This window comes from Rattus norvegicus, chromosome 15 (genome assembly GCF_036323735.1).
Source record: "Rattus norvegicus strain BN/NHsdMcwi chromosome 15, GRCr8, whole genome shotgun sequence".
In the NCBI taxonomy this organism is placed as follows: Eukaryota; Metazoa; Chordata; class Mammalia; order Rodentia; family Muridae; genus Rattus; species Rattus norvegicus.
Genome location: NC_086033.1, coordinates 68,856,089 through 68,928,177, shown reverse-complemented (window position 1 = coordinate 68,928,177; position 72,089 = coordinate 68,856,089).

The window sequence follows — 72,089 nt, the reverse complement described above, 5'->3', positions numbered from 1 at the left end:
CAGCGCTTACATTTTGAGAGGAAGATACTTTAAAAGATACATTCTGCTCCTAGATTAATAATTACCTTCTTTTTTAATCTAAGTCAGATGTGATCTGAGCCATCAAGTCGTCTCTCATCTGCAGAGTATCTCCTGTTCCTTACATGAAGGGACATGCATGAGTCTCAACAGAAATGCTCTCCAAGAGACAGGGAGAGGCCCTGGAGTCTAAAGTCACCTCTTTGGGTACTAAATACGCTGCTGAGACCTGGTCCTCAATTTGCCCCTCCGAGCCCCACTCTTAATAGTCAAGTCCCGTCTGAAAAGGCCTCCACCGGGGTTGGGGATTTAGCTCAGTGGTAGAGCGCTTGCCTAGGAAGCGCAAGGCCCTGGGTTTGGTCCCCAGCTCCGGAAAAAAAAAGAACCAAAAAAAAAAAAAAAAAAAAAAGAAAAGGCCTCCACCACCAAAGGCAAAGGGTGACCAGGCAGAGGGCCGAAGCTTGTGCACAGCTCCATGGCATTTTGAAATTTATATCCATTACTCCAATGTTTCTGATTCTTACCTGTATATAGATGTAGGTATGCATTTGTGTGTATATTTATACATACATATATACATATATGTATTGTGTATACATGTACACATATGCTCATGTACCTATATACAATTACATATATAATCTATTTTTATACCTGCAGGTTCCTTCTCAGTGAGTTTATCCATCTTCAGGTCAAAACTATTTTAAAACAAGGTGGTAAGGGACATTTTATTGGGTAAAGTATTTGCTATGAAAGCGTGGCTGTGTGGATCTGATCCTCAGCATCCCTGGAGAAATCGCCAGCAAATCTGCCATCCCAGAGCTCAGAGCAGGCAAGAGTATGTCTATCTCTGGGGTTTGTGGTTAGTCAGTTTAAATGAATTGCCTAGCTTCAGGTTCAATGAAAGACTCTGCCTCAAAAAATAAGGTGCAGAGTGAGGAAGATAGCTAATGTCAGTGTTTGACTTACACACACACACACAGACACACACACACACACATCACATACACACACAACATATACACCACACACCACACAACAAACCACACACACCACACACACCACATACCACACACACACCTTCCCACCCATCCCCACACAATACACACACACATAAACACATACACACACATCACATATACACACAACATACACACCACACACACACACACTACACACACACACCCTCCCACTCATCCCCACACACCACACACACACATACACACCACACATAAACACATACACACACATCACATATACACACAACATACACACCACACACACACCACACATACACATCATGCATACACATCATACACACCACACACACACACACATACACACACACCACACACACCACACACCACACCACACACACACCCTCCCACCCATCCCCACACACACCACACACACACACCACACCACACACATACCCCACACACATCATACATAATACACAGACCACCCATACACACATACACACACACCACACACACCACACATATACACCACACACATCCCACACACATACAACACACACCACACACACATACCACACATACACATACATACTACATACCACACACCATACCCTCCACACCCCCCACACCCCCCCACACCACACAAATATATAAAATAAAATTTATTTTACAAATAATTTAAGATAAAATTATATATTGAAATTATACATATTATAAAATAAAATAAAATGTAATTTCAAAACCTTTCAGAATAAGACAATGTACCAAATATGTACAAATTTATTGCTTGTCATTCCCCCAAACAATTAGGGCGTTACAGTTATTTGTAGAACATTTATATTGTTTCGTCATCATAAGTCAACTGGAGATCATTTAAATTTGAAAGTGTACATCAGGATGTGTTTAAGTCATTTTAAGACTTCGCTCTCTCTAAGGGACAGGAGCCCCGTGGCTTTCTCTATCCACAAGTTCTTTAATGCGTTTAGTCCTCCCTCCAACTTTCCTGATTTCATTACTTTCTTTTAAGTTTGGAAAATGTGCTCTAATCTTTCAATGGTTACCATAGCAATCTTGATAGGATTTAAAAGTCTAAGGTTCTTCTTCTAAATAGCGTTCTGAATAAACCCTCGAAAAGCAATTAGACCCTCCAAACTTACACATAAACTGCAAGATATTATTGCTTAAATATTATAACTCCTTATATTAGATTTTATCATTATTTTTCCACACATTTCCTCAAATCTCTCTCACATTTACAAATATTTTTATTATTTTCTTTTTTACCTTAAACCTTTTTAGAATCAATTTTCATCTACTGTCAGGATTTTCCTTAGTAGTTATAAGAAGTAGACTTTTTAAACTTTTTTTGTCTGCTTGAGATATTTTTGCTCATTTCATTCTCCCTATTGAAGATTCTCTTCAGCACAATGTTCTTATAATTCCTGAAGCTACGTTATTGTTGAGATGCCACTTGTCAATCTAAAATCTATTCTTTAAAGGTAATCTTTTTAACTCTGGCTGCTTTTAAATTTATTGATCTTTGAAGTTCTGCAATTTCACTGTGACATATTTCAGTATGACTGTTTTTATTTATTCCGCTTTAAGATCGACTATTTTGAATAGCGAGATTTGGTATGTCTCCATATTTCTTCTCGAATATGGCTTTCCGATCATATACCCATGCTGACCACCTAGCACATGTGTTTAAGATTTTGTCTGTGTTCTGTGTTTCTTAACTCCTTTTAAATTTTCTGTTTGACACTCTATATAGTCCTCTGGATAATTTCTTCCAATCTATCTTCCAGGATACTAATTTCTTTCCAGCTGTGTCTAATCTTCCATTTAACCCACCCACTGAGTCTTTTATATTAATTATTTTAGGGTTAATTTATAGAACTCTATTGTTTGCTCTCCAAATCTGCTTAGTTGGTCTCTTGTTCCCTTCTTGTATTTCTAAGCTTTTCTTGGAGTTATTTACACATATTAAATGTTATTTTATATTGTGTGCTTGATAGTTCTGGATCTTACGTTTTGGCCAGCTTCTGTCTGCAGGCTCTGGGCTTTATTTCCTTTCTCTCCACAGTAAACTCCTTTGCCTTGGAACACTATTGTTGAGAATTCTTTAGGCTGAACTTAATTTGCATGTCCTTAGCAAAGAGCCCCACTGCTGCAGCCAGTTGCCTGCAGCCCCAACTTACTTGAGGTTTCTTGGACTAACTGCCCTAAGACAGTAGGAATTCTGGTGGCTGAGACCCCATGAGGGCTGCAGATCCTCAGGGGAGGTGTTTCCCATTCCACTTAGCACCAAAGCTAGCGCAGGTAACATTCCTTGCTCTCCTTTCTCTCCCCAGTATTTCACATTAACCCTCCCAATGAAGGGCAGACGCTTGCTTTACCCTGCCTCTTTATACTAGGTTTTGTTAACTTGGTGTAAGCTAGAGTCATCCAATCAGAGGGACCTCGAGGTTCCTGCTTGAGTTTCGGCCCTGACTTCTCTCAGCAATGGAGACTGAACTACCAGCTGTAAGGTGAACCTAAGTTGTTTATGGTCATGGTGTTTTATCACAGCAATAAAAACCCTAACTAGGACCTCCTTTCTCCCTGCACTGCTGCCCCAAAGAGTTCTCTGTTGACACAGCCAGAGACACCCCAGGATGACCAGACAAAAGTGGCTTCTCTCCCTCATCGCATGCAGACCTGATTTCATTTTTGACCTCTGTACATTTCTTAACTGGGGATGACCTTTAAGTCCAGTATTTAAAGACCTTTAGAATATTTTTTTGTCTAGAACTTTTAGTCAGTTTTCGCAAGATATTCTTTAAGCCATGGATTTGCCATCCTATGAGTAACTGGTTCTGTCAGTATCTTCCATATACAGATCATATATCTGTTTTTAAGCATGATTTTTTATTTCAGGTAAGAAAAATTAATTCTACATTATACATCATTTATTACTCTTTTACATTTAGAACTAACTGCATGCTTGCTCCAATGTTGTGCAATTATTAAAGATGCATTTTTGAACTTTTAATGCTTAGCCTCTTGCCATCATCAACTCTCACTCTGCATGCAATCTGTGCCCAATTAATGGAGTTATGCAGCCTCTGTATTACTCTTTAAAGATGGCCAGCTAGTGATCCAGCATTTACTAAGTAGTCATTTATTCTCTAATGATTAGCAATATTACTATTTCATATCACCACGTGGATCTCTAGGCTCTCTGTCTTCTGGTATCACTTGTTCTATCAGGTTTCAGGTACCAAAGATTATTACTATTTTTAATGTCAGCTCAATTCAAGTCTCTGCCACGGGCTTTGCCTTCAATTTTCTTTATCAAGAGTTTTCTGACCACCTTCTTGGATGTTCTTCTCTGAGACCAAGAATGATTCTACCAAGTTTCCTGATAAGTTTCCTAAAGTGTAGGCTTTGATAGATGTATTTCTTTCTATACTCACCTTTATGGTAATATATGACTGTTATTCTCATTGAGCAGCGTGTGAGGGAGGAAGGTGATATCCTTTATGCATTTGACACCGATGAGAGATTAGCAAAGGGGTCTATTTCAGGGACGTAGTCAGTTAAAAGGAACGAGTGAGGATGGGAGAAACATGCAGAGATAAACATTAGGAAGCCACTAACACTATTGAGCCACATAAGACAAAGATATTGGAGTCCCCTTGGAGCCATCTGGCTAGAACTTCTGATGAAAATGGTCCAGTGGTCAGATCCAGCCACTTCCCTCACACCCCTCCTTCTGAATGTTTGTCATTTATCACCTGGAGAAAGCTAATGAATCCAAAGAAGAGAAGCATTAGGTGAAGACTACTATGGCATACAGCCTTCTGCAGGAAAGACAAGGCCAGCATACAGATCTGGGGTGCAAATGGTGTGCTCATGCTAGATTTATGGCTTGATCACTTTTCGTGTGTACAAGACTGAAGTTATCGTTGCTACTTGCAACTTGAAATTTATGCACAGGGAAACCCTACCCCAAGCTGTTTGAAAGAAACAATAGACTTATTATCCTGAAGAGAGAGGACTTGGTGAAACTCAGATGCATGTCACCTGTGTGGGTAAGCTGCTTTTGCCTTCAGATATGATATGTTCTAGGCCGCAAACTTTCCTTGTCAGATTGTAAAGTTGAAATTTTTCTGGTGACAGAGAACGGCAGCAGGCAAATTGCCTGTCTCTTCCACAGACACAGAGCCTTAACATCCCATCCATTACAGGATGATCTCATTAGCTTCAGCTTTGAAATACAATTTTCTACTCCCTGATTGTAAAGTCCCCAAAGATGCCAGTGAAGTTTTCATTTCTCCTCCAAAGGAATGCAAAAAATGCTAAATCTTTCCACAAAGAGATTCCACAGAAAATAATAAACAGTAGTTTAAATTCAAGAGCACCTGGAAGAAATACAGAAAATCAGCAAGTGAGAACAAATTGGGTCTCTTCCAGGAACAGTAGTTTGGGATCATCGCTCTCTTTGGCTAAGTCCTCTGCTGGCTGAACCAGGGGTATCTGTGGTCAAGACTGATGGCTTTGACTCAAGGCAGGAAATAGAAAACCTGATGAACTCAACCATATTCTGCTGGCTAACCCTCTTTGTAGATCTTCCTGAGGACCAAGGAGAACTCAAAACTTTTAAGAGCATCCATTTCACATTTTTTTCTGTTACCCTTTGTTTTTGTTTTTGTTTTTCTGATATAGAGACTGAACTAAGGACCATGCATGCTATAGAAGCCCTCTATCACTGAGGAATCTCTCTAGCCCTGTGACCCACTTCCTGGAATGCAAGAGTCCCATGTAGAAGATGACAAACAATTGGGAGGCTTTGACTGAACGACGGACCAGAGTTAGTGAACCATACGCCCTAGTTCTTTTCCTGCCATATGCCAAGAGGGTACTGTTAACCATGACCATTGTGACCAATGGAATAAAGACCTTCCATCCTGATAATGTGTTTTGGCATTAGGACATTTAAGCAAACACAAGAAATGCCGCTGCACTGGTCTGGCTGCTCTGATTAAATCACCCATCAGTGGAGTCTCAGGGAGAGTCTCTAGCAAATGAACAGATTATTGAATTCTTCGAGGTCATTTGAAGCACATGAGGCTGCCTAGGAGAAGCAAGCAAACAAAACAATGTTTTCTGTGTCATGTTCTCATTGGGGTTTAGGATCTTGAAGAAAAGGGACTACAGCTGACCCTAGGACCATGCTCAGTTACTAATTTTATTGCATGATATATATATATGTATATATATATGTGTGTGTATGTGTGTGTATATGTATATGTATATATAACAATGTTTGAATATATTATGATCTTTATAGTTTCAAATGAAAAGATCATTGCTTTGTTTGCTCTCTAGAGATGGATTTGCTTGGGAGTGTTTTTTTAGAACTGCCCCCGTTGGTCTCCTGTGCTTTTCGGCTGTCTAGATATCACTTAACTCCCTTCCCCCAGCTTGACTCTGTTTCTATAAGAAAGCCATCTTTTAGATTGCCCTGGGGTACCACATCTTCCCTCCCTCCACTCACATACCCACACCCTGCATCTATATCCACTCTCTCCGTGCAGCCCAGATTTTCTCTCATCATCTCTTGCTTAGGTTGCAGGAGATGCTCTGTGCCTCCCCTGCCTCTTCATTTAGTTCGTCAGAGGCTCCTTCCAGATTTAGCACACTAAAGCCTCCACTTTCACCGATACTTTCTTTGCCCTAATGCTTGCCTGCCTGTGTAGTAAATCATTGTCTTACCTGCTCAGGAATGAGGGTGCTCCACTGACTTCTAGAGCTTCTAATGTTCCTGACGAGGGGTCAGCAAACTACAACCCATCGCAGCACATGTTCCCGTAGATAAGATCTCACTGGCACTCACTGATGTGCACTTATTTACATATTATCTGGGGTTTATGCAGTACACCTGTTGAGTCCAGTAATTGTGACATGTTTTAGTGGACTGGGGTATCTACAAACCAGCCAGTTACAGAGAAAGTTTGCCAACACCTTCCCTAGACATGTTACTCATATCAAAACCAAACTGTATTCATTGGTTTCCATAGCTTGACATTTGAACATTCGTCACTCCTCTGGAACGTATTTGCCTATCTCATGATAAACATTTCCTCAAAATTCTCCTCAGTCACAACCTTCCTCAGGAAAGCGTCTATCCATTTGCTCATTCAATCCCCACAGAATCGTTTGCCCTCTAAGTATCTCTGTTATACATACATATATTTTTCACGCACTGTGAAGTATTCTGTGGATGTTGAGGAAAACGATGGCTCTAGTGAAGGTTACAATCCAAGAGCAAAGGTACACATCAAAAAATAATCAGACATGTGCCTTTATGGTTGTAAATTGAAATAAGAGATGTGAAGCAAATGTCTAAGTGCTTGTGACAGTAATTTAAATGGCAGACTCAAGAGAGCCCTGGAGACTATGGTGGAAACAAAGAGTCAAATGTTGGGATGGGAATATCCCAGGCTGCAAGATTGTTATAGGAAGGACTTGAAGCAGAATTCAGGTTGGTCTCGGGAACTTAACATGTGACTCATGTGACTGGTATCTGCTTAGGACCAAGTTAGGAGGGGACCTAAAGACATACCAGGAATGTGGGGGGGGGAGCTACCATAATACAGCTCTGACTCTGAAAGAACATGTTCAAACTCACATTCAATTTAGGCAATGTATGATTGGCAGAAATACAGAGTATATCCTCTCTTATCTAACTCATGTGTGTTTTGTTAATCCTTTGTCGATTACTTTGTAGTAGACTTGATCATCTACTTCATATTATGGCTCTTTTTCAGAACACTGACCATCATTAGTGTCTTTTTCTCCTGTCACATCTGTCCGCTCACCCTACCCAGAATCCTCTGTACCACTTCCTTCTGTACCCTGCATAAGGTAAGCATGGATTAGAGTGACGTGAAGTCTCTCTGAGAGTTAACATTTTCAGCTCAGATCTATTCCTTAGTCATATTGAGAGAGCACTCACTTTCACCTCCACAGGTAGAAGTAGGACCCAGGAGGGAAAGTCTGCCTTTGCCTTCTTCCTTGTTTGAGATAGAGATCCTTAGTAGGTCTCATGTAATAGCAGGCATTGTGAAACTAGAGTTTAGCAAAATGAACTGACTTGTTTTTCAATGGAAAAAAGCTACCAGTCATTACATAGTTGAGCTGTGAACACAAGCTATTTTTCAGGGATGCTTGTGAAGATGATGTCATGGGTTGAATCAGGAAAAGATAGGCCTGTCATCTAGAACCAGAAACGTGTGGATGTGCTCTTCATTAGAAACCTCTTTGCAGATATAATTAAGTATCTCAAGATAAGATTAGCCTGGATGGCATTCTCTCCATCCAGGGACAAGACAGACTATTACTGATAAAGCAAAAGGTAAAACACAGAAAATATCCTATTCTTAAAGGAACAATGAGAGTCTTGCCTTCTTGGTTTTGCATTATTTTCTATGGGATCTGCAGATGGATGATCCCTGGTCTGGCATGTCAAGCAAGTAGTCTGTCACTGAACTGTAGCCCCAAGTCCCCTTGATCTACCCTACAGTTCTGTGGTGTGAAAGGTCTGTTTCACCCCATGGTTCCTAGGGCAGTGCTTTGTTTTAGAAACTTTTCTTTAAGATTAGCTTCTTTGTAGTCAGCTGATGACATCATATACACAGAATAGCCAACAATGGAACAGTTCCAACCCATCAATGACACAACTGAAAACAAGGGAAAAACAATAATAATAAAAAAATTGTCTGCCTAAATAAGTCTTTGGAGTATGTGCACAGTGTACATGGTTTGAATGGAGCTCATGCCTATGTGCATGTATGCATGTCTATTTGTGTGTGTATGTGTGCATGCCTGTGTGTGTGTGTGTGTGTGTGTGTGTGTGCAGGCATGCATCTGCCACAGCCCACACGCGGAAGTCAGAGGATACTCTTGTGTATCTGTCCTTACTTTGTACTTTGTTTGAAAACGTGTTTTTTATTTTCAGTTGAATAAACCAGACTAGCTTGTTCTGGGGTTTTTCAGACTCTTCGTTTCTAACTCTCACACCAAAATAGGAATGTTGATTTTACAGAGTTTCATGTGAGCTATGGGATCCACACTCAGGCTTTCAAGCCCGTGTGGCTGGCAAGTTATTTGCCCTTTGAGCTGTTTCCCCAGTCATTTGTTTTAAATAAAGAGTCCTAGAAAGAACTAAAAGCAAAGCCTTTAGTCCTTTTCCTGAGGCTTGACAATAGGCAAGAAATCTTAAAGTACGTGTATGATTATCATATAGGATGTAAGCACCACAGTGATAAGGCAACAAGCAATAGTGGTCAACACTGAAAGAATCATTTCTGATCAACAGAATTGGTATGGTCCAAAACAAGCTAGCTCACCTACCTCAGAGTATTGTAGGGGACATAGTGTGGTGGCTAACAGGTTTGAATCCCAAGCACTGAACTGAATCCTGGCCATGCCAAGTTTATGATTGTGTGACCTTGAGAAAATGACCTTTCCTTGTGTGTACAAAAGGGCTAGATGATTTCCTGGATAAAATCATGAAAAGAGCATGGATGTTAGACTCATGTTTGCAGGCGCTCTATGTGCAAGTGATGCCACTTCTGATCTTGCTCAGTGCTCAAGTCTGTGTGTTCTGTGTCACTCAGAAACACAAAACCTATCAACATGCAGGGACCATTTGGTCCTCCTACTTCTCCTTGACATATGGGGTGCTAAATACTATATATAGTTCTGAAGAGTTTTCATGAAGATGCTAAGGCTGGTGCATACCTTACTAGTTAAAACATATATATGAAAAGGGTAAGATCTTCGTAGAAATGTTCCAGAAAGGTCTTCCTCAGTGCCCAGAAAAGGAACATCTGGAAGAACTGGCTGGGTATTTCCTGGTCCAAGAGCAAAGGTGTGGTTGTTAGCAGGCAGGCTCCAGTGGGCAGCTTCCAATTTACTGGGTTGCAGACCTACTGTAGTTCTCCTAGCTGTTTCATGGCTTTCCCAGAACAACCACATGTCCCCTCACTTCACAAAATGTCTCATCTCAGAGCCCAGCACATCAGCACTCCTCCCCAGCCCACGAACTGCTCATAAGTATTTTAAGCACATGTAGTGGAATTAACAGAAAATCTATTTATAGTACTTTTTCTTCTTGAGGAACTTGAAGATCAAATTTGAGAGATGCTGAAGTCCTCCTGGAGCTATTTCGGTCACTGCAGAAAGGTAGATTAGAGAGACGACTGCTGTCGGATGAGTGTTGGGAATGGTCTCCAGGGTGAGATCTCAGAGCATCAGCCCAAGCTGTGCTTGCAGCCCACTGGCAGGCCATGGCAAATGGCTGACGCTAGCTGGGCCTCAGTTTTCCCATATGCAAAGTGGAGATAAAAATACACCTCCCCACCAGGGATGTTCCGAGGATTAACGAAACAATATCAGAAAAGCACTTTGTGGTGTTATATATCCCAAAAGGTATTACCATTAGAAAATGCACAATATAAGACTCTATTTTTCACTTTGTGACTTTGATGGCATGAACAAACTTCACCCTCCAGCTTTTTAATATGATTATAAGCCCTTTACAAGAATGTGGCTTTCACTTTGCACAGCGGGATACATAATATTTCTTATAAATTTAATTTAGAAAACGGCAGGAAAATAATGTTAAGGATTTGCCTTAAACCCACTAAAGCAAGGCAATTCCATTAATACTGCCACTCCATCTTTAACTCGACGCATTGTGCCTTACGATGACAGTCTCCTAGATCCCTGCTATTCTTCGGAACAATAAAGGTAAACTTGAGGTACAGAACACACTTTGTCTGTGCCTCACCCCCACCCCCACTTTTTCTAAACCTGCCTAGTCAGATCCTTAACAACACCCTTAGTGGTTATTTCTTTTGAAGCACTAGTTGGAAAAGTACTCTGGTAAGTTCCTTCTTAACTTCCCATCATGGCTGCTCTCAGCTATTAGTCCCACCATTGACTGACTTACAACTTTTGACTGCCTGTGGTCAAGGCATCCTGGAGCAAACTCTGCATGCCAGGGGGAAAATGGAGCTGCGAAAGCTTTTAGGTTTGGTGTGATTTGAAAAAGCTCTTCTCCTTGAGGGTTTTAAAATTAGCTCACGGTCTTGGACAAATTCTCCTGTGCGAAGCATTTCTTCTCAATCCCTTCTATGGAAATTTCATAAGTGCTGCAACAAGTTGTCATAAACCTTGGAGCATAGAACAATGCAAATGCTTTAGGTTCTATGGGTTAAAAGCCCAACACGGTTCTTCCCAGACTGAAATCAAGGTATTTACGGAGCTACATTCCTTCTTTACGCTTTAGGGGAGACTCTGTCTCCTTATCTTTGCCAGCTCTTAGAGGAGGCCCACGTTCCTTCAGTGTTAGCCCTTTCCTGCTTCTTCACAGCCTCAGAGAGTGATTTACTGCCTCCTATATCACCCTTTGACTTCCTCCATTGCTTCCTTCTTTTACTTCCAAATATGTTAATTGTCGAAAAGAAAAGGACAAGAATAGAGATAGCTCTCCATGGATAACAGAACTTGTTGCTCTTGCAGAGGATCTGGGTTTGGGCCCCAGAGCACACAAAATAAAATAGCTCGTGCCTCTCTGTCACTCTACCTCCAGGGAATCAGATACCCAGGGAATCAGATACCCTCCTCTGCCCTCCACAAGCACTGCACGGATGTGGTACACAACCATGCATGCAGTCAAATATACATGTACTTAAAATTAAATAAATCTAAACAATGTTTAAACAAAGAGGACATGGAGGTGGGAAGGCATGTGTTGGGCCTATCTGGAGAAAGTGGGAAGGAGTTGGGAGTAGATATGTGTTTAGGTAAATATTATTTGAGGGTTTCTAACCCACTTTAGTTCCTAAGTAAAAGACGCAAGCTTTTATATTTATTATAAGCCTTGAAAGCACTAGAGCTGAGCAGATATCAACCCTATATATTATTTTGCTTTACTTTCAACAACCCCAAGACATCACTTGCCATGTTCCACCTGGGCCTCTCCTACTCCTTCTGGGTGGCCCTTGTGGCTATGCGTTCATGATCCACTACCCCACGGCATCTTTTGTCTTCCTCTCTTCCCTCTCACATAACCCTAAGCCTGGGAACTGAAGCCCTGCCTACCTCTATTCTGCCCAACTATAGTCTGTAGGCATCTTTATGAACCAAATTAGACCTTGGGGCCCAGAATTTAGCATTACAATATGTAGCAACAGACCAAACCTCAACAGATATAGTCAAGATACATTATACAAACACGTGAAATTCTCAAAGAGTAAAGGAAAAATATTCCTTAAAAAAAAATCTTAGTACTTACATCTGGCCCTCCTAGATAGTCCGGAATCATCCCGAATATCTCAAGGTGGGCTGATTAGTTGGCGTCATTCCAACTGCAAGCTTAATTTTCCTTTAACATCTAACAACCCATATCCATGGGTCCAGAGGATTACAACTTGGACATCTGTATAGAACAGGGACATTGTTCTACTTGCCACCAGACCCAAGGATCCTGAGCAAGTATCGTAGGTCCATAAGCCACAGGAATGGTGATATGGGATGCTGTTACTTGAGCCAGAAGCTATACTAGAAAACGACTTTCCTTGCTCTATGGCTATGCCCTCTTCCTTATCAGATCCCATGCTCCTCATGTCCTTTTCTTCTCTTGGGGGAGAATCTTCCCACACCCAGATCGATCCATTATTGCTGTCAACTGGATAAATCTGGATAAATGATAAATTAGCCCAGTGCCTTGGACAATCTGCCTCTGGCAGGAGATTCTCCCATCCGAAGGGATCTAGATCTAGATAAAACTTGAATACTTACAGTGGAAGTTGAGTATCACTCTATAACTCTTCCTGAATTCTGTTTCTGTGTGCCTCTGTACAGCTGAGTGTGGCCAAAGTCACACTATAATGTAACGAATAAGTATAATTGGCAACTTATGAATTGATAGACCCCTCTAAGGTAAGTAAAGCACCCTTCTGGGTGTCTGTGAAGGTTTTTCCAGAGAGGGTGTTATGACAGTAGCAGAGGGGGAAAGACCCATCCAAGATATGGGTCGCACCATGCCTCAGGTTGGAGGCCCAGGTAGAATAAAAATAGAAAAGGGTGTCTGTCCTGCAGATGACATTCCATCTATCCTTAGCAGCCTATAGTGACTCCTAACACCTGACAAAAGAACAGACTGCAGCCTTTTCAACCTTCACGCATGGAATCACAACAAAAATTCTCAGGGAACGTCCATGTCTTCAGCTTCAGACAGAGCTTCTTGGACTCTTGCACTGTGTTCAGCTCCTGTGTTCTTTGCCTCTTCCGCATGTAGGAAGCCATTGTTGGACTATCCAGTCAATTGATTTTATCTATTTATAATTATTGGCTAAGTTCTTCTAGAGAATGCTGCCTAATACAGGCCGTGACTAATACTTGCCTTCGTTATAACACACCTATGTAGCAGGTAGGAACCGTTGCAAACCCTTTGCATACTGTGTGTAGGACACATAATCTAATCATTGTGAATCAGCCCAGGTTAATTGACTCCATGGTTACCTGTTCTCTTACTTGGGGATATTTGGAGGTACCAAATAACCTCAAATATCTTGGAACTCAGGATTCTTTCTGTCCCTTCACTCTATCTTTGTATATAAGAGCATTGCCTCCTTGTTAGAGGCGATTGGTTAATTACTTATCCTATTAAAGCCTTTATTCTTAGAAAGAAAGAAGCTTCCAGCAGCATCGGAAATGACTAGGGGTGAGTCCCGACACTCTGGCACTGACAAGAAGACACCTGTGGTCCTCTGAGGTCCTCACATCATTCCACAGGGCAGCTGTCTATGTTCAGGCATGGCTCCCCTCAGATCGAAACAAATGAAGCCAAAAGCCTTCCCACTGTGAAATTCTACAGTATTCAAGGAGGGCAGTGTGGGAGATTGACTGGCAACCAAAGATTAATTGGGTCTGTGTGGATAAGTGCTCGATGAGACAAGGTCAGCCTTTGCTCTGTGTCAGCTTGAAAGAGGATGTTGGGAGTGGAGTCAGGAGGCTGTGAAGGGCAGCCTCAGGGTCAGAATGACAGCAGCTCAGGGAAGGCTCTGGGCTGTGAAGTAAAACAACCACCAGTGGAAATGACCTGAGGCTCTGATGATATGCCACAGTGACGAGCGTGCTCTTCAACTGACATTCAAATGACTGAAATATCCCCCCACCCCGATGGCCTGAGCCACACTGAGGGAGAACTCAGATCACCAACCAAGGGTTTAACGTTTACTAAACATAGTGTTAAAAGGTGTCTCAGTCCCCAAGGTTTGAAGCCTTTGTGATAATGTCACAAGGAGGCACAGTTAATAGAATGCATGGGTGGCCCCCTTGGAAAATGTACACTTCTAAATGAGTCTATTAAATTGCTAAAAATGTTGTCTCTAGCAGATACAGCCTTTTCTCTTAAAGATAGACTCAAAGAGAAACACAGCAAATATATAAGTGTGGGGTCTTCTGCTCGATTTGGGGCTGGGATCTATAATCAGCTTTGCTACTTCTCATTGTATCTGGATGTCTGATAGAAAGAAAACTTGGTGAGTGAGGTAAGGTAAAAAGAAAAGTAAGAAAACTTTAAGTATTGGAAGAATTACCATGCCAAAGGGCAATTGTGTTAGGTTTAAAGCTTGTGATTATACAGGACCTAGCTAGGAAGTGCTAGGGTTAACAGACTAAACCTCCCATCTACAACATTCACCCTTGATAGGGGTTCCTTGCTATAGGCCTTGGTTCATGGCCTGGACAACCTCATGCTCATCCTCAATGTTTTGTTCTACTTGGGGATGAGTAACTTTAACTTACTGACTCAAGCTAACCAGTACTACAAAGGCTAATGCAAACACAGTGCTAGTTTTTGTTTGTTTGTTTGTTTTGTTTTTTCAGTAGCCAGAAGCTCATGAATCACGTATCTGGGAAGTCGAGTTAATAATCAGAGGCCCTCTCTGAATAGCCCAAACACTCTTTTTTTTTCATTTTATTTTTTTTTATTAACTTGAGTATTTCTTATATACATTTCGAGTGTTATTCCCTTTCCCGGTATCCGGGCAAACATCCCCCTCCCCCCTCCCCTTCCTTATGGGTGTTCCCCTCCCAACCCTCCCCCCATTGCCGCCCTCCCCCCACCAGTCTAGTTCACTGGGGGTTCAGTCTTAGCAGGACCCAGGGCTTCCCCTTCCCTGGTGCTCTTACTAGGATATTCATTGCTACCTATGAGGTCAGAGTCCAGGGTCAGTCCATGTATAGTCTTTAGGTAGTGGCTTAGTCCCTGGAAGCTCTGGTTGCTTGGCATTGTTGTACAAAAGGGGTCTCGAGCCCCTTCAAGCTCTTCCAGTTCTTTCTCTGATTCCTTCAATAGGGGACCTATTCTCAGTTCAGTGGTTTGCTGCTGGCATTCGCCTCTGTATTTGCTGTATTCTGGCTGTGTCTCTCAGGAGAGATCTACATCCGGCTCCTGTCGGTCTGCACTTCTTTGCTTCATCCATCTTGTCTAATTGGGTGGCTGTATATGTATGGGCCACATGTGGGGCAGGCTCTGAATGGGTGTTCCTTCTGTGTCTGTTTTAATCTTTGCCTCTCTATTCCCTGCCAAGGGTATTCTTGTTCCCCTTTTAAAGAAGGAGTGAAGCATTCACATTTTGATCATCCGTCTTGAGTTTCATTTGTTCTAGGCATCTAGTAGCCCAAACACTCTTGAGCAGCAAAGATAACACTAGCAGCATCGCCCTGCCTAACTGGAGAGTAGGGAACAATCGTAACCAAATAAGCCTAGCAACCACCACATGCCAAGGAAACAGAATAGAAAGGAGAGCACGGAAACAAACCCAAATGTTTATAGCAAACTAATCTTTACCACAGACGATTTTAGTTTTTAGGTTTTGTTTTGTTGTTGTTATTGCTGATGCTGCTGCTGTTACAAAATAACCGACACAAGCTAATTAAGGAATGAGGGGTTTATTTTGTCTCACAGTTTGCAGGCCCAGTTCATCAGGACAGAGAAGGCACAGGAGTAGGAACATGAGGCAGCTGGTCACCATCCTCAGCAAGGAATCTGAGATTGGTCAATGCTGATGTTCAGCTTTCTGCTTTTCTTCATTATAGGAAGGCAACAAGATGCAGGATGGTTCTTCCTACTTCAATTCCCAATCTAGAAATTTCCTACAAATAGACATGCCCAAAGGTGTATCTTCTAGATAATTCTAAATTCTGACAATCCGTATGAACCAGGCACCAAAACTATACACTGAATGAAGTAGACTGCCTTTCACAAATGGTGCTGGGAAAACTGGATGTTGATATGAAGAACAATTACACTGGACCTATATCTCTCACAATTTGTAGAAATCAATCTGAATAGATTGATCAAAGACTTAGATGTTCTCCAACCATAAAAGCAACCTGAAGAAATCATAGGGAAAGTATTTTAGGTGTTGATCCTAGGGAAGATTCTTTTGTATAGGAACCCAAAAGCACAACTGAAAATGGGATGACATTTAAGCAGGAAACTTCTCTTCAGTCAAGGAAACAATCAGCAGAGGAAAAAGGCAACCCGAAGAATGGAAAAACATATTTGCAAACTTTTCTTCTGAAAAAGGTTAAGGTTGCATTATTATTATTCAGAATGCATGCACTATTCAGAATGCATAATCAACTCAAACAACTCAACAGCAAAATTAATCCAAATAATCCACACTCAAAATGATCAAAGAGCTGGGCTTGGTGGTACACATCTGTCATCCTAGCAATCAGAAGGCACAAGTAAAGTTGCCCCAAGTACAAGGCCAGCCTGGACTTCATAGTTAGTTCCAGGCAAGGCAAGGATGCATAACAAAATAAACATGGAGAGATGAGCAAATGGTCTACAATGAGCAGATGGCACACAAATGGCCGACAAGTATATAAAAATGCTAAATGTCACAAATCTCCAGGGAAATGCAAATAAAACCAACAATGGTATCAGATCATCCCAATTTGAATGATTTCTTTCCCCCTTAAGACAAAACACAAATGTCCATGAGGATACACTGTAGATAGCAATGTAAATTGGTGCCACCATCAGAGAAAACAGTATAACAGGTTCCTCAAAAAACTTGAAATAGAGCTATATGATGCAGAAATTTCATAATGGATATATATATATATATATATATATATATATATATATATATGAAAGGAAATCAGTCTGTTGAAGAGATATACAAAGTCCAATGTTCACTACAGAACTATTTACAATAGCCAAGATATGGAGTCAACTTAGATACCCACTGATAAATGAATAACATAAATGTGGTGTATACCCAGAAAGGAATATTAATCAACTATTAGAAGGAGTGGGATTCTGTCATTTATAGCAACACAGTAAAGTGAAATGTCAGAGAAGATAAATGCTGCCTGTGCTCAGTCCTATGAAGAAGATAAAGGAAAAGATTTGGTTGAAGTGGGGGACAGAACAGCAGTTGTTGAATGCTGTGAAGACATTCAACATGTGGTGGATGGGGACACAGTTGTGTGTATTGGAGTTAAGTAAGAAGTAAATTCCTTGGTTGGAGAGAAGGCTCAGCAAAAGAGGAACTGAGTTTGACTCCCAGGACCCATTTCAAGTACCTCACAACTGCCTGTAATTCCAGCCTTAGGGGATTTGATATCATCTTCTGGCCTCTGTGGGCATTATACTCCTGGGTACAGATTTACTCACCCTCCATCTCCCACATATATGTAAAGTTAAAAATAAAAATAAATAACCCCATTGCCCTTCCAGTCTGTACCTCCACCTGTGCTGCCCCCTGTAACCCTCCTTCTGACCTCACATCCTGCCTGTCTTCCAGGAGGTCTGGCTTAAAAACCCTTCTCCTGATCTCACATCCTGCCTGTCTCCCAGGAGGTCTGGCTTAACAAGAGACACAGGTGAGGTATTGGCCTAATACCCATGCCAGCTAGGAACCCTACAGAGCCCAGCAGATGTGGGATCTATGTCAATCTGCAGGAACTCCATTTTACTTCTGTTTTGCACCTCCACCTATACTCATGGCAAATTGTACCTGCTCCCTGCCCCCACAGCCTGCTTGTCTCCCAGAGCATCTGCCATAACTAGGGACACAGGAGGACTGCTCTAACCAGGGTCAGAGACTGCTCTAGCCAGAGACAGCATTGCTTGCCTCCCGGGAAGCCTGCTATAAACCAGGCCACACAGCTCTACCTGCCTTTAAGTAGGCATGCTCCAATCCAAGATACTCAGTCCAGTTAGCAGCAGAGATAACCAGATGGTGAGAGGCAAGCACAATAACATAAGCAACAGAAAGAAACAAATGTAATTGGACACTATCAAAACCCAGTACTCCCACCACAGCAAGCCCTGGATACCCTAACACACTTAAAGAGCAAAAGAGTCTGACCTAAAATGCCATCACATGAAAATCATAGAGTCCTTTAAAGAGGATATAAATATCTCCCTTAAAAAGATACAGAAAAACATAGGCAAATAGGCAGAAGCCCTTAAAGAGGGAAAAAAAGACCCAAAACCCAAAACCAACCAACCAACCAAACAAACAAAAAACACCTTAAAGAAATAAAGGGTAATACAATCAGATAGGTGAAGGAATTGAACAAAATGGTCCATGGCCTAAAAATTGAAATAGAAACTATAAAGAAATCACAAACGGAGGCAAATCTGGAGATGGAAAAACTAGGAAAGCGAACAGGGAACTATAGATACAAGCATCACAACAAAATACAAGAGATGAAAAAGAGAAACTAAAGTGTAGAAGATACCATAGAAGTTATTGATACACCAGTTAAAGAAAGTACAAAGTGTAAAAAGTTCCTAACCCAAAACATCCAGGAAATTTGGGACACAATGAAAAGACCAAACCTAAGAATAATATGAATAGAAAAAGGTAAATATTCCCACTTAGAAGGGCCAGTAAACACCCTCAACAAAATCACAGAAGAAAACTTTTCTAACCTAAAGAAAGAGATGGACATAAACATTCAAGAAACCTACAAAACACCAAATAGTTTGGACCAGAAAAGAAAATCCTCCTACCATTGAAAGGTAGAAGTTTTAAGGTTGCCCCCCTAGACAAAAGTTTAGAGCAGAAGAAAGAAACTGGTCGGGCCCCCGGAACTGCAATTACACCAGCCAGTTTGGCAACTCTCTCCCAGGAACTAACTGACCATAAAGTTAGATTAAAATCTTAAAGAATCTTGAGAAACAGGAAGCTTCTCCCAGGAACTGGCAGACCATAAAGTTAAACAATCTTGAGAAACAGGGAGTTTCTCCTTATAATTTTTCACCGGTATTCTCGATATTTTCTGATGACGCCATCCCTACCCCCTTAGGTGGTGGTTTTTGTGGTTTCTTCCTTTAAATACCTCTTCTCCCAGCTACTCATGGTCGAACTCCTCTGCCCCTGTGTGGGATACAAGTCTCAACCCCAATGCACTGGTTCCTATCAATAAACCTTGTGTAAATTACAGCAAGGACAGTCTTATGTGAGTTCTTGGGGGGGGGGTCGCATCATCCTGAGACTTGAGTGAGGGTCTCCCCACTCTGGGGGTCTTTCACCATATGATATCAAAACATTAAATGTAAGAACAAAGAAAGTGTATTCAATGCTGTAAGGGGGAAAGGTCAAGTAACATATCAAGGCAGACCTATCAGAATTATACCTGATTTCTCGACAGAGGCTCTGAAAGTCACATGAACTTGGACAGATGTCATGCAGACACTATGAGACCACAGATGCCAGCCCAGACTACCACATCCAGCAAAACTCTCAATCACTATAGATAGAGAAACTGAGATGTTCTATGACAAACCCAAATTTAAATACTATATTTCCACTAATCCAGCCCTACAGAAAACACTAGAAGAAAACTCCAACACAATGAGGGTAACTATACCCAAGAAAAAACAAGAAATTGATCATCTCACAACAAACCCAAAAGAAGAGAATCAATCACACATAATGCCACCTCTAACAACAAAATAACAGGAACTAACAATTATTGGCTATTAATATCTGTCAACATCAATGGGCTCAATTGCCCAATAAAAAGACACAGATTAACAGACTGGATGAATAAACAGGATCCATTATTCTGCTACATACAAGAAACACACCTTAGCAACAAAGACGGATACTACCTCAGAGAAAAGAGTTGGCAAATGGTCCAAGAAACAAGCTGGAGATGACATTCTAACACCAATAAAATAGAATGTCAACCAAATATAATCAAAAGAGACACTTTATACTCATTAAAGGAAAAATCCACCAAGATGAAGTCTCAAATCTGAAAATCTATAACCCACCCATATTCATAAAAGAAATTTTACTAAAGCTCAAATTGCTCATTGAATCTCACATAATAATATGGGAAAAACTTCAACACCCTACTCTCATCAATGGACAGGTCATTGAAATGGAAACTAAACAGAGACACAGTGAAACTAACAGAAGTTATAAACCAAGGGTATTTAACAGATAACTACAGAACATTTCATCTCAAAACAAAAGAATATACTTTCTGGGCACTGTATGGAACCTTCTCCAAAATTGACCATATGATTGGATACAAAGCAAGATTTATCAGATAAAAGAAGATTGAAATAATTCCTTGCATTCTATCAGATTGCCACAGACTAAGGCTGGACTTAAATAACAAAACCATCATAAATCCCTCATACTCATGAAAACTGAACAACTCTCTACTCAATAATAACTTTGTCAGGGAAGAAATAAAGAAATTAAAGACTTTCTAGAATTCAATGAAAATGAAAATTCAGCACACCCATACTTATGGAACATAATGAAAGCAGTGTTAAGAGGAAAATTCACAGCATTAAATGGCCTCATAAAGAAATTGGAGAGTTCCTATACTAACAACTTAACAGTATGCCTGGAAGCTTTGGAATAAAAAGAAGCAAACACAGCCAAGAGGAGTAGATGGCAAAAAAATAGTTGAACTCAAGGCTAAAATCAACCAATTAGAAACAAAGGGAACAATATAAAAATCAACAAAACTGAGAGCTGGTTCTTTGAGAAGATCAACAAGATAAATAAATCTTAGCCAAACTAACTAAAAGGTATAGAGACAGTATCCAAATTAACAAAATGAGAAATGAAAAGGGAGACATAGCAACAGAAACTGAGGAAATTAGAAAAAAAAACCACGTCGGATCTGACTACAAAAGCCTATACTTAACAAAACTGGAAAATCTAGATGAAATTGATGATTTTCTAGACAGATACCTTGTACCAAAGTTAAATCAAGATCAGATAAACTATCTAACTCATCCCATAAACCCTAAGGAAATGGAAGCAGTCATTTAAAACCTCCTACCCAGCAGCTCTCTGCTCCCAGACCCGGTGAGAGAGAGACCCAACCGCCTGGTCAGGTGGGCACTCCTGAGGCTGCAGAGCTGAAGAGACCACCAACACTGCTCACCCCTGCCCACATCCCTGGCCCAAGAGGAAACTATATAAGGCCTCTGGGCTCCCGTGGGGGAGGGCCCAGGAGCGGCAGGACCCCTGCCGGAGACACCGCCGGACCCTGAAGGAAACAGACCGGATAAACAGTTCTCTGCACCCAAATCCCGTGGGAGGGAGAGCTAAACCTTCAGAGAGGCAGACAGGCCTGGGAAACCAGAAGAGACTGCTCCCTGCACACACATCTCGGACGCCAGAGGAAAAAGCCAAAGACCATCTGGAACCCTGGTGCACTGAAGCTCCCGGAAGGGGCGGCACAGGTCTTCCTGGTTGCTGCCGCTGCAGAGAGCCCCTGGACAGCACCCCACGAGCAAACCTGAGCCTCGGGACCACAGGTAAGACCAAATTTTCTGCTGCAAGAAAGCTGCCTGGTGAACTCAAGACACAGGCCCACAGGAACAGCTGAAGACCTGTAGAGAGGAAAAACTACACGCCCGAAAGCAGAACACACTGTCCCCATAACTGACTGAAAGAGAGGAAAACAGGTCTACAGCACTCCTGACACACAGGCTTATAGGACAGTCTAGCCACTGTCAGAAATAGCAGAACAAAGTAACACTAGAGATAATCTGATGGCGAGAGGCAAGCGCAGGAACCCAAGCAACAGAAACCAAGACTACATGCCATCATCGGAGCCCAATTCTCCCACCAAAACAAACATGGAATATCCAAACACACCAGAAAAGCAAGATCTAGTTTCAAAATCATATTTGATCATGATGCTGGAGGACTTCAAGAAAGACCTGAACACACTTAGGGAAGCACAGGAAAACATTAATAAACAAGTAAAAGCCTACAGAGAGGAATCGCAAAAATCCCTGAAAGAATTCCAGGAAAACACAATCAAACAGTTGAAGGAATTAAAAATGGAAATAGAAGCAATCAAGAAAGAACACATGGAAACAACCCTGGATATAGAAAAACAAAAGAAGAGACAAGGAGCTGTAGATACAAGCTTCACCAACAGAATACAAGAGATGGAAGAGAGAATCTCAGGAGCAGAAGATTCCATAGAAATCATTGACTCAACTGTCAAAGATAATGTAAAGCGGAAAAAGCTACTGGTCCAAAACATACAGGAAATCCAGGACTCAATGAGAAGATCAAACCTAAGGATAATAGGTATAGAAGAGAGTGAAGACTCCCAGCTCAAAGGACCAGTAAATATCTTCAACAAAATCATAGAAGAAAACTTCCCTAACCTAAAAAAAGAGATACCCATAGACATACAGGAAGCCTACAGAACTCCAAATAGATTGGACCAGAAAAGAAACACCTCCCGTCACATAATTGTCAAAACACCAAACGCACAAAATAAAGAAAGAATATTAAAAGCAGTAAGGGAAAAAGGTCAAGTAACATATAAAGGGAGACCTATCAGAATCACACCAGACTTCTCGCCAGAAACTATGAAGGCCAGAAGATCCTGGACTGATGTTATACAGACCCTAAGAGAACACAAATGCCAGCCCAGATTACTGTATCCAGCAAAACTCTCAATTAACATTGATGGAGAAACCAAGATATTCCATGACAAAACCAAATTTACACAATATCTTTCTACAAATCCAGCACTACAAAGGATAATAAATGGTAAAGCCCAACATAAGGAGGCAAGCTATACCCTAGAAGAAGCAAGAAACTAATCGTCTTGGCAACAAAACAAAGAGAATGAAAGCACACAAACATAACCTCACATCAAATATGAATATAACGGGAAGCAATAATCACTATTCCTTAATATCTCTCAATATCAATGGCCTCAACTCCCCAATAAAAAGACATAGATTAACAAACTGGATACGCAACGAGGACCCTGCATTCTGCTGCCTACAGGAAACACACCTCAGAGACAAAGACAGACACTACCTCAGAGTGAAAGGCTGGAAAACAACTTTCCAAGCAAATGGTCAGAAGAAGCAAGCTGGAGTAGCCATTCTAATATCAAATAAAATCAATTTCCAACTAAAAGTCATCAAAAAAGATAAGGAAGGACACTTCATATTCATCAAAGGAAAAATCAACCAAGATGAACTCTCAATCCTAAATATCTATGCCCCAAATACAGGGCACCTACATATGTAAAAGAAACCTTACTAAAGCTCAAAACACACATTGCACCTCACACAATAATAGTGGGAGATTTCAACACCCCACTCTCATCAATGGACAGATCATGGAAACAGAAATTAAACAGTGATGTAGACAGACTAAGAGAAGTCATGAGCCAAATGGACTTAACGGATATTTATAGAACATTCTATCCTAAAGCAAAAGGATATACCTTCTTCTCAGCTCCTCATGGTACTTTCTCCAAAATTGACCATATAATTGGTCAAAAAACGGGCCTCAACAGGTACAGAAAGATAGAAATAATCCCATGCGTGCTATCGGACCACCACGGCCTAAAACTGGTCTTCAATAACAATAAGGGAAGAATGCCCACATATACGTGGAAATTGAACAATGCTCTACTCAATGATAACCTGGTCAAGGAAGAAATAAAGAAAGAAATTAAAAACTTTTTAGAATTTAATGAAAATGAAGATACAACATACTCAAACTTATGGGACACAATGAAAGCTGTGCTAAGAGGAAAACTCATAGCGCTGAGTGCCTGCAGAAAGAAACAGGAAAGAGCATATGTCAGCAGCTTGACAGCACACCTAAAAGCTCTAGAACAAAAAGAAGCAAATACACCCAGGAGGAGTAGAAGGCAGGAAATAATCAAACTCAGAGCTGAAATCAACCAAGTAGAAACAAAAAGGACCATAGAAAGAATCAACAGAACCAAAAGTTGGTTCTTTGAGAAAATCAACAAGATAGATAAACCCTTAGCCAGACTAACGAGAGGACACAGAGAGTGTGTCCAAATTAACAAAATCAGAAATGAAAAGGGAGACATAACTACAGATTCGGAGGAAATTCAAAAAATCATCAGATCTTACTATAAAAACCTATATTCAACAAAATTTGAAAATCTTCAGGAAATGGACAATTTCCTAGACAGATACCAGGTATCGAAGTTAAATCAGGAACAGATAAACCAGTTAAACAACCCCATAACTCCTAAGGAAATAGAAGCAGTCATTAAAGGTCTCCCAACCAAAAAGAGCCCAGGTCCAGACGGGTTTAGTGCAGAATTCTATCAAACCTTCATAGAAGACCTCATACCAATATTATCCAAACTATTCCACAAAATTGAAACAGATGGAGCCCTACCGAATTCCTTCTATGAAGCCACAATTACTCTTATACCTAAACCACACAAAGACACAACAAAGAAAGAGAACTTCAGACCAATTTCCCTTATGAATATCGACGCAAAAATACTCAATAAAATTCTGGCAAACCGAATTCAAGAGCACATCAAAACAATCATCCACCATGATCAAGTAGGCTTCATCCCAGGCATGCAGGGATGGTTTAATATATGGAAAACCATCAACGTGATCCATTATATAAACAAACTGAAAGAACAGAACCACATGATCATTTCATTAGATGCTGAGAAAGCATTTGACAAAATTCAACACCCCTTCATGATAAAAGTCCTGGAAAGAATAGGAATTCAAGGCCCATACCTAAACATAGTAAAAGCCATATACAGCAAACCAGTTGCTAACATTAAACTAAATGGAGAGAAACTTGAAGCAATCCCACTAAAATCAGGGACTAGACAAGGCTGCCCACTCTCTCCCTACTTATTCAATATAGTTCTTGAAGTTCTAGCCAGAGCAATCAGACAACAAAAGGAGATCAAAGGGATACAGATCGGAAAAGAAGAGGTCAAAATATCACTATTTGCAGATGACATGATAGTATATTTAAGTGATCCCAAAAGTTCCACCAGAGAACTACTAAAGCTGATAAACAACTTCAGCAAAGTGGCTGGGTATAAAATTAACTCAAAGAAATCAGTTGCCTTCCTCTATACAAAAGAGAAACAAGCCGAGAAAGAAATTAGGGAAACGACACCCTTCATAATAGACCCAAATAATATAAAGTACCTCGGTGTGACTTTAACCAAGCAAGTAAAAGATCTGTACAATAAGAACTTCAAGACACTGAGGAAAGAAATTGAAGAAGACCTCAGAAGATGGAAAGATCTCCCATGCTCATGGATTGGCAGGATTAATATGGTAAAAATGGCCATTTTACCAAAAGCAATCTACAGATTCAATGCAATCCCCATCAAAATACCAATCCAATTCTTCAAAGAGTTAGACAGAACAATTAGCAAATTCATCTGGAATAACAAAAAACCCAGGATAGCTAAAGCTATCCTCAACAATAAAAGGACTTCAGGGGGAATCACTATCCCTGAACTCAAGCAGTATTACAGAGCAATAGTGATAAAAACTGCATGGTATTGGTACAGAGACAGACAGATAGACCAATGGAATAGAATTGAAGACCCAGAAATGAACCCACACACCTATGGTCACTTGATTTTTGACAAAGGAGCCAAAACCATCCAATGGAAAAAAGATAGTATTTTCAGCAAATGGTGCTGGTTCAACTGGAGGGCAACATGTAGAAGAATGCAGATCGATCCATCCTTATCACCCTGTACAAAGCTTAAGTCCAAGTGGATCAAGGACCTCCACATCAAACCAGACACACTCAAACTAATAGAAGAAAAACTAGGGAAGCATCTGGAACACATGGGCACTGGAAAAAATTTCCTGAACAAAACACCAATGGCTTATGCTCTAAGATCAAGAATCGACAAATGGGATCTCATAAAACTGCAAAGCTTCTGTAAGGCAAAGGACACTGTGGTTAGGACAAAACGGCAACCAACAGATTGGGAAAAGATCTTTACCAATCCTACAACAGATAGAGGCCTTATATCCAAAATATACAAAGAACTCAAGAAGTTAGACCGCAGGGAAACAAATAACCCTATTAAAAAATGGGGTTCAGAGCTAAACAAAGAATTCACAGCTGAGGAATGCCGAATGGCTGAGAAACACCTAAAGAAATGTTCAACATCTTTAGTCATAAGGGAAATGCAAATCAAAACAACCCTGAGATTTCACCTCACACCAGTGCGATTGGCTAAGATCAAAAACTCAGGTGACAGCAGATGCTGGCGAGGATGTGGAGAAAGAGGAACACTCCTCCATTGTTGGTGGGATTGCAGACTGGTAAAACCATTCTGGAAATCAGTCTGGAGGTTCCTCAGAAAATTGGACATTGAACTGCCTGAGGATCCAGCTATACCTCTCTTGGGCATGTACCCAAAAGATGCCTCAACATATAAAAGAGACACGTGCTCCACTATGTTCATCGCAGCCTTATTTATAATAGCCAGAAAATGGAAAGAACCCAGATGCCCTTCAACAGAGGAATGGATACAGAAAATGTGGTACATCTACACAATGGAATATTACTCAGCTATCAAAAACAACGAGTTTATGAAATTCGTAGGCAAATGGTTGGAACTGGAAAATATCATCCTGAGTGAGCTAACCCAATCACAGAAAGACATACATGGTATGCACTCATTGATAAGTGGCTATTAGCCCAAATGCTTGAATTACCCTAGATCCCTAGAACAAACGAAACTCAAGACGGATGATCAAAATGTGAATGCTTCACTCCTTCTTTAAATGAGGAAAAAGAATACCCTTGGCAGGGAAGGGAGAGGCAAAGATTAAAACAGAGACTGAAGGAACACCCATTCAGAGCCTGCCCCACATGTGGCCCATACATATACAGCCACCCAATTAGACAAGATGGATGAAGCAAAGAAGTGCAGACCGACAGGAGCCGGATGTAGATCGCTCCTGAGAGACACAGCCAGAATACAGCAAATATAGAGGCGAATGCCAGCAGCAAACCACTGAACTGAGAATAGGTCCCCTATTGAAGGAATCAGAGAAAGAACTGGAAGAGCTTGAAGGGGCTCGAGACCCCAAAAGTACAACAATGCCAAGCAACCAGAGCTTCCAGGGACTAAGCCACTACCTAAAGACTATACATGGACTGACCCTGGACTCTGACCCCATAGGTAGCAATGAATATCCTAGTAAGAGCACCAGTGGAAGGGGAAGCCCTGGGTCCTGCTAAGACTGAACCCACAGTGAACTAGTCTATGGGGGGAGGGCGGCAATGGGGGGAGGGTTTGGAGGGGAACACCCATAAGGAAGGGGAGGGGGGAGGGGGATGTTTGCCCGGAAACCGGGAAAGGGAATAACACTCGAAATGTATATAAGAAATACTCAAGTTAATAAAAAAAAAAAAAATAAAACCTCCTACCCCACCCACCACCCCCCCCCCCAAAGAAAAAAAGAAAAAAGGAAAAAAGCCCAGGACCAGATGGCTTTAGAGCAGAATTCTATCAGACCTCAAAGAAGACCTAATACCAACACGCCTCAAACTATTCCACAAAATAGAAACAGAAAGAACATTACCTAATGCATTCTATGAAACCACATTTTCTCTGATACCTAAAGCACATAAAGACCCAACAAATGAAAGATAACTTCAGACCAATTACACTTAAGAATATTGGTGCACAGTGGAAGGGGAAGCCCTGGGTCCTGCTAAGACTGAACCCCCAGTGAACTAGACTGATGGGGGGAGGGTAGCAATGGGGGGAGGGTTGGGAGGGGAACACCCATAAGGAAGGGGAGGGGGGAAGGGGATGTTTGCCCGGATACCGGGAAAGGGAATAACACTCGAAATGTATATAAGAAATACTCAAGTTAATAAAAAAAAAAAGAATATTGGTGCAAAATACTCAACAAAATTATCACAAAATGAATCCAAGAACACATCCAAACATTGTTCACCACAGCAAGTATGCTTCATCCTTGGGATGTAGGGATGGTTCAATATATGAAAATTCATCAATGTAATTCACTATACAAACAAACTCAAAGAAAAAAGTCACATGATTATCTCACTAGATACAGAAAAAGCCTTTGACAAAAATCCCAAACACCTTCATGTTAAAAGTTCTGGAAAACTCAGGAATTCATGGCACTTAAAAGTGGGATCACTCTTTCCCTAGCTATTCAATTTAGTACTCAAAGTCCTAGCTGGAGCCATTAGACAACAAAAGGAGATCAAGGGGATACGAATTGGAACAGAAAAAGTCAAGGTATCCCTATTTATAGATGATATGACAGTATACATGAGTGATCCCCCAAATTCTACCAAAGAACTCTTATAGCTAATAAACAACTTCAGCGGGTGGCTGGATATAAAATTAGCTCAAACAAATTAGTAGTCTTCTAGGGCAGAACCTTCCCTTAATGAACAAAGATTTCAAGGAGCCAATTACTGGGCAAGTAGGTAAGACTTCTGGGATGGAGGGAGGAAAAGGGGAATCAAGAGAAAATATAGGTCTTTTAGACAGGAGAGATGATAAAGGACAAAATGTAGGTAGCCGAAGGCCCCGGTTCAGGTGTCGGATATCCAAGATTTTGCATCTTAGAATAGATTACAAATTAGGATGCTAGTTACTTCGCCCAGCTATTGTGTTACCTGTTGATCCTAAACTAAGTTTGTGTGGTGTTTTCCTTCATACAGTGACTCAGTTGGGTTCCAGAGAGAAAGGTTACAGCGGCAAAGAATGGGTTTGTGAAAAGTACACCCCAACTAGCCATGAGAATTTGGAAGCCTGGGGCTAGCATGGCAACAACCTGCCATAAGAACTTAGCGAGCCAGGTGGAGAGATTTCAGAGCTCCAGGTCAGAGAGTCTATCAGGATAAAAACAGGTTGGCCAGTCTGCCCAGCTGAGAACAGGCTGGTCTGTCTGCCAGTGCCCTGCCGGTGGTAGTGTGAGATTCATAATTTTTATTTCTTGCTACAACCTTCCTTTATACAAATGATAAACAGGCTGAGAAAGAAATTAGGGAAACAGTACCCTTCACAATAGCCACAAATAGTATAAAAATATCTTAGTGTAACTCTTATCAAGCAAGTGAAAAGTCTGTATTACACAAACTTTAAATCCCTAAAGAAAGAAATCAAAGAAGACCTCAGAAGGTGGAAAGAACTCCTATGCTCATGGATTGGTAGGATTAACATAGTGAAAATGGCCATCTTACCAAAAGTAATCCACAGATTCAATGCAATCCCCATCAAAATTCCAACACAATTCTTTACATATATTAAAAGAGCAATTTTCAAGTTCATATAAACAAACAAAAACCTAGGATAGCCAAAACAATTTTTAGCAATAAGAGATCTTCTGGGTGACCTAAGAAGATCTCAAGCTGTATTACAGAACAATAGTGATACAAACAGAGAGGTGGATTAAGGGAATAGAATTGAAGACACATAACTAAACCCGCACACCTATGGACACTTAATCTTTGAAAAGAAACCAAAAACATGCAATAAAAAAAAAGAATCTGCAATACATGATGCTGGTCTATCTGGTGGTCTGTATGTAGAAGAATTAAAAATAGATCCATATCATCTTGCACAAAGCTCAAGTCCAAATGCATCAAGGACCTCAACATAAAAGCAGATGCACTGGCACATCTTCCTGGTTGCTGCCGCCGCGGAGAGCTCGTAGGCAGCACCCCACGAGCAAACTTGAGCCTTGGGACCACAGGTAAGACCAACTTGTCTGCTGCAAGCGACCTGCCTGGTGAACTCAAGACACAGGCCCACAGGAACAGCTGAAGACCTGTAGATAGGAAAAACTACACGCCCGAAACTAGAACACTCTGTTCCCATAACTGGCTGAAAGAAAACAGGAAAACAGGTCTACAGGAAAACAGGAAAACAGCACTCCTGACACACAGGCTTATAGGACAGTCTAGCCACTGTCAGAAAGAGCAGAACAAAGTAACACTAGAGATAATCTGATGGCGAGAGGCAAGCGCAGGAACCCAAGCAACAGAAACCAAGACTACATGGCATCATCAGAGCCCAATTCTCCCACCAAAGCAAACACGGAATATCCAAACACACCAGAAAAGCAAGATCTAGATTTAAAATCACATTTGATCATGATGCTGGAGGACTTCAAGAAAGACGTAAAGAACTCCCTTAGAGAACACAGGAAAACATTAATAAACAAGTAGAAGCCTACAGAGAAATCACAAAAATCCCTGAAAGAATTCCAGGAAAACATAAATAAACGAGTAGAAGCACATAGAGAGGAGACACAAAAATCCCTGAAAGAATTCCAGTAAAACGCAATCAAACAGTTGAAGGAATTAAAAATGGAAATAGAAGCAATCAAGAAAGAACAAATAACCCTGGATATAGAAAACCAAAAGAAGAGACAAGGAGCTGTAGATACGAGCTTCTCCAACAGAATACAAGACATGGAAGAGAGAATCTCAGTAGCAGAAGATTCCATAGAAATCATTGACTCAACTGTCAAAGATAATGTAAAGCGGAAAAAGCTACTGGTCCAAAACAGACAGGAAATCCAGGACTCAATGAGAAGATCAAACCTAAGGATAAGAGGTATAGAAGAGAGTGAAGACTCCCAGCTCAAAGGACCAGTAAATATCTTCAACAAAATCATAGAAGAAAACTTCCCTAACCTAAAAAAAGAGATACCCATAAACATACAAGAAGCCTGCAGAACTCCAAATATATTGGACCAGAAAATAACACCTCCCGTCACATAATAGTCAAAACACCAAACGCACAAAATAAAGAAAGAATATTAAAAGCAGTAAGGGAAAAAGGTCAAGTAACATATAAAGGCAGACCTATCAGAATCACACCAGACTTTTCATCAGAGACTATGAAAGCCAGAAGATCCTGGACAGATGTCATACAGACCCTAAGAGAACACAAATGCCAGCCCAGGTTACTGTATTCTGCAAAACTCTCAATTAACATAGATGGAGAAACCAAGATATTCCAGGACAAAACCAAATTTACACAATATCTTTCTACAAATCCAGCACTACAAAGGATAATAAGGAGGCAACATAAGGAGGCAAGCTATACCCTAGAAGAAGCAAGAAACTAATCGTCTTGGCAACAAAACAAAGAGAATGAAAGCACACAAACATAACCTCACATCCAAATATGAATATAACGGGAAGCAATAATCACTATTCCTTAATATCTCTCAACATCAATGGCCTCAACTCCCCAATGAAAAGACATAGATTAACAAACTGGATACGCAACGAGGACCTACAGGAAACACACCTCAGAGACAAAGACAGACACTACCTCAGAGTGAAAGGCTGGAAAACAACTTTCCAAGCAAATGGTCAGAAGAAGCAAGCTGGAGTAGCCATTCTAATATCAAATAAAATCAATTTTCAACTAAAATTCATCAAAAAAGATAAAGAAGGACACTTCATATTCATCAAAGGAAAAATCCACCATGATGAACTCTCAATCCTAAATATCTATGCCCCAAATACAAGGGCACCCACGTACGTAAAAGAAACCTTACTAAAGCTCAAAGCACACATTGCACCTCACACAATAATAGTAGGAGATTTCAACACCCCACTCTCATCAATGGACAGATCATGGAAACAGAAATTAAACAGAGACGTAGACAGACTAAGAGAAGTCATGAGCCAAATGGACTTAACAGATATTTATAGAACATTCTATCCTAAAGCAAAAGGATATACATTCTTCTCAGCTCCTCATGGTACTTTCTCCAAAACTGACCATATCATTAGTCAAAAAATGGGCCTCAACAGGTACGGAAAGATAGAAATAATCCCATGCATGCTATCAGACCACCACGGCCTAAAACTGGTCTTCAATAACAATAAGGGAAGAACGCCCACATATACGGGGAAGATGAACAATGCTCTACTCAGCGATAACCTGGTCAAGGAAGAAATAAAGAAAGAAATTAAAGACTTTTTAGAATTTAATGAAAATGAAGGTACAACATACCCAAACTTATGGGACACAATGAAAGCTGTGCTAAGAGGAAAACTCATAGTGCTGAGTACCTGCAGAAAGAAACAGGAAAGAGCATACGTCAGCAGCTTGACAGCACACCTAAAAGCTCTAGAACAAAAAGGAGCAAATACACCCAGGAGGAGTAGAAGGCAGGAAATAATCAAACTCAGAGATGAAATCAACCAAGTAGAAACAAAAAGGACCATAGAAAGAATCAACAGAACCAAAAGTTGGTTCTTTGAGAAAATCAACAAGCTAGATAAACCCTTAGCCAGACTAATGAGAGGACACAGAGAGTGTGTCCAAATTAACAAAATCAGAAATGAAAAGGGAGACATAACTACAGAGTCAGAGGAAATTAAAAAAATCATCAGATCTGACTATAAAAGCCTATATTCAACAAAACTTGAAAATCTTCAGGAAATGGACAATTTCCTAAACAGATACCAGGTACCGAAGTTAAATCAGGAACAAGTAAACCAGTTAAACAACCCCATAACTCCTAAGGAAATAGAAGCAGTCATTAAAGGTCTCCCAACCAAAAAGAGCCCAGGTCCAGACGGGTTTAGTGCAGAATTCTATAAGACCTTCATAGAAGACCTCATACCAATATTATCCAAACTATTCCACAAAATTGAAACAGAGGGAGCACTACCGAATTCCTTCTATGAAGCCACAATTACTCTTATACCTAAACCACACAAAGACCCAACAAAGGAAGAGAACTTCAGGCCAATTTCCCTTATGAATATCGACGCAAAAATACTCAATAAAATTCTGGCAACCAGAATCCAAGAGCACATCAAAACAATCATCCACCATGATCAAGTAGGCTTCATCCCAGGCATGCATGGATGGTTTAATATATGGAAAACCATCAACGTGATCCATTATATAAACAAACTGAAAAAACAAAACCACATGATCATTTCATTAGATGCTGAGAAAGCATTTGACAAAATTCAACACCCCTTCATGATAAAAGTCCTGGACAGAATAGGAATTCAAGGCCCATACCTAAACATAGTAAAAGCCATATACAGCAAACCAGTTGCTAACATTAAACTAAATGGAGAGAAACTTGAAGCAATCCCACTAAAATCAGAGACTAGACAAGGCTGACCACTCTCTCCCTACTTATTCAATATAGTTCTTGAAGTTCTAGCCAGAGCAATCAGACAACAAAAGGAGGTCAAGGGGATACAGATCGGAAAAGAAGAAGTCAAAATATCACTATTTGCAGATGATATGATAGTATATTTAAGTGATCCCAAAAGTTGCACCAGAGAACTACTAAAGCTGATAAACAACTTCAGCAAAGTGGCTGGGTATAAAATTAAGTCAAATAAATCAGTAGCCTTCCTCTACACAAAAGAGAAACAAGCCGAGAAAGAAATTAGGGAAACGACACCCTTCATAATAGACCCACATAATATAAAGTAACTCGGTGCGACTTTAACCAAGCAAGTAAAAGATTTGTACAATAAGAACTTCAAAATTCTGAAGAAAGAAGTTGAGGAAGACCTCAGAAGATGGAAAGATCTCCCATGCTCATGGATTGCCAGGATTAATATAGTAAAAATGGCCATTTTACCAAAAGCGATCAACAGATTCAATGCAATCCCCATCAAAACACCAATCCAATTCTTCAAAGAGTTAGACAGAACAATTTGCAAATTCATCCGGAATAACAAAAAACTCAGGATAGCTAAAACTATCCTCAACAATAAAAGGACTTCAGGGGGAATCACTATCCCTGAACTCAAGCAGTATTACAGAGCAATAGTGATAAAAACTGCATGGTATTGGTCCAGAGACAGACAGATAGACCAATGGAACAGAATTGAAGACCCAGAAATGAACCCACACACCTATGAGCACTTGATTTTTGACAAAGGAGCCAAAACCATCCAATGGAAAAAAGATAGCATTTTCAGCAAATGGTGCTGGTTCAACTGGAGGGCAACATGTAGAAGAATGCAGTTCGATCCATGATTAACACCCTGTACAAAACTTAAGTCCAAGTGGATCAAGGACGTCCACATCACACCAGATACACTCAAACTAATAGAAGAAAAACTAGGGAAGCATCTGGAACACATGGGCACTGGAAAAAATTTCCTGAACAAAACACCAATGGCTTATGCTCTAAGATCAAGAATTGACAAATGGGATCTCATAAAACTGCAAAGCTTCTATAAGGCAAAGGACACTGTGGTTAGGACAAAACGGCAACCAACAGATTGGGAAAAGATCTTTACCAATACTACAACAGATAGAGGCCTTATATCCAAAATATACAAAGAACTCAAGAAGTTAGACTGCAGGGAGACAAATAACCCTATTAAAAAATGGTGTTCAGAGCTAAACAAAGAATCACAGCTGAGGAATTCCGAATGGCTGAGAAACACCTGAAGAAATGTTCAACATCTTTAGTCATAAGGGAAATGCAAATCAAAACAACCCTGAGATTTCACCTCACACCAGTGAGAATGGCTAAGATCAAAAACTCAGGTGACAGCAGATGCTGGCGAGGATCCGGAGAAAGAGGAACACTCCTCCATTGTTCGTGGGATTGCCGACTGGTACAACCATTCTGGAAATCAGTCTGGAGGTTCCTCAGAAAATTGGACATTGAACTGCCTGAGGATCCAGCTATACCTCTCTTGGGCATATACCCAAAAGATGTCCCAACATATAAAAAAGACACATGCTCCACTATGTTCATTGCAGCCTTATGTATAATAGCCAGAAGCTGGAAAGAACCCAGATGCCCTTCAACAGAGGAATGGATACAGAAAATGTGGTACATCTACACAATGGAATATTACTCAGCTATCAAAAACAATGACTTTATGAAATTCGTAGGCAAATGTTTGGAACTGGAAAATATCATCCTGAGTGAGGTAACCCAATCACAGAAAAACACACATGGTATGCACTCATTGATAAGTGGCTATTAGCCCAAATGCTTGAATTACCCTAGATGTCTAGAACACATGAAACTCAAGACGGATGATCAAAATGTGAATGCTTCACTCCTTCTTTAAAAGGGGAACAAGAATACCCTTGGCAGGGAATAGAGAGGCAAAGATTAAAACAGACACAGAAGGAACACCCATTTAGAGCCTGCCCCACATGTGGCCCATACATATACAGCCATCCAATTAGACAAGATGGATGAAGCAAAGAAGTGCAGACCGACAGGAGCCGGACGTAGATCTCTCCTGAGAGACAGAGCCAGAATACAGCAAACACAGAGGCGAATGCCAGCAGCAAACCACTGAACTGAGAGTAAGACCCCATTGAAGGAATCAGAGAAGGAACTGCAAGTGCTCGAAGGGGCTCGAGACCCCATATGTACAAGAATGCCAAGCAACCAGAGCTTCCAGGGACTAAGCCACTACCTAAAGACTATACATGGACTGACCCTGGACTCTGACCTCATAGGTAGCAATGAATATCCTAGTAAGAGCACCAGTGGAAGGGGAAGTCCTGGGTCCTGCTAAGATTGAACTCCCAGTGAACTAGATTGTTGGGGGGAGGGCGGCAATGGGGGGGAGGATGGGGAGGGCCACACCCATAAAGAAGGGGAGGGGGAGGGATTAGGTGAATGTTTTCCCGGAAACCGGGAAAGGGAATAACACTTGAAATGTATATAAGAAATACTCAAGTTAATAAAATAAAAAAAAATGTATCAACTGACAGAAATGTCTTTTTGTTAGTTCTTGTAATAGGGAAACAGAAGGGTCTAGGTGTAAAGGTCAAAGGTCATGAAAGCAAAAATAAAGGGGAATGGAAAAAAGAGGAAAAAAAAAGAAAGCAGATGCACTGCATCTAATCTAATCTAATGTAAGAGAAAGTGGGAAAGAGCCTGGAACTCATTGGCATAGGGAAAATTTACTAAACAAAATTCTAATGCTCAGGTTCTAAGATTAACAATAAATAAATGGGACCTCATGAAACTGAAAAACTTCTGTAAGTCAAAAGACACTGTCACTAGGACAAATAGGCAACCCACAGATTGGGGAAAAATGTCACTAACCATACATCTGATAGAGGGCTAATATCCAAAAATATATAAAGAACTCAAGAAGTTTACCTCCAAAATAATCCAGTTAAATATGGGGTTCCGCGTTAACCAGAGAAGTTTTAGGGAAGACTCTCCAATGGCTGAGAAGCGTTAGTCATCAGGGAAATGCAAACGAAATGACCCTGAGGTTCTACCTTACACCAATTAGAATGACTAACATCAAAACTCACATGACAGCACTTGCTGGCAAGTATGTAGAGAAAGGGGGGCATTACTCCATAGCTGTTTGGATGCAGACTAGTGCAACCACTGTGGAAATCAATCTAGTGGTTCCTCAAACAATTCGAGATAGTTCTACCCGAACACCCAAATATACTGTTCCTGAGCATATATACCCAAAAGATATTCCAAAATATCCCAAAGGACATGTCCTCTAATACATTCCTAGCAGCCTTATTTGTAGTAGCCAGAAATGGAAACAGTATCAATTACTTTGATTTAATTAGAACACATTTTTGGCACTCATGCATGCACACACACATACACATTACTCCCTTTTTATAGTTACTATGTGTAAGATAGATATAAAGAATTGAATTGAATTTACAAAACATAACCTTTGAAGGTCCTTGATTTTTCAGAGGTTTCAGTCTAAAGGTATGTGGTCATTTTCATGTGGCAATTTAACTTACAGGAGCAGACCTCAGAATGGAGGTTCCAAAGACTTTGTAATGGCACGTGGAAGACAGTTTTAAGGATTCAAAGCCTCAATGCGATAGGAGGAATGGATTGGCTCATTTTGGAGATCAGTTGCACAGCATGATGAATATGTCTAACATCAGAGTTTAATATCACCACGGACAAACTTCATATGCTTCCATCATGAAGCATGTTAAATATTGGAGATGATAGAGTATTGATTAGCCTAACTTAGTAATTCTGTACTGTAGTCAAAAGTACTATTGTTTTGGAAACATGTAGTCTAGGCTGGCCTCTAGCTAGGTCATGGGGTCATTATTAGAATTACCCAGGGAGAACACCTAACAACAACAACAACAGCAACAACAACAACAACAACAACAGCAGCAACAACAACAACAACAGCAGCAGCAACAACAACAACAACAGCAACAACAACAACAACAACAGCAGCAACAACAACAACAGCAGCAGCAACAACAACAACAACAACAGCAGCAGCAGCAACAACAACAGCAGCAGCAACAACAACAACAACAGCAACAACAACAACAACAACAACAGCAGCAACAACAACAACAGCAGCAGCAACAACAACAACAACAACAGCAGCAGCAGCAACAACAACAAAAATGGTTCCTTAGTGCTCATAAGTGGGTCGATCAATTCATGTGCTGATTTCTATTATTCCTAGTTTATACCTAGGCAAACCATGGCTTAGATCACATAGCCTGCATGGATACATGAGTTAACTCTGGGCCTTTGTGACTCTCAGGTCACCATTGTATACACGTCTGAAGTGGCTGGCATCTCGCACTCAGATATACAGCCACTTCCCTGACAGTGTTGGACAAACACAGCCACATCCTTGATTGCTAACTCCCTTTGAGCTGCCACACTGACCATTCCTTTCTGCTAACATAATTTTTTCTTCTGTCTTCTCTCTTCTAATTCATTCTTTGTATTGCCACCACAGTAATTTTTCTAAAACACAAATCTGACCCTCGTCTCCACCCTGCTTAAAACGCTTAATTGGGTTCCGTAGGATAAGCACAGATTCACTGACTGGGGTTGCAAACTGTTTCGTGATCTGTGCTGCTTGCCTCTCACCCCGCCATTTCACTCTTCCCCCCACCCTACTGTCTACTCCTCCATATTGAACAGTCTTCTATTCATGGAATCTCAATCTATGTCTCTCCCTTGTTGCTGGCTCTTACTCTGTGATCTCTCTCTGTATCTCTGTCTACCCGCCAGCCCCCATCGCATGTGTGTTTGCGTGCTGCAGTGTGTGAATGGAGGCCAAAGGACAGGGTTCAGGAGTTTCTTATCTTCCATCTCGTTGGGAAAGCAGGATCTCTCTTATTTCTCTAAGCTGTATGCTGCATACTCCTGCTAGCCGGCAGGTAAGCTTCTGGGTCATTGTCTTTGCCTCCCATCTCATTGTAGGAAATTACTGGAGTGTCATATTTTTATATATGAGGTGGGGGTGGGGATGAACTTCGATTATGAGCTGGAACCATCAGACTTGCATGGCTAGTTTATGGCCTTTATCTGCTGAGCTATCTCAGTGCCCTCTCCATGTACTTACAATTATCAATTTCCTCTTTTTTCTTCTTATCACTTCCTCTCCATCAGTTGCTTATTACAGCTTCTTTATCTTGTAACATCATCCTCACCCATCAACTAATTTCTTTCCTATTTGTTGAACATCAACTCGTTTGCTCTAGGCACCAAGTATAGAGAAACAAACAACACAGGGGTGGAATTTCTGTTTCAATGGTAGAAGACAAGTTATAATCCAAGAAGTCAGTAGAGATGAAGCCCTTGGATTTTGATGTGTAACATGCTAAGAAGCACAGTGATGTTGATGTGTTGTTGAGAGGAAGGAGGCAATCTTATCATTCTAAGATCTGAATTGAGAGGAAGCCTATGGTGTACCAACCACAAAGACCACCTGTACAAGGGCACACATCTAAAAAGGTAATTGAAGAATTAAAGACACAGAATAGCTTCCAGAGAACAAAAATGGAAATTGAGCTTGAAATTGAGTACCCAGTGCTAGGGGTAGCACATCTTCATAGCCCAAGGAAAGATACTTGGGTTTCCTTCCATATCAAAGAGGGAAATATTTTAGTATAAACATATTTAGAAGGCTCATTAGAAATGTATGATGTGTGTGTGTGTGTGTGTGTGTGTGTGTGTGTGTGTGTGTGTGTGTGTTCATAGAAGCAAGAAAGCCCATGGGAACTACATCATGAAGAGCCAGGTGGGAAGTGAGGGTATTGGACTACAATAGTGGCTATGGAGATTGTGATGGAGGGAGAGATCCAAGGTGTGTTTTAGAGGTGTCAACATTTTTTCTACATTTTGGGGAGGACCATTTAAGGTGGCAAGAAAAGTCATTTAGATTGAAGAGAAGAAACAAGGATATCCCAACTATTGCATAGAAGGAACCAAATGGTTGTGGCCCTTTTCCTTTGGGAAAATTCGAGGTATAAACTAGTGAGTAAGTGTTACAAAGTGCTTGAGGGCAGGGAGAGGTATATGCAGCACAGGTCTCATACCAGGGTGCATGAATTCAGTTAATAACTCAAGCTTCTCCTATTCTCTGCATCTGGACTACATAATCACCCCAATTTAACACAAGCACGCTTGTTTATCATCAGTTAAGTGTTCGAACATCTTCTCAGCCACCCCTGTACCAATTATCTCTGGAGGTCAGTCATTTCTATATATAACTAATCTCACCACTTGGATTTTTATTCTAATTTTACTTTCAGCAGCTGCTAAGGGTGCCTGAGGAGGGCAGGGACTATGCTTTATTTGTTTTATTACTCTCTACTCTCGTAGAATCTAGCAGGTGGCAGATGTTCAGTAATAATTTATTACATGAATAAATTGACCAATGTCTGAAAAAAAATAGTGGATGTAGACTTTAGCTTTGTCAAACATTTGATGGCAATGGTGGCATCAGGGAATGCAATCTGTCCTCTCCCAAGTCTGGGGTTTTCACACTAGAGGTGACAGCATGAGGTGACATATGTGTTAAAAAAATGTGATCTTCGTTAGAGGAATACATTATTTACAATGAAATCAATGGAAGTTTCAAACATTCCCATGACTCTACTTATCACCATTCCTTAAAAGGAAATTATTTGGAAATGCTTCATGTTGAGGAGGCCCCTGAGAACAAAATGATGTTCGGAATGTCTGGAACTTATATTTCCAAACCAATTTTAAACATCTCAATTCCTCTATAGAAAAGCAAGAGGTGGCGCTATTTCCCACCTCCAACCAACACCTCACAGAGGCCCTATGTTCAGAGTTAAGAAGTGAGTGCCAAGCCTTTTGTCTGAGCCACTGCCCTGTGCTCTATTATGCTACCAATTTCAGTTCCATCCATCACTATCCAGTGAGGATCACCTTCTGTGATAAGTGCTTAATTATTTTGTAATCTTACATCAGTCATGTCATTTTGTTTACAGGTTCTTGGGTTTGGTAAACTTACAAAGCAGCCTGATCCTGTGACAAAGAGCAATTTTCCCCCCAAATAATCAAACTTAAGATTATCTTGTCCATTATACTGTCCTTTACTGAGGTTTATTGTGGCTATACTGTAGGCAAAGACAAAAATAAACAGCTCAGGAAACAAGTTACAATACAGAATAAGTGCTCACTGGAATGATGGAAATCTAAGCTCCTAAAGGGGGAAATGATGAGCAAAGAACCCAGTTTATAAAAAACATTGTCTAGGAAACTGGGAGACTTGGTCATCAGCTCCAGCTCAGTGAGAAACCCTGTCTCAGGGTCTTAGGGGATATGAGGCAGAGAGCAATAGAACAGAACACTCAATATCCTTCTCTGGCATATGCATATATATATATATATATGCATATATATATACACACACACATATATACACACACATGTATATACACATATATAGATTCTATGTATATGCATTCTATATGCATATATAAAAACATATTTATGTGAATGCATACATTTACAGGTACCACACACATGAAACACACACACACACACACACACACACACACACACACACACACACACAGCATGTGCACACATGAGAGAAGAAAAAAAACCAACCAACCAAACAAACCAAAATAAAAAATGAAAGCAAACAAAACCTAAAAGGTAGGAATTAACCTACCTTTTGTTTTTTTTTTTCATACAGAAAAACAAAACCAAACTTCTTCAGTGAGCTAAATCTTCACAATGTGTCTTCCAACAATCCCCCAAACATAGATAAAGTGTTTCAAGTGCCAATTTGATTTTGGCAGGCAAGTTGGGCTGCAAACGATCTAATTTATCTCAATTCCAATCAGCTTAGCAAATTTGGAAGATGCAACATGAAAGCAGGTGACATGGGAGTCACAAACACACGAGTGTTGAGGTCTTTAAGCAAAAGTGATTCCTAGGACAAGCTATTACCTATTCTACCTCCAGTAAACAGTCCATTCAGAAGCCAGCAAGTCAGGACAGGCTACAGGGTAAAAAGCTTTCCTATTTAAATGACTGGCTCGGGTATAGAGCTACAAATCATCTGCCTTCTTTGCAGAGTGAAGGGAACTTTCAAAAGGCAACAATCCCACTGAAACCCTAGGAAGAAGTGGGAACACAAAAGATAGGCCTTGGTAGGAGAATATGGTAATTATTCAATAATTATTAGCAGTGGATACGACGCACAAAACACAGGTGTAAATTATAATGCTAGAATGCCATCATACTATATTGGCAGGGCCTCCTCCGCCCCCCCGCCCCTCCAGACTCCCTTTCCAAACCCATAAGACTGCCAGGAGAGCTTTAGAAAGGCAGTTGGTTGTGGATTTATACAAGTCATGGCAAATATTATAATGCGATTGAGGCTCATGTTGCCCAAGAATGTCAGAATATCACCTTCCCTTTTCTGAGTTTGGCAATTTTGCTATAAAATGTAAGGGACAAATTGGTGATCTGACTTCTAAAAGGCAACAAAAAACTCTCAGAAAAAAGGAAACATACAAAAAGAATAAAAGTAAGTAGAAAATTTAAAAATTGAGGCCATCAGGGCTTCTGGAAACCTAGTCTACTATTTTGATCACAACTGGGGGCCATTGGAAACCCTTGGCTAGCATTGAACATTGGCCTCTGTTGATATATTTATTGGCTTATGGCTTACATAGCTATATATAAATTTTTGCATGTGACTCTCCCAGCAGCCAGGTTTAGGGTGGCAATTGTGGAATGAATGAGTTTGTGAGGTGTCCAACACATGCGTGGCACATAATTAGTGCTTTGTAAGTAAGAATGCTTACGGACAAGAAAGTTAAGTGACCGAATGTGCCCGAATTGCCTCCCACATCCAAGTTCTGATTTTGAAACTGATCCACTCCCCATCCCCACCTCCTGACCCCCTACTGACTTTGCAAGTTCTCACAGCACAGAAAGAGACCAGCCTGCTAATACTCACTTAGCTAACAGCTTCCATTCTTTCCCATGGAAGCCGTTAATTGGTGACAATGTCAGATAATTTATGTATCACCTCCTTATTTCAGTTTTAGTTCACATTGAGGTGGTGATGGCTGGGAAAGTGAGCCATTGAAAAGGGAAGGGAGGATCAACTGAGCGTTTGTTTTGTTTTGCTTGTATTTATTTTTTGGTTGCCTAACTTTAAGCATGTGGCGCATGCGCATAGAGGAAGATCTTCATTACTTGGCTTTCAGAACTGTGGGATCGGGTGGGAGCACGGGGTATAAAGAGACCTGGTATTTGGAAATCTGTAAAACTGAAAAGCTCTAGACTTAACAGATCTCTTGGTCTGAATACTTCTGGCCATTGTTCAAATGCCTCCCAGAGAGATCACTTCTAATTAAAGCCAAATGAGGCATTAGTTCCATGACCTACCAACCCCTGCTTCATCTCCATGCCTCACATAAGTGTCACCTTACCTCTAAATCCAAGCCCCAGTGGTTCTACTTCACCGGTATTGGGTGTTCCATTGATCCTGGGCCTTACAAAATCAACATTATTCGTGAAATGTGTCATCTACCTCCCCTGATCTTTCAAGGACTCTAGTTATCGCTTATTTCTTGGAGAATCATTAACCAGTCATTGTACCTGAAACTTGGGAGACCATATAAGGGAACATCAGGGTTAATCCCATGATCCTCTACATTCATTACCAGTTCCACTAAGAGTCCAGTCTCCCAGGGCATCATGGCTCTGTGCAACTCTTTTCTTACAAGCTCCAATGTCCCCTGCATCCTTAAACCTTGAATCTAGGGCCTCTACACCTCACAGTGCATCATCCTCAAAAATTTTTATATGTTCAACGGCCAACTTTCTTTTCATCAAAATATACCTATTCCCTTGTTTCCAAAAATCTTGAGTTAGACATCTTACTCTGGTCATTATGTTCTGTGTTCCCAGCCAGCTCTCTTTCTCTACTTCCATACCCATGATTCTTATTTTCAACCTGCTGGACTCTTCAGTCCACCTCTTCTCATGATTGTAGAGGGCCACAATAACATTCGCCACCACAAGATGGCGCTGGCTTCCACTGCGCCCCACGTGGAAAGCCAGGATAGCTTTCGCCATTACAAGATGGCGCTGACCTCCGCCGCGCCAGCCGACTTCCTTTCAGGAAGTTAACTGTGTGCGCATGTGCAAGAGTGCCTTCGTGCCAGGTCTTTGCCCACTCCGGGGCGTGCCTAATGAGATAATGGGTAAGCGACCAATCAGGTGTGGATGTGCCGCGCTAGGGTGTATATAAGCCGCGCCATGCCGGCACCCCTGCCCTCTCTTTAAGAAATAATAAACATTTTGGCTACAGAAGGATTCGTGTGTCCCTGCGTATTCTTGCTGGCGAGATCGCGCGGGACACATGATCACTACTTTGCCCTGTCGCTTCTGTCTCTTACCAACTTAGATTCCACAGTCTTATTTATAATTGCTTTCTGGCATCTGCCCTCACGTCTCTTCTTCCCTTCTCTCTACAATTGCAATGCCACAACCGACAGGTTGAGGACCCGTGCTCTAAACTGTTCTCGCTGGCTCCTGTCTTCCCCAAATGTTAAATACAACTTTTCACATTCTCCACTACTGCTCTCAGGCAGCTGATGAGGAAAAAAAAAACATGCACACAACTCTGGTGGTTGGAAATTAATGACTATAACCCTCAAGAGGCTTTCCACAATGCCTAGGAATCCGACAACACTTCTGTAGTCAGTGCATGCTCCTACTTTCTTCAATAAATATTTCACGCTTATTCTTCCCTCCTATCGCCATCAACACCCTTACCCAGGTTACTACTGTTTCCCACCCTCTCTCGCACCTCCCTCTCATTTAGTAGCACGCTCATTACTGCTTGTTTCCACCAGAGAAATAGGTGCAATGTATTGGTTGTTGCACATCTGTTTTCTGTTAATTCTTCCTTATTCCATTTCCCATCCCACCCCTGTTAACAAAGGAAGAATGATTTCTGGTCCTACTATGATCAACCCCTCCCCCTGAGAACTGGACCTCATATCCCTCTTGCTTAGCCACACACAATACCTCTGGTTTTAACTCTTTTCAGAGGCAACTCATCCATTTCCTTCCTTTTACTGGAAAAGTCCCATCCACATACACATGTTAAAATACCTCCAATGTAAATAACAAAATCAGCAATACAAAGACCTTTTTTTGATCAGATGATGCCATTCAAACCTACCTCTCTTGATTTTTGTTCCTCTTAGGAATTAAGATACTTAAACATGTTCTACATAACATATTGAATGTGAAACTTCAGTGAGGTTAATTAAAGCATGAACAAATACAGTCCATTGATCTACTCATGTTTTCCACTGCAACCAGAATAAAATCTCCAGAAAGTTCATGGCTGGTACATCCTGTACGAAGACCCCCACTACCTGACCTCAGTTTTGTTCTTTCTCTCCACACTCATATTCTATACGTGTTTACTCTCCTTCACAGCCCTCAGAACTGTGGTCAGCCACATAATAGCTACTCAAAGATGGCTCACCTGCAGACTCTATTGTTATGTCATGTTACAGGGCAAAAGGAATTGTGTAGATATGATTAAGTTGAGAATACTGAGATCAGGAGATTATCCTGGAATATTATAAAGAATAGAGATCCTTACTAGAGGGTAGCATGAAGACGAGACTCAGGGATATGTGCCAGCTGAGGTCAGAGATCTGTCACTGCAGAATGAGACAAGGGGCCTAGAGGAGCAGGAGGCAGGAAAGGACAAGAATGTGGAATGGTAAATGGAGATAGTACCAATAGAAAGTTAATAGACTGGCATTATTTTGTTTCTTTACCTGTTTATTATCCATATTCCCTAATACAGCAGAAGCATCATAAAGTTAGAGGGTTTTTTTTCTCCTTTTCTTATTTGTACTATAATGTGCCCTGCAAGCAGGACAGTTGTGTTGAATTAACAAACATTCACAGAGAATCAAGAATCAATTTCTCTCTGGCCCTTCACGCTTCCTTCATGCTCTATGCTACTTGTCTTGGAGCCAAAGACATGATCCATAGCTTAGGGCTCTGCTTCCACCCCCGTGCCCATGGGTTTCCATGCTTGGTCTAACAGTTTGAAGAGCAAACCCTTCAAAACTGAACTCTCTCCAGCTTCCAGCGTGTCAGCCTCAGGGGATCATCTTCAGAATATTAAAGCAGGGAGTTTGTTTTACTTTCTGGAAAGTTATCCATTTCACCTCTACAGTGCATGATAAATAAGAAGACAGATTAACAGGAAGAGCACTAACTGGAAATTAAATGAGCCTTAAACTCAATGAATCCCATTTATAGCCTCTCTTCCTCACTGAAACATAAGCTCATGAGGGCCCTGAATGCTTTATCCTGAAGACCCAGGCAAGTATTTGGTACTCTCTAGGCACATTGGCAGTCAGAGTTCAGTAAATGGATTTTCTTTGGTTTCCCTTTTTTTGCTCCACGCCAGGTCCAGATGCTCTCCAACTCTGAAAGTCGTTTTCCCTTAGCATGCTTCAGTCCAACCTCTCCATCTACCTCTACCTCTACACTATAAATGGATAAATGTGTCATTTCTATAGGCTAGGCCTTTCCACACAGTGATCCTGAAAGAGTATTCTCAAAGATGAACCAGCCACCACCACCAATGTAATAAAAGGTTTTTAAAACAGATCTCTGCGTTGGCATCCTCACTCCCTGTAAGATGAGCTCTTCAGTTCTTTGTGTGACTACATAACATCTACAGGCCACACTCATCCTGAAGCTTATCACTCTCTACACTTCTCTTCTTGATTCAACTTCAGGGAACCCTCAATGCCCACATTAGGAGGCTGTTTAGTGTCTTTGTCTCTATGTGACCTTCTCCTCTAACTATGTTCTCTTTATCTGTGGCTATGCAAAGAGTTAACTATGTTATAACTCAGAACCACAAACATGGGTTTGTACCCATGTGGCTTGATGTGTGAAGTGCTTGCTGTGTAAGCAAGAAAACTTGGATTCAGACCACCAGCAGCCATCTAAAAAGCAGGCTAAGGCACTGCTCACCTGGAGTGCCTATACTAAGAGGCAGAGTAGGAGAATCCTGGGGACTCACTAGGTAGGTGGTCCAGTCAATAAGTGAGGTCAATACTCAGTGAGGGATTCTATTTGATAAATGAATGAATGAATGAATAAATAAATAAATGCGACGTAGAGTGACAGAAGAAGACACTTGATGTTGACTTTTGACCTCCATGTGCACACACTTGCCTGCCTGTACCTGCACTATTACAAATAGACCACAAACATTATTTATTATTCTAATCCCTCATGGTACTAGAAAATGATAAGTTCAATCAAGTGACAGTTGTTGGTTTTCTCTTATGAAGATACCATCTGTTGGTGTCTGCTGTTGGAGCTTTCTTAAAGCTCCAGTGGTTCATTTCAGTGGTTCCATGCTTCTTAGACCTCTCCTGTGCCCTGGCCTCCGTCCTGGCATAGGGCTGAGTTGTACTAGCAAACATTCCAAACATACTGTGTAGAAATTGAATAGGCTTTCCTGTTCAGCCCTAGTCATCACATGGCACACTTCTGTAACATTCTACTAGCTTCAGTTGAGTTACTAATAAGATTAGTGACTTATTCATATTCAGAGACAGAGGATTTAGACTTCAGTCTCTGAGGTGAGTAACCATCATGCAAGTACAAAAAGAGAAGGAGTTGGTGGCATCCATCTTGGGACACTAGCGCCTATAGCCAGGAGGACTTTCTTTCCTTTGATCTGGCATCCATAACCTTCAGCCACTAGCGAACACTAGCGAACTTATTTTATGACCAACCTCATCCATGACTTCCACTCCTCAAGGCAGAAATAAGCTTTTGTTTCCTTGTAGATATCACTAAAAGACAAGCTTAGGGCGTTGAGCAGCACTCGAAGCCAATAGTGGTTCAGGGATTCTGTGCTGTCACATATATAGGTTATATTAAAAGCCAGAGAAAAGGAAGTGACTAGAGAAGATATGAGCGAGGTACAGAGAGGACTTAATTGGTTAATGCTAGTGACTGGCATTTGATGTGCTTACAACAGTTGCTGGCTTGGATGAGACTTGGTTGCTCATCGTAAGAGAATTTTGTACTCCATTTACATTTAAGAGATAGTTTATTGTGTACAGAAATATTCATGGAAGAATCTTTGTTGTTGTTGTTGTTGTTTTAAATTTATTTTCCTTGGATATTTTGTGTATTTCCTTTTCAAATGTTATCCTCCTCTCCCATGCCCCGCCCCTTTCCCCCTACTTCTGTGAGGATGCTCCCACTTCCACCCACCCACTCCCAGCTCAACACCCTGGCATTCCCCTACATTGGGGAAAGGAGCCTTCACAAGACCAAGGGTTTTTCCTCCCATTGATGCTGGACAGTGCCATCCTCTGCTACATATGCGGCTGAGTCATTGGTTCCTGTATGGAAAAGTCTTTAGACCAAACGTAATTCAGTTGAGCTTTATTCTTCCCCTTCTTTGGTCCTTTCATAGTATTGATGAGTTTAATACATGCTAGTCCATATATGGCATGTTGACATTTGAGAAAACAGCAGAAGGAGAAGGTATCCTGACCCTGTCATTTTCTTCTGACATAGGCCATGAAGCAATACTGAGTTTTCTTTGGGACCATCACACCACTTTCCTTCTAGAGACTACCTCCTATTAAAACAAACAAACAAACAAACAAACAACAAACAAACAAAAAACCAAAACCAAACCAACCAACCAAACAAAAAACAAAAAACAAAAAACAAAACAACAAAACAACAAAACAAAACAAAACAAACCCCCCAAAACCAAAACAAAACACAAAACAGAGCAGGACAAAACAGAACAAAAAAAGAGAAGTCTTAGCTTCTGAATATAGAAATGACAAGAATAATCCAACAAAGAGGCCTTGCATATTTCTCCCTAACATATTAGCACAGACCCCCCACCTCTTTCACCCTATCTACTTCTGCACAACACAGCAGGAAAACACAGATCTCTTTATTTCTTGGGGTCTTCATTTCTGCAAGCTCCCATTCCACTTACCATTTATAAGTGCTTTTCTTGTGTTAATCTGTCTCATGTTGTAGATGCCTCCGAGGGCTCCTCTCTTCCTCTGTAGAGCCTAGCCCCTAGCAGGCCAATTCCTTTCTTATGCTTCTGTGTCTCCCATTAAACTCCAACCTCTTCAGGGCCTGAGTATGTGTTTTCTCATGTGAGCTTGGGAAAGAGCCAGATGTAAGATTCCCTTATCTATATGTTTGGTGAAAGAAAAAAAATCTTTTTTTAAACATTCGTTATTAAATAAAATAGTATTTATACTTTATGCAATTGGTCTTTGAAACATTGACAGGTGTGTCTTTTGAACCTCTGTTGGAATCACACAGACCTGGGTCTTTCTGTCTGCTGGTGAGATCACAGAATGCCAGGCACATTTAAGGCAAAAGAGAAAACAAGGTCTTCAGTGCAAGGAAGTATTTTAAGCTCATTTGAAAGGGTCAAAGGCTGCAGTATAAACAGAGGAAATGGGGAACTTTCCAGCTAAGCCTTTAGAATGAGCACTGGTATACTGCACATCTCTTTGGAGACAGAAGGAAGCTTTAGTGTTTCTTTTTCTTTTTTTCCTTCAGTGGCCTCCAGCTGTTTTTGGTGTGACCCACAGGGCGCCAGGGCACCCACAGAGATAATGGTCAGGCACTGAGCCTCCAGCTGACACCACGACTAGGAATTATCCCAGAAGTTTACCAACTGATCAAGCGCATAATAAATTAAGAAAACGTTTAGCCAGGAGTGACGAGACAATCTAAAAGACTTTGCTGTTCAGATTTAATTTTCCAAGCAATAAAGTTTCTAATATTAACAAAGGTTGTGCAGCTTCTAATTTTTTTTAAAAACCTCTTTTAATTTCTTGGATATCTCATTATAGTGACTAGTCAGGAGAAACCAAAATAGCAGGTGAATGGAATTGTCACCTGACTTACAAAGCCAATGCTTTAAGGATCCTAGTCCGTTTGGATTTAATTTTCTAATTAGCTTTTTAGAAGAGAAGCACAAAGGTTAAAAGCTGCTGCCTTTCTAGAATTCTACCATTTGAAATTTTGCTGCCAACCTGGAAACTGAATTTCTAAATTAAACAGAGCAATCTGTATAGAGCATCCCAATAAATATCTAATAAAAACCTGTTTATAAATGAACAAAGCAGGCGTACCACAAGCTTGCTCTGCTCTGCTCTGCTCCAATGTAACAAGTGAGGAGGATGTCTTTAGAAATTCCACACTCAGTGTATTTCTTGCAGCTGGGAAGGGGGGCATTTTATGAATATGGTTGATGTTCTTGAAGCTGCCATGGTAGATCAGGATAACAAGAGATGCTGATTTTCCCTATGAGGAGTTTGACTAGAGACGAGATATTATGACTGGAAGGGCTGGGTGTGCAAACATAAAGGCCCCTGCATTTTTGGGAACCATACCAATGAAACACATTTTTTATTCTTTAACTCACCAAATTTTTAAACATGTTGGCACTTAGATATGTGCATCTTTTTCCTTTGATCTCTCTTGTGAATTTTATGCTCAGTTCTTGCAAATCCAGAGTTTTGAGAAATGCATACTCTGTATATGTTTGTAGTTATTTATTCCATCGTAAAGCTTTGAAGCAATTGTCATTCCTTGGATTTACAAGTATGTGGAAGGGACCTTGTACATGGCACAGTCATGTTTGGAGGTCAGAAGACATCCTCAGGTATCATTCTTTGCCTACTATCTTGTTTGAGACAGGGTCTTTTTGTTTTTCACATCTGCATTTGTTGTATTGACTGACATACAAGCTTCCGATGGTTCTCCTGTCTCTGCCTCCCATCTCCCCGAGGAGGACAGGAGTTGCAGAAATTCACCACTGTGGGGGTGAGCTCTGAAGCGCCGCACAGTGCAGACGAGTCAATGATCCATACTGACAAATCTGGCTTTGCATGAATTTTGGAACTCCAAACTCAGGTCCTCATGCTTGGGCTGCAAGCCTATTGCCCTCTGAGCCACCCCCTGCTGTCCAGTTACAGTTTTTTGTTGTGGTGAAATTCAGATGACATAAACTAATCATTCCAATGTGGCAGTGTTTTAGAACATTATCCTCCAAGCAGGATGCTTGGTATCTTCCTCAGACCAGGTGTGCCTGCCTGGAGGACACCCTCACAACCAGGCCTGTTGACTGTTGACATTTTCTTATAGAAAGAGGGCCAAGGACTTCACTTGAGATTCTAGCTCCTCTTCCTAGCTGTTCATCTGCAATTCTGCTAAAACTGTACATATGAAAGGGTCTGGCAGATGCTTGAGTATAATGGCTAGGGGCCATTAATGGGGAGTAGGTTTCATATCCACCACTATGAAGAGACTAACATTCATACTGAATGGGTGAAAACTTCTCTCTTGTGGCTCGCTTAGAATAGATCTTGCTTCTGCTGTCAGTTACACTTCAACCATGCTCTGTGTGTAAACCCAATTAACTCATTGGCTCCCTCAAATGAACTTTGGTGGAATTGCATCTTGGCTAGTCATTAGGACATTATAAGGAAGGAATAGACATTATTTATCTCTTGTCAAGGAAGGATTTCTTGAACTAGGTAACATGGTCATCACGTTGTACAACTGTCACCTTTCTCCAAATATTGCATTACCCTCTATGGAGAACCCAAACATATTAAGAAATCATTTGCTACCCTGAACTTCAACTCCTGCAAATGCTAACCTGTTTCCTGGCTCTGTGGAGTTATTTATTCTAGATATGGAATATAAATGAATCATACTGTGGCTTTTTCCTTGTGGCTTGTTTTACTTAAGTATAATGCTTTTGAGGTTCCTTCACAGTGTGGCTTGTCTATTTCACAGTGTGAATATGACTTCGTTAAAGGATACACACCCTTCATTTTATACATCATTTATTAGTTGATGGTCATTTGGGATTCTTCTGTTGATGGTTATGGTCAACAGTGCTGCCATGAACATTTGCTTCTGACATTTGTTTGTTTGAATAGCCATTTTAAAATTATCTGAGTGTATACGCAGAGTGGAGTTGTCACTGCTCAGGGTAAATCTTCACCTACCTTCCAAGGGACATATTTATATTTTTATGTTTAAACCACTTGAAAAGTTAGGCTCCAAGTGGATTACATCGACATTGTCAATTTTATCTAAATTGTTTATTGGATATTTTTTAAAAATTCTTGTGTTTATTATTGTCTTTCTAAGTTAGGTTTTCTATTGCTAATGGCCAAGGAAACTCTCACAAAGGACAACATTTAATTGGGGTATGACTTACAGGTTCTGAGGTTCATTATCATCAAGGCAGGAGGCATGACAACATCCAGGCAGACATGGGGCTGGAGAAGGAGCCTAGAATTTAACATCTTGTTCTGAAGGGAACAGGAGAAGACTCTCTCTTCTGCACTGGGCTGAGCTTCATAACCACTCCCACAGTGATAAACTTCCTCCAAAAAGGCCACATCTCTACTGACAAGGCCATACCCACGAGAATATTCTTGGCACTGTTAGGAGGTGTGGACTCTACCTCTTTCTTCTATAAGTTGCTTTGGTCATGGTGTTTCTTTACAGCAATAGAAAAATAACTAAGGCAAGAACTATGATGACTAAGTTTCTATTGTTTCTAAACCTGAGCAGGCTAAGATAGGAGACATTTATGGTTTTAATCCCACTTATTAATTCTACTATATTTTTAGTGTATTATCAGGTATTTTACCCACAACAAGGCTGCTATTTGTAAATGACTGTTTTCTTTTTTCTAATAGCTATATTTTTACATCTCATTGTTTAGTTACAGCTTTCATGACAGTGGATGATTTTGCTCATTAGCACGGGCTCAGCACGCACAAAAATATGTATTGTGTTTAATATGTCTTATAAAAGAAGATGTAGATTCCACATTACTATCAGTGGATATCTTTGTTTCATTTGCATTTTAATGTAAATATTCATAATATTTTGTCACCGAGTTTAATACTACCTTCTGGTTGATACAGGTATTCATCATGTTAAGAAAACACTCTTTTATTCTTTCAAAGACCTTAAGTTAAAAAGGAGAGTAAATTTGTATAAAATTCATCCTCAGCAAATACAGACCTTGTCCTATTCTCCTCCCTTTTTGTTGTTCGTGTTTCTCATAACCCTTGGTAGTGATGATGGCTTATTACTTTAATGTACTATGGGAAATTAAACCATTAGTTCTTGATTTTACTCCTCACAAATGTCTCAAAATTAATCTCGGGGATGAGAAGTTCACTTGACATGAGTGCACGTGTTTTTGCTTCAGTCCTTCTTGAGGGACTGAAAATGCTGCTGATGCTGCCCAACAATAGAGTATCAGCACAGCCTGTATGGAAACCAGAGTCTTGATTTACATATGAGAATATATTTCCCTTTTCTTTCAATCCTCCGACTTACAGACTGACACCTGCCAATGATGTCTGGTGCTGCAAATAAAATCAAAGCCCTTCCACGAAATCCTTCCTAATTACCTGCTGGTTTCGTGGTCTTTTCCCATGACTAATTTTTTTGAAGACTTGGGCTATCATAGAACTTGCATATTTTTTAATTTGTTGGAAGACTTTATTGCTTTTGATTATTTGATAGATCCAGCACCTTTATTTGAACACATCTTATTAGGTATTGGAGTTAAAAATGCCAAAAAGAAAAACCTGGTTGAGGAAAAGACTGAACTACACTTCCACCGAGCACTCCCACATGGGGCAACATGATTAGAGGTACTCTGGGACTCACTGTTAACTGTCATTTTAATCCCATACAGATCAGCAAGAAAAGCCATCAGCAAGAATGCACATAAATCCCTGCTGCCTTAGCAGACAGGACAGTGTCTTTGACATGGGAACACCAATTCATTATTTTTTAGAGGAGGAGGCCATGTTCCAGATACAAAAAAATTTAACTAATTAACAGGATTCATGACAGCATTAAAAAGAATGTGCTTGTTTCAGGATACATCTCAAAGACAAATGGAAATGATTATTCTTAATAATATGCCAAGCTAAATTAAAAAACTCCTTCCTTCCCTGAGTATACTATACAGTTGATTATAACCCAGTTTCATTTATACCAGAATATAATAGAGTTGGGAGATACCAAAATCATTTCTAGATTGCTAAACTCCTTTCTAGATATGGTCCGGGTAAGGTTGTACAGCTTTTTGACTAGTCTCAGAGTGTGAAAATTTACCTGTGCAAGTTGGGTTGACCAAAGTTAATGCCTCATCTGCTAGATGTAGTGCTCACACTGCACGGCACATTCTAAAATTTCAGTGGCTATTTGTGAGATAAATCTTAAATGGACACTGCTTTTATCAAAAGGTAAAGCTAATGACATTTGAATAAACATGTAATGGCTGCCGTTCTCCCCATTTGTGTACTGTGATCTCTGAGTTAGAAACTGTGAAAAATTATCACCCAGCAGATATTTACAACACCATATCCTGAATTCCTGGTAGAGATAGGTTAGAAAGAACATTCAGGATTTTTCTCAACACATTCCCTTTTTCTCATATCCCTTCTTATTAACAGAGATTGCAGACAGGCATGGGATGGAGATTCAAAGTGGGCTTCTGGGAAGAGCAATAAAAGTGGATATGTGATTATCAGGAAAGGCTATGAGAGCCAGGACTTAGGTGACAGAAGAATAAGGAAAACTTAATATTCGTCTTCAAGGATATGAAAGGTTATAATGAGGACGATGCTGACAACTGTTCCTTATTGTCACCAAGGGCAGAATTCACAAAAAGAGCTGCATTCTAGAGAAGCACTTGAACACCACAGTAGAGCATATTATATACACTCTTCTAGCTCCCAGAGGGATGGGTAACAGCTAGATGGATGACAGCTAATAGGCCACCAGCACTACCCAGAGACTTGTTAGAGATGCAAATCCTGCACTGAGCCCAGACCTACTGCACCAGAAACTGCAGGTGGGACTCTGGAAAAGGCTTTAGTGTTAGCTTTCTCTCACCGTGACAAAACGCCTAAGAGAAATAACTTTGAGGAAGGAAGACTTATTTTGATTCACTGGTTCAGAGGTATTATTAGCAGACAGTTGCTTTGAAAAGTTCTTTTTAGCCCCAGGCATTCCAGCACATCATAGCGGGGATGCAAGGTAGAGGATACTGCTCCCTGCCTGGTCGTCAAGCAGTGAAAAGCTAAAGAAGAGACTAGTCTTCCAAAATCTTCTGCAAGGGCATGACAACAGACCCTGCTTCCTTCCACTAGGCTCACCTGTCATTATCACTAGAGGCGATTAAGCACATAAGTCTTGAGAGATTTTTTCAGATACAAACCATTGCACTTTAACCACACCCTATCTCTCTTTCCCTCTTGTTCCCTCTCTCTGTCTCTTTCTGTCTCTGTCTCTCTGTGTGTATCTGTGTGACTATGTGTAAATGTGGGTGTGCACAAATTGTGTCACATTTTCGGAGTTCAGAGAACAACCTCTTGTGGTGAACCTTGCTTGAGAGAGGGTCTCTTCTTCACCACTGTATATACATCAGGCTATTTGGCCTTAGAGCTACCAGGAATTCTCCTTTCTCAATGTCTCGTCTTGCCTCAGGAGTACCTGGAATTATAGACACACTTTGTCTCACTGCCTTGTCCAATGTTATGTGGATTCTGAGGGCCTCACACTTGTACGCCAAGTGTTGTGTGCACTAAGCCATCTCTTTCTGGTTCCTGTTTTTGGTTTGTTTTTTGTTTTGTTTTGTTTTATTTTGAAAAGCAAGGGTCAAGGAGAAATATGACTTTAAGTCTCTTCAATCTTCATATTGCCTGGCTTTTGAGAGGAACTCATTAAAGTAGATTAGATCCATTCATGCTTGAAAGCTCAAGGGAAGAAGTCACCCCACTACAAGCACAAACACAGCGCCAAAGGAAAATTTTCTCTGGAAATTATTGAAGATATTGTGCAGTGATGGACACTTAGGGGCTGCAAACCACTAGGCCTATGTCAATATCTAGTAAAAAATATGAACACACAGAGGAATGATTAGGGACTGTGATGGTCTGTATATGATTGGCCCAGGGAGTGGCACTTTTGGGACATTGAGTCTTGTTGGAGTAGGTGTGGCCTTATGGATGTGGCCTTTAATTACCTGGTCCTAGCTGCCTGGGACTGAGTCTTCCACTACCAGCTTTCAGATGAAGATGTAGAACTCAGCTCCTCCTGCGCCATGTCTGCCTGGATGCTGCCATGTTCCTGCCTTGATGATAATGGACTGAACCTCTGAACCTGTAAGCCAGCCCCAACTAAATGTGCTTTTAAAAGTTGCCTTGTTGTCTGCTCACAGCAGCCAAACCCTAAAAAGACAGGGTCAGCCTTGTGAAGCTAATGAAGGAAGAGTTGTGTGAGTCTGAGTCTTGAAGAGGCATGCTGTAAAACATGCCCACTCGTTTATGGCTCCATGGATTTAACAGGCCATATTCGCATTGGACATGGAGAAAAAAAAATCTGGCAATGTTTATTGTGTACAGACACTCCACCTCTTTTTAAAGGTCAGATTTTCTAATTTAACTTTTGGGAACTGCATCTCAGGAGAGCTCTAGAGGGGTGGTCACAAATATGTACTGTGCTTTTATTTGCAGTAGAAAAAACCTTTAAAGCTATGTCTTTTCCCAGACAAGGAGCCATATCTGGAGCAGGATTTGTGCCTGAGAAAGATACTGCAGACCATCTGGATCCCAACAATAATCCATCAGAATAAAATAATATAGGCAGTCTGGAAATAGACCCAAAGGAAGAAAGATGCCCAGACATGTTAAAGATCTATGTAAAAGGATAAGTATTCATAGCTAGCTTGTCACACCTAGAAGTAATGTGAATGCCCATTGCCAAGGGAGCCATTTAATAAACTCGTTATCTAACACAGAACACGAGGCTGACATTAGTAAGGATGAATGGAATTTAAACCATTGGCTCGAAGGGGTTTCCACCATGCGTTAAGTGGTAATGATGAAGGCTGGACTATATAACACACTCTTCTAAAAAATCAGTGATAATAGTCTAACATGATATGTACATATATTTGTTTATATTAGATTAAAATATACGAGCATGGAAGGAAGTCTAAAATGTGTTATAAAAAAGAAATAAGACTGTGATAAAAAACAATGTGTAGATACAGTCCTATATATGTAAACTAGAAAAAAGGTGTGTCTATTTTATCTGTAGTAAGAGGTTTAAAGCTTAGTTTTCCAATAGTGGTTCTCTTTAGGCTGTAGATTTAGGGTACTTTTGCTATACATTTCTTAAAGCATGTTATTTGATTTGATTTCCTTGTATAATAAGCATGCAGAACTTAACTCTTTTTAACTTACAAAAGGAAAAAAATACCTCTAGCAGAAGCATGAAAAAAAAAAAAAAAAACTAACCACCCCTCCACCAAAAAAAACAAAAAAACAAAAAAACAAAAAACAAAAACCCTACAAAAACCAAAAACAAAATCAGTAGCCGCCATCACTCAGGAAGGTACGAGATGCAGATGACAGCCTGTTGTCACGTATTGGAAAGCATAGACAACCAGCTGTTGCTTTCTAGAGAAGTGTTTTCTATTATGTTGACTAGAGAGTGATCAGATGATGTTTCTCAAGCTCTATCAGTGTCTAAAAAAGTCTGAGATCTGGCTAAATAGTAAGGGAGGCAGTTGCTAATGAGAAACGGAGCTAGTGGTTTTAATAGTTTGGAGTAGTTTGGTGGGAAATGGGCTTTTTCTGTATAGGATTGAGTTTGTTCTGGAGAGCAATTCTGCAAGCTAAAGACTTCGGGGAATTCATGCAGTGACGGCTGGTGGTCAGGGAAGGTACAAGTTGGGTATTTAAAGGACGATTTCATGTTGATCCCCAAACACTAATGTCATCTGTCTTCTCGCCTCTCACAGTTTCTCCTATTGCATCTCAAAACAGGTGTTAGAGCTTTAGTCCTCTTGGGATGATATTAAAAGTATCATCCCCCTTGAGATGAACCTGTAGAAAGTGATGCCATGAGAACAGACCCCCCCTCAAGTGTAGGATTAGTGCTTTATGAAAGAATTTTTATGGTAACTTCCCCCTTTTTCTGTCAAGGGAAGGCATATCAGCACAGCATTATCTTTGAAGCAGCAAGGAAATGCCACAAGATATCAACTTTGCAGCCTCTAGAACTGTAAGAAAGACATGTTGTTTATAGATTACCTTGTCTCACATATTTTGTTAGAGAAGGCTAAATGCAGATAATTCCTGCTCAGTGCCTGGCTAACCTCCCCCCACCCCCACCCCAATGTCTTCTACTCTTTCCTACTTTTTTCTTCTTAGTAACTGAGGGAAAATAAGGTGCTGTGATTTGAATGGTCTTCCAAAATCCATGGTTAAGAGGTGGGAACTTTGAGAGGTCATTAGGTGGGAGTGAGGCAATTGTAGCTCCCTTATGAACAGAGTCTTGGTAAATGGGTTCCTGGTAGAAAGGATGAGTTTGCCTGACTTTTTTTTTACTTCATAAGCTTCAGCTTATGTGTCCCTTCAGCTATACTACATACACCTCAGCAGGATGCCCTGTCAGATGTAGCCCCTGAAATTTGGATTCAAAACCTATGAGCCAAAGAGACTTCTGTTTACAGTTCATCTAGTCTGTGGTATTTGTTAATAGCAGCAGAACATGTACAAAGATAGGATGAGACATTATCCCTGATTCTTCAATTTTCCTTTCTCATCTGGTCTTGGGGTCCTGGAGTAGAAGAAAAGGCCTTGTGTCTATCAAAGCACTCCATTATGACACTTACCACAGTACCAGTTTCTTGTTGCAATGTCTATGATAATATTTCCAGCTCATTTCCATAATAATATGATACTATAGGATGTACAGTTTAGGTTCTGCAGTTATCAAGGGGTGAGTCTAGAAAGCATCCTCAAGATTTAGTTAATCTTTCTGCACAAGTGTAGTCACACATCAGATGGCATTCTATCAGAAAGGACCTCCCTCCAAAGGCAGCTAGGGCAGGCTTTCCCACCCACACTTCTCCACCAACAACCAACTCTTTCTAATTAGCATACTACAGGTCAGAAATAGATTGCTGATGGGTAAAATGTAGCCAGTTGCCTAATGTAAAGAGTACTAACCATGAGTTGTCAGTTGAATAATTAGATATTAATACACATTGATTATTTTAAAAATAGCATAGGTAGGGTATGAAAGCAAGGGAAGGCTGTGGCTATGCCCTTGGAGAGTTCACTGCGAGGGCTGGCTTCTATTGTGACTGTAACAGAATCCTGTTGTGGAATCTTGCCAGTGTTTTACAAAGAACTTTTTGTGCATAGTTCTTTGTCGGAGTCTGTACTTACAGAGACAAGCAGCCCTTTTAGTGAACCGTTTCACCCCGATTTACCTGGATAACAGTATTTCAATTAGTACCCACATGATTAATTAATAAACAAATCTAAGACTTGCTTTTAGTATAATCCATTGTAAGAAAATAGCTGGCACTCTCCACTACTCAACCTTCTTTGGTAGAAGCCTTTAGTCCAAAGACCCTAAGGACTGTAGATACGGTCAGTAATTCAGCTTGCAATCATTGACATTATTCTTCACTGTCTCTTACTCTTCTTGCCCTGTCAACTCCCCATCCTTGTTTATACATTAGAGTCCAGCACAAGGACGGCTACAGTGAATGCGTAGGAATTACTCGGTGCCTATTTTTTGCCTGAGTGCTTCAAAACTCCTTCTCACTCTTCTCCAACTTGGCAGATGGTAGTAATCCTAATAGCAAGACCCTTTGAACCTACCCAAAACAGAACCCCAGGCTTCAGTGGGCTCTGCTGGAAGAGAGGTGCGGTTTCCAGACTTAAGCATCTCATTGTCTGGCCTTTAAGAAAGTTACCCAAACTCCCCAGAGTCCTTGTGGCCAACTGGGTACTGGGCGAAGGAACAGTGCAGCAGTGAAAGCTATGGTCATAGCATCACACAGCCTAATGAGCCCTTTGTCCTTGGTCCTGCTGTGGGTGGGCGGTGCTTCGGTTGCCTTCTCACGCAGGAGACACTTATGGATGTGTTGCACTAAAGAAGACAGCGCCGGAAGAATGTTTGGAGAAATGCTTACCTGGCCTGAAGTAAGTTCTAGGTAATTAGCACACCTTATTACTTTCATTATTTATCCAAAGAAACACAGAGTAGTAACTAAAGTAGAAAATGTCAGGTGCTCATTTTTTAAAAGTAAGTGTTTTCAAGCTGGGAAAACAGTAGCATCTTTGGGAGTGCCTACAAACAGCGTTCCCATTTCTAGCCACTGGCCCTAGCGACAGATGTAGAAAGCCTGAGATCTGTAGGCAGAGATTCCCCTCAGGTGATCTGTAAGAGGAGGTGTTGTTGAAGCGCTGCTCTAAGTGAATAAGGAAATGTACTCCTAAGTCTGCAATCAACTTGTTTAAGTTGACTTCTGATTAAAAAGCCTGCCTGGGGCTATCTCTAGTGCCTCGGGGTCCCTTTTGGTAGTGAGAGTTAATTTTATATCGTAAAGGAGCAAGTTTAAAAGATGTACGTTAGCCTTTAAAACATCTGGGTTTGAATCTGTTATTTGGATTGTTACCTGGGGGCTTTCTCCATTTCTGTTTCCCTCTGTGTGAATTGTAAACAATAACAGTTCCTTTCCATCGGGATTCCTGCAGCGCTGAGTAGGAAGAGCTATGAAAAGATGCAGTTGTAGATCAGAACAAAGGCTCAGTAAGTGAATGGAACTCACAATCAGGAAAATTGGATTTTCCCTTCCAGGATATCTAGATAGCTTTCACTGAACCTCATCTTGCACTTTGATAAGAAAACTATACTTCTGGCCAAACAAACAAATCCATCAAAATCAGCAAACTGACTTTACTAAAAGTTGAACTTAAGGTGGATTCTGGACAGAGGTTGACACGTAAAAGAACGGTATATTACCAGCTTTTGTTCAGTATGAGGGTAGATCAAAGTTGGCATTATATTGTCCTTCGAATTCTGAAGGAAAATTCTGTTTTCCTAGTCTAATGAACTAGAATTGAGGACAGGTAGGTCAAGGAGTAAATCACAGGAAGATTAAAAAGGGGAAATGTTAAGCTCTATCACAAATTCTGTCTTATGTTATTATTAAAAATTAAGCTTATTATTGCTGTGTGTATGATGCATGTGGGTATTTCTACCATGGCAACTGTGCAGACACCAGAAGACAGCTTTTGGAGGTAGTATTTGCATCCACATGTGTTGCAGATAACAAACTCTGATTGTCAGGCATGTATAAAATGCCTCTATACATCTCCATTCTTCTTTAATTAAAAAAAAATCTTCCTGTTTACTTTAACCATAATTGTGGGGAGAGATTTCAAGAAAATGTGGATAAACCGAACTCATCTGTAAGGGGTTTGTTACCTGAGTTTGTGTTTGCAATTTTGAGTGCACCTACATTATTGCTTCCAAACAAAAGAGATGCACACTTGTCAGAGGAATATTCAGTAATTGGGCTCCAAATTTTAAATTCATAAAATGTAGGATTTAATCCAAAAAGAACTAGAAACATATGATGTATTCTCAAGAAGAAAAAAGGATAATAGACATCTAGGAAAATTAGATATTTAGTTACAGGTCAAAGGTTTTAAGGCAACTATTTATGTTTGAGGACATAGGTGAAAACGTATTTGCTTTTCACAACAAAACAAAACAAAACAACAAACAAACAAAATACAGGAGCCAGAAAGAGACGGCTTAGTGCACACAACACTTGGCGTACAAGTGTGAGGCCCTCAGAATCCACATAACATTGGACAAGGCAGTGAGACAAAGTGTGTCTATAATTCCAGGTACTCCTGAGGCAAGACGAGACATTGAGGAAGGAGAATTCCTGGCAGCTCTAAGGCCAAATAGCCTGATGTATACAGTGGTGAAGAAGAGACCCTCTCTCAAGCAAGGATCACCACAAGAGGCTGTATAGATAGCAGTGGGAAGTTAGTAAGTTTCAAGGGTGAGTAATGAGAAAATGATCTCCTTTGAATAATAAATAACTTAAATGGAGATGTCTTATGCGATTCCTTTTAATTAATTAGTTAATTGTTTGACTCATTGAGACAAGGTCTTACCATGTGGCTTTGAACTCCCAGTTTTGCCTCAGCATGCAGAATGCTGGTGTTAGAGGCATTCAGAACCACAGCTGGCTTAGAGTGAGGGTAGGGCATGTCAAGCACAAAGTCAGATGAATGCATCAGAAGCCGAGGGGATAATGTATACATTCTAGTCCTAATGTGAAAGAATAAAGATAAGGTAACAGCGCGGGAGGAAGTCCAGTGAATTTACTGGAACCTCATCCTCTCATAGAAGTAATTTTCAGGCATTTTCTTTTATCATCTATTAAAACCCTTGTAAACTCTCACAGTGTAAACAGAACTCCCATTTGAAATCTTCCTTTCTTCCTTCTTTTCACTAATAGATGGTTATTGAGTATTTTCTGGAGAGCAGGAACATCACCTAGTCCTTATCAGCATCTCCCTGGAGAGTTCTTGTAAACTTTTCTGCCTGGCAATATATAGGGCTCCATGAAAGCCTAGGAGAACTGGAGGAGTCTGATTTAACAGCATGCTTTGAAAGGTCAAGGACCACCAGTGAAGATCTCCAGCACCAGATTCTCAAACACTTTCCAAATCCTTCAGAGACACATCGGAACCCGATGGTTAGGGCTTTATGCATGCAGATGCATTAGATGGACCTCTTTTGTTTAGGATTTCTGGAGGTACTCACTCATATCTTTTCTGTTCTATCTCTGCCTGTGGCTTTCTTACCATTTTCTCTCTGATAGTATATCCCTTACACCTTGCCTTTATTGTTAAACAACAACAACAACAACAGCAACAACAACAACAAAACCTGATTTTTTTCTTACATCTTAAGGTGTATTTAAAATTTTGGTCATTTCTATGGTAGCACACCAGTAAAGTCTGGGCTTCTTATTTTCAGTTACAGACCCTTTATGACATATTTATCTGTGTATTCAGATTAACCCTAAGGTCTCCCCAGCTACTCTATACCTCAGCTTCCTCATTGCTTCATGCCTCCCTGGTTCCTCTTTCTCCCTTATTTCTCTCCTTCTTAGAGGCCTCTAAAATAATTTGTAAATCAAACAAACAAGAAAACATGGTTGTGTATGATCCGCTTTGAGAAATCAATCATCCGAGACCCTTGCAGAGGAAATTAGCTATACATGTGAGCAAACTAAATCAAATCCACAACATAACACATGCTTTGTCATGTGATCCTGACTGGTTATTATCCATGGACAGATGACGGAACAATTGCAAGCCCCCACTGTCAACAAACAGTAGAGACCACTGAAAGAACCGAGCCATGAGTCTTAACTGTCTGAAAATATTTGGGTGATATTTATTCATAATGTTAAGAAAAATACATGTAAAGAGAGTACTGGAAACAAAGAAAATTTTAGATAGATGAAATACTCTTTTAAGAAAAACCTGGGATGGGTGTTTGGGGAGGGGGAACACCCTCATAGAAGAAGGGGATGGGGATGGGATGGGGGTTTATGGATGGGAAACCTGGAAAGGGAATAATGTTTGAAATGTAAATTAAAAATATCCAATAAAAAAGAGAAAAAATTTTTTTCTTTTTTTTTTTTATTAACTTGAGTATTTCTTATATACATTTCGAGTGTTATTCCCTTTCCCGGTTTCCGGGCAAACATCCCCCTCCCCCCTCCCCTTCCTTATGGGTGTTCCCCTCCCAACCCTCCCCCCATTGCCGCCCTCCCCCCATAGACTAGTTCACTGTGGGTTCAGTCTTAGCAGGACCCAGGGCTTCCCCTTCCACTGGTGCTCTTACTAGGATATTCATTGCTACCTATGGGGTCAGAGTCCAGGGTCAGTCCATGTATAGTCTTTAGGTAGTGGCTTAGTCCCTGGAAGCTCTGGTTGCTTGGCATTGTTGTACTTTTGGGGTCTCGAGCCCCTTCAAGCTCTTCCAGTTCTTTCTCTGATTCCTTCAATAGGGGACCTATTCTCAGTTCAGTGGTTTGCTGCTGGCATTCGCCTCTATATTTGCTGTATTCTGGCTGTGTCTCTCAGGAGCGATCTACATCCGGCTCCTGTCGGTCTGCACTTCTTTGCTTCATCCATCTTGTCTAATTGGGTGGCTGTATATGTATGGGCCACATGTGGGGCAGGCTCTGAATGGGTGTTCCTTCAGTCTCTGTTTTAATCTTTGCCTCTCCCTTCCCTGCCAAGGGTATTCTTTTTCCTCATTTAAAGAAGGAGTGAAGCATTCACATTTTGATCATCCGTCTTGAGTTTCGTTTGTTCTAGGGATCTAGGGTAATTCAAGCATTTGGGCTAATAGCCACTTATCAATGAGTGCATACCATGTATGTCTTTCTGTGATTGGGTTAGCTCACTCAGGATGATATTTTCCAGTTCCAACCATTTGCCTACGAATTTCATAAACTCGTTGTTTTTGATAGCTGAGTAATATTCCATTGTGTAGATGTACCACATTTTCTGTATCCATTCCTCTGTTGAAGGGCATCTGGGTTCTTTCCAGCTTCTGGCTATTATAAATAAGGCTGCGATGAACATAGTGGAGCACGTGTCTCTTTTATATGTTGAGGCATCTTTTGGGTATATGCCCAAGAGAGGTATAGCTGGATCCTCAGGCAGTTCAATGTCCAATTTTCTGAGGAACCTCCAGACTGATTTCCAGAATGGTTTTACCAGTCTGCAATCCCACCAACAATGGAGGAGTGTTCCAAAAAGAGAAAAATTTGGATGTCACAAAAGACATAGATTCAAACAACTCTGCCTTATAAGTTATATTAAAAATATAAACTCTGGCAGTGATGAAGCTTCTGGAATACAGTAACCAATTGAATTCAACTATAATTTCCACACACACACACACACACACACACACACACACACACACACACACACCACATGGCAAACATTATATCTGTATAAGTTTAAAAGATTTAAGGTAAAAATTATAATCATTAGTAAAGCATTGTGATACAGATTTTAGGAGGAGCTTTGCCTAATGGTATGTAACTAAAACCATAATTCCCAACCTACGGCGTCTTTGATTTGGTGAAAATCAGTATTTCTATTCTTCTGTGCATTCTGCTGCTATACTTTTCTTCTGTTCGAAATATGTTAGTTGTAAGCTTCTTACAAACCCAGGTGATATCATATGTGTACCCATGAGCACAAACATGTGAAAGGATGAACTTCTATTTTTTACTGTTTTTCAACAGCTGAAGTGAAAATAATTTCATATACTAGAGCCCAGTGGCATTTTACCAGCTTTTCAGGACTCTACACCCTACTTGTTGGTTTGGACTTAGCCCCATGCAAATAGTTTGAAAAGGGTCATTCTCCTTCTTCACAGTCTTCTGGGAAGTTTAGTCAAATATTTCAATCATGAAACACAAACCCCACAGTCAAGTCCTGTATTAAGTAGAAAGAATATAGAGATATGCATCCATTCTAATGTTCAATCTGGTAATCCTGACTTTTTTTTTTTGAGCTGTATTAGTATGTCAATATAATTATACAACACACATTATAAAAATGGTTATTTTTATGGAATGATTATTAAAAATGGAACATTTAACTCACAATTAAAGTCTTTATGCTAATATAATTTATCCCCTAAAAAAGTAGGATAATTCAAATGCTAATTTATGACCCCTCACTTGTATCTGTATAGTGTAATAAATAGGCACAGTGTATATTACCAAGAAACTAGAGACTGTCCTTTGGTAAATGTGTATGCAAGTATGGACTCAAGTAGCATGTATATCAATATTTGGCATCTGACTTTTATTCATGTAAAGATCTAAGACATAATGCTACTGATTGAGTTGAACAGTGAAATAAGTACTCCCTTTTTAAAAGATTTACTTATGCATGTGCAGGTGTGTTTGGGTATGTGAATACCCAGTTGTGGTGTTTGTGGAGGCCAGAAGAGGACATGGATCTCTTGGAGTTGGAGTTACAGGTATATGCGAGGCAATCAGCATGGATGCTGGGATTGGCACTCTGCGTCTCATGATTGAGCAGCAAGCTGAGAGGCCAAACCTACTCTATTTTATGACTGTTCTCCATCTTTAAAGAAAACGAGCCTGAGAACTTGACTTGAAGCCAAACCCAAGCTGTACCCAAGTACCAGGAAGGACCCCCCCTACCTTATGGAGGATTCTTGGCCCTTACTCCAGAATTACTCCCTAGCTACTTCCTACCAACGACCAATCACGATTAGTATGGTTGTTTCGAATATACTTTCAGACCATTTGCGATTGTTCATGGTTTTGCTTCAGAGCATCCTCCTGTCTGCTAACAATGGTCATTCGATTAGATCTCTGCCAGGCTAGACACCCCCTCGCTTGCTCACCATTTCCTATAAAACCTTGTTCCACTGAGGGGTCAAGGCTGCTCCAGCCGCCTCTCCTGTTTCGTAAGGGTTGACGGTGAGTGAGCCCGAGCTTGAGCTTGAATAAAAGAGACACTAGTACAATTGCATCGAAATCGGCTCCTTGGTGGTCTTTTGGGGCTTGCAAACAGGCCCACACCAAAGCAATCTTAACCACTGAGCTACCTCTCAGCCCTCCAATTCTCCAGCAGAGCAAAAATGGAAGCTATTTATACTACTCTGTATCGATGTGGCATCTAAAACAATCCCACATTGCATTTTGTTAGATAATAATAGGATAAATATTTTAGGATATAAACAAATAGTTTTAACTGCTTTATTTATACACAAAATTCCAAATGAAAATTTAAAAAAGTTTATGTTTTTTTTTCTATACTGAAATTTCCCCAGAAAACATTCCAGTTACATGTAAATGATCTAAATTAGATTCCATGTAGCTTTGGAGGATGGGAGATGTATTTACGTCTAAGGGATGAGCACTGAGAATGGCTGAAGGAAGTGCTTAGATTTAGACACATTTAAAGTGGTTATTTTTAGTGCTCTGTATTCCCCATGAATGATCTTTTTACCTTGCCCTCCATAGATTCTCCTTCATGAATAATGGATTCCTCGATAATAGTGAGGAGACAGGAAAAGCTAAAGTCATTAAACAAAAATGATTATTGCTCCCACATATTTCGTTTTTATTTTTATTACCATTCACCTCACTGTTCTATATCTAAATTTATGACATCTTAACAGGCATCAAACATTTTGTTTTCAGGATCTTACTTTACCTGCATCAAGGAGCACATATGGATTATTGTCATCTGCATCAGGACCCATGTGGAATAAGAAAGTACTGGAAAAGCTAAGAGCTTGCATTTTCTCAAGTTGCCACAAAGGGAGGAAGTTCTAGGTTTATTGGTTTGAAGCTCTTTTACACTGGGAACGGAGCAGAAACACTGTCATTTTTGGTTAATGGAGAAACATGGCTTTTTGTAAGCTCAGGTGTATTTAGGCAAATCCTTAGGAAAGAATATGGATAAAACCTGAAAGCTAGAGGAAGTTCTGTATCCCCTTGGAAAAATCTTTCTATGTTCCCATGGCTGTGGAATTCCTGTTTGACTCTCAGTATAAAGAGTTTATCATTTGTCCTTGAACACTGAGGAGGGTCCAAATAGCACACAGGAACACCAAGGAAACATCAGCTCAGTGATCATGGAAAGATCTAAGTGATGAGAGACACCAGAATTTCTGCTGAGATGGAAACCACCATCCGCCTTTTCCCATATCGGTTAAAAATAACTATATTTTTCATATTGGTGCACTGTTTCTGAAATTGTGACTCTGTTCATTAAACTTACATGAGAATCAAGAGGTCTGCAGTTACAATTATATCAGATCAAATTCTATTATGAGACTGCTCAGTGGGATGACTACAGATCATAATGAACTAGACATTTCAAAAAGATAGAAGAAAAGATTTGGGACATTTTTCCTATTGAGAAATAGTAAATATTTAAGCAAAGAGATTACGTAGGCTGACTAAAACATTATACAACATACATTTAAACATTACATTACTTCATTAATATGTACAATTTTATACTTTAATGTATCAGTTAAAATAATTTTAATTAAAAAGAAGAAAAAAGAACCAGGTTACATGAACATAATTACCCATCAATAGAGGGTTTTTAAATTATCTGGCAAGGTACAAGGGTTACCACCTGGACTAATTAAATCAAACAATGGAGCTCTTGTAGGGCTAAAAATACCACGGTCAGCTCTGTTTCTCATGTGACCACTTCAACTTTGTTGGTCGCATTGGCAGAAGTGGAAAAGGAGACAAAAGAACTCGAGGCTTGCTTGTCCAGCTCTTGGAGAAATCCAATAGGATTTTTGCAACTGGAATGAAGATCTATTGCTTGGAGATTGCTTCCATTCTGCAACCTGGGCCTGGAAGCTGATGATGCATAACAACCCTGAATAGAAGAGACTGAACTGTTGCCCTCATTGTTTCTGAAAAAGCCTGAGTACAGACAATTCTATACTTCATAGTGCCTGGACGTGTTATCAGCCTTTTAGGCCTCTAAATCTAATCTCCACTCATTCGCTCGGATCAGGCCCACAGTGGTTAGTTTGTCAGTTGTCACATTATTCCTTTGCAAAACTCATGTGACAAGAAAGTTTAAAAAAACCATCTGAAGGGGATGTAAGAAAGAAGTTGAATGGAACCCAAGTCAGGTAACCAAAACTTATTTCTAAAACTGGACCATTTCTAAAACTGGAGATTTTCCTATTTTTTTTTTCAGGAAAAATAGGCTGTACATGAGATGTGTGTTTTGGTAGCTTCTGTCTACTTCCTATGTTCTATATCCTACCAAAGAAGGGCCACTTAGGAGAGGGGCATTTGTCACCACCCTGGGTAATCTTTAGAGTAGAAAGTGGAACAGAATGCTTGACACTATTGTTTAATGCATGCCTTCATCTATAGTTATAATTTTGTTAGGCTCTATATTAAAATTTTCCCTGAATAAACTATAATTAATTTATTCCAGAAGAGCAAGTTAATAGAAATCATGCTTCTTTTCAGATCTTGTGGCTCAGAAAATTGATTCTAACAGTCTATTTGTACATTTGAGTTTGGATTGTTCTTTTCTCTGTAAGCCCATAGTTCTGATGAGTTTTGAGTGGAGGGATTATGGAGTTATCTATTAATGGGTTGAGTGAAAAGCACTAAAAAGCATATGGTGATGATAAAGAGGTGGTAGAGGCAGAAAACAGAAGGTAGGTTCTTGTTGTTTCAGAGACCTTACATTCATTGCTTGTTTTCACACAGTTCTTTAGCCACTCCTAACTAGAGTCTCACTCTGTCAGGTGTTTGCAGTTGCGAGACTCTTTGACGATAGTCTGTGTTGGGTCTCTATATAACCCAGAGGTTGTGATCATTTTATATTCATTACTTGATCAAAGACTCAACAAGTTCAGTGAGATATTTTCCTCATTTTTGACTGGAAGGTTAAAGAAGGAAGTGTTTGACCCTTGGTGTAGTTGTATTCAGTCAGAGTTGAGACTGCAGCTGGATCGGCAGGCTCTCCTTTTCACCCGTTCACTATGGCAGTCATTAGGATAAAGTAAGGTCAGGCAGATCTTTAAGAAACACAACCCACTTCCCACTAAACAGCAAGTCCCATCTGGTTCTTGTGGTCCTGACAGTGGAGGGTGGTTAAATTCTGTTTTAGGATTCCTAGCTTTATATCTCTTTATATTTTAACCCATCTCTTAAAAACAGCCTAAACTGGATGCGTCTAGAAAGCCTTTCAGATCAGATTTGTTGAAATGATGAGGCTTAAATCTGATATGTATCCCGCAGGCACATGGTTTGAACACTTTGCCCCTGGCTGCTGGTGATGTCTCACGACCAGCACATTAGTAGATTCTTTAGAATGTGAGGCCTTGTTGGAAGATGAAGAACACCATCTGATCTGCATTGAAGGTCTAGCCACCTGCAGGTTGGGTCTAAATACTGTATGTGTTCCTGCCCTGTGATGGGTTTCTCTATGAACTCCTGCTGCTGGGTCTTTAGTGTAGGCTAGTTTCATGTCATTTTGACACAAGCCAGAGACATAGCAGGGAAGAGAAATCTTTAATTGAAAGAAAAAAAATCATCCTTCAAAGACTGGCCTTTAGACAAATCTCTGGTACAGTTTCTTGATTGGTGATTGATGTGGATGGGTCCGTCCCACTGTAGCTGGTACCAACCCTGGGAAGGTAGTTCTGAGTTGTATAAGAAAGCAAGCTGAGCCAGTCACGGAGAATGAGCCAATAAGCAACCCTCCTCTGCATCAGTTTCTGCCTTGAGTGACTACCCTCATAGCCCTTAATCATGGACCACTACCTGAGAGTTGTAAGATAAAAGAAACCATTTCATCTCCAAGTTGCTTTTAGTAATAATTTCTTTTTATCACAGTAATAGTAACATTAAGACATCTTCCCTGATATGATGAGTTGAATTGACCTGAAACTTAGCCATAATAGGTCTTTCCTCCCTTAACTTGCCATGTGTTTTGTCATGGTGACAACCAAGCCAACACACAAATCATGTTTAATGATCTGTAGCCCCCATTAGAATGTAAACATCTGAGTGCCTTTCTTCTTTTTCTCAAGACATAGCAAAAAGTCCATAGCTGAAATGCTTGTTAACTAAATGAACTATTCATTCATTTCCTGAATGATGTTGGAAAATAACTTGACTCTGAATTTTAGGTCCCTGGGTGAAAAATAAAACGTTTTCTTGAAGGCTCTCTAAGATTTCTTCTCTTTTTGAACCACGCATCTAGTAACTTCAAGCACATACTCCAGTGACAGTCAACAGCTGAAGATGTTGAGATCCCTGCAAGTGGAATGATTTTCCCAGGATCCCATGGACAGGGAACTGAAAACGAGTCACCTGGTCTCTGACACCAGGACCATCACATTCTCCATTCTCCATGTAGCTCCCAATAACTCAATCATCTTAACTCACTAAGCAGAGCATCTTAAACTCCAACACCATTGACTCATTCTTTACGTTAACGACAGATACATATACTCATCAATATGATGTCACCAAAATGATAATATTGCAAAGGGGTCACAGTCATTAAGATTCATTGTACACTTATCTTTGTTTAATATCCTTGAAGAGCTGATTAAGAAGGAGGTGTTTCCTGCCTTTTGTTACACTCTGTATTAGGCAGTGTTCTCTAGAGAAACAGAACTGGTAAAATGCCAGTAATGTCCATCTTTAGTCTGAGGTTGATGCATTAGTTTGCTTGACACTTCAACAGCCCCAATAGGCACTGGGGGCTTGAAAGATCCTGGAGAGTTTCTGGTCTTCAATACACATCACAAGGCTGAACAGAGCTAACTTCTGAAGTCAGCAGGGGACGGCGGCAGCAGCAGTAGCAGTAGTAGCATTAATGGAAACACTTACCAGCAAGAAGTGGAGGCAGGCAGGAAACACTGATTTGGTGCTCTTTAAATTTAGATTGCTTGTGGGAAAGGGCTGCCCACACTCTGTCAATCTTTTTTGGAAATGCCCTCAAGAGACACACCTAAAGGCTTTTCTCTTAGTCGATTCTAAATCTTGTCAACTTGACCATCAAGATTAGTAATTAAGTTATTATATCAATCAGAATATCTGAGTATTTTCACTCAAGGCTGTCAGGTCCCTCAGGACAATGGCCGTGACTACCGTCTTTGAAAATCTTGTCATAATAGCTGTCAAGTCTGGAACACCGGCTCGAGGATGTTGAATAAACAAATGAAAGGGTGTAGAAACTGAAGTGCTTCATAGCCTTTGAATTAATAGTGATGGAAGTCAAACATTTTATTACCGAAACAAATTAAACTTAATTCTGCTAGTGATAGAGCACACAGAAAGTCCATCTCACTCCCTGTTGGTGACCTCCCCCAGGCTTGCTGAGTTTCATGCCAGGGGACTGGATTTTATCTGTAGCCATTTAGTGGATCCTGTCTCTTCTGCTCCGTCAACTGTCAAGCTGCCTTTCTTCTTAATGCAACATGACAAACTATTTTAATAATGCATTTGTTTTACAATAAGATTCTCCTAAGTCTAGTTCCGATAGTAGTTTGGAAGCACAATGTGCTTATCGTCTTCAAACATTACTGTTGAAGAAAACCTAAATTTGAATATTTCGCTATCATTCTGATAAATTTCTATCACAGACCCTCATGTGAATAGTACAATTTAGCCAATGGCCTCTTATAGATAATAGACCAATGTATCAGAATTAAATAGAACCAAGTCCATGCATCTTTTAAAATCATCAAACACAAAGTCCTCCTGGCCACATAAATATAAATGAAGGCTAGATTATATTGCAGTCTGCAGGCATACAGTACTTGTGATGACAGCCAGCATGCCAACAAAAGCTATTGATTATTAAAGACAGATATGAATTTTTCCAGGA